The sequence below is a fragment of the Onychostruthus taczanowskii genome, unplaced genomic scaffold (assembly GCF_017590055.1).
Source record: "Onychostruthus taczanowskii isolate IOZ18803 unplaced genomic scaffold, ASM1759005v1 scaffold105, whole genome shotgun sequence".
NCBI classification, from domain to species: Eukaryota; Metazoa; Chordata; class Aves; order Passeriformes; family Passeridae; genus Onychostruthus; species Onychostruthus taczanowskii.
The window spans coordinates 1469528-1539059 of record NW_024497078.1 but is presented as its reverse complement, the minus strand read 5'-3'; the positions used below and the strand labels follow the sequence as shown (position 1 = coordinate 1539059).

Below are 69532 nucleotides of genomic sequence, written 5' to 3'. Positions count from 1 at the left end.
TGGCAGCAGGAGCAGGGCAGTGACCGTCCCCCTGTACTCAGCATTGCCGAGGCCACAGCTCCAATGCTGTGCTCAGCTCTGGGCCCCTCACTGCAGGAAAGACATTGAGGGGCTGGAGCGTGTCCAGGGAAGGGCAACGGAGCTGGGGAAGGGTCTGGAGCACAAGTGCTGTGAGGAGCAGCTGAGGGAGCTGGGGGTGTTCAGCCTGGAGAAAAGGAGGCTCAGGGGGACCTCATCACTCTCTGCAGCTGCCTGACAGGAGGGTACAGATAGGTGGGGTCAGGCTCTTCTCCCAGGTAACAAGTGACAGGACAACAGGATGTAGTCTTAGACTGCAGGAGGTTCAGGTTGGACATCAGGAGATATTTCTTCATGAAAAGAGTGATGAGACCTTGGAACAGACTGCCCAGGGAGGTGGTAGAGTCCCTGGTGATGTTTAGGAAAAGACTGTTCATGGTACTTAATACCATGACCTATTTGACATGGTGGTGTTGGGTCAGAGGTTGGATTCATGATCTCCAAAGGTCTTTTCCAACCTAACTGGCTCTCTGGTTCTCTGGCAGCAGCCAGTTCTATGTGCCAAGATTTCCCAATGACCAGGCCAGGGCTCTCCCATGTGTCCTGGGGAGAGGGACGTCCATGCTGGATAGATCCAGGGCAGTCAGTGTGGCAAGGGGAAGGGGATGAGCAGCCCCCTACAACCAACTTACATGGACACACATTTACTGTCACTGTGCCACGTCCTGTTCCTGCTCACTCCATGCTTCCCAGCTCCGCTTGCCGCCAGGTCTTCCCCATGCCACCTTTTCTCCAAATAGAGCCAGCTCTTTGCCATCCTCTTCTCCATCCAGAGTCTCCCTCTGAGTCTTCACAGAACAAGTGCAATGATTTAACATTGTACATGCAGTGGGACACCATTCCTCAGCCCCACACCTGCCTCCTTTCCTTCATTGGTGCCTCCTCCAGCACAGGAGATCCAAAACCAGATGGGGAAAGCCACATCCACACTGCAAGTTAAAGACAGCTTCCACCAGGCCAGGATGGATTAAAGACAGCATCACAGCTTCTCCCAGGCTCAGGTGCTTACCAGAAGAGACCATCCCCTGGACAAGCTACCATCACAGCCAGCATTGATCACATTACCTTTGGCATGCCACAGCACTTGAGACAGAGAAAGATAAAACCGTGTCAGTCCAGACAAGACCATGGGAAGACCAAACCTCTGGTTGTACTTAAATATTCCTTTGCACCGCTCTTGATCTGGCCAGCAACCCCCCTGAGGCTGTGGAGAGAACCCACACTAGTGAGAGGCCTACTTCACCGAAAGGAAGCATCTCCACACCTCACTGACTCCCTGTGGAGAAAGTGGCCCCTTAAATCAGAGATACAGTGTGTAAGTTTTGCCTCATTTTTCTTCTTCATAGGCTAACCAAGCTGCATACTATACCCCTAGACATAACCTTTCTCCCTTCTTTATCCAAAATGCTGGAATTTAGGATTGCCTACCTTTTGTTTATCTGACAAATATTCTACTTCTCACTGCATCTTATTACTAAAGCCTTTTTTTCTCTCTATTTTTCCTCCCTCAGCCTCCTGTGGGTATGTAACCTTTGTCAGCATCAATGATGTATGGAATTCCCAGGCAGGTGGTATGTAAGGTGTGACTGATGAGCCTGTAAACCTGTAGACTGCAGCCAGCTCCTCAGGTTTTTTCCCAGATGCACACTCTGGAGGAACCTACCCATGTCTGTGCTTACCCAGAAGAAAACAACAAAAAAAATCCAACCAACCAAGAAACAACAACACTTTCCCTTGGAATGTATGCCATGCCCTATGCCAAGGACACAGCTGTTCCATGTACAGTAGGTAAAAGTACACTAAGCATGTGAGGCTGACAGGACATATCCACCAGCCTGTAATATTTGGGAGGTAGGAATTACTTGATCAGAAGGGTGGTTCCACTTCTTTTCCTCCACCACAGTCTGTGCTATTAAGTCACCTTCTGTCCTTGACCCACACAGTGAATAGCAAAGTGTTGTGATAGCACAGATCTTCTGCGTAAGTTTTCTTATATTTGAAGTATGACTATTTGATACCTACCTAGTAAGAGTACAGCATAGAACCTTTTTAACCTTTGTGAACACTAAGCCTTAGCATCATCTGCTCTTCTTGAGAGCCAGAATGAATGGAGAAAGAACAACCAGGCCACATCAACAGCTGCTGTCTCTATTAAAATATTCTCTGAGGCTCTCAGCCCTGGAAACCACCCAACCCTGAAAGCTGCTGAAAGGATGATGCTAATGATACCAGTTTGTAATTCATTATCAATTTGTTCTGACAAGTGGAAAATACCTGCCCAAAGGTTGTTTCTCTTAAGTGTCCACATTCCAGATTCTGTGCACTCTCCATTCTACGTGCATGTCTATGTGTGTTCTCCAGGGGAGAACAAACTCACTGTGAGGTTTTTTTCTTTTAAGTATCTCTGTATGATTAGCAGTGGTCAAGATTTTTTCATGCATATTGCAATAACACTTCCTCTGATAATGCATCAAGATTTTTCTTCTATAAACAACATTCTTACATAGGAAATTTCCACCATTTAAAACGAAAGCAGTTAAAGGCTGGTTAGGGTTTAATAGAAGCATATTTCAAACCAGAACTGTTATGCCCTTCATGATTTAAGCCCAGCAGCACTGTGCATTCTCCTCCTATGCTAGATAAGAGGCATACAGGCTCCTCCTACAGATACCACAGCGCTTATTGACAAGTAAAAATACATCTCCATTAACAACATTATCTGTGACTAACCCACAAGAGTTCACAGAAGTGGAGATTCAAATACCTTTACCTTTGATGTTAATATAATCTCTGACTTAAAGTGCATTGGCAGAAAACTCACTATTACTTTTTTTAAAAATCCCTTTTTTATAATTTTAATATTTTGGTTTATATGTCAGCAAATATTCTAGTTTGAGATTAAATCTTTATAGTTTTCTTAATAAAAAAGAATGTTTATATCAGAAAATCGGCTCTGCTGCTATTTTTTTTTTTAATTGATAATGAGGAAAGATATCTTCTAAAGCAGAATATCATGCTCCCATTTAATCATAGGTGAAAAATAAAATCCTACTGACTTTTCTCAGAAACAAATTACACTATTTGCTATGCTGTTAGCTATTTTATCTTGGCCACATTCCCAGGGAGAATCAAGGCATTTTTCAGTCCCTGGGAATCAACTTCATAGGATAACAAGTAAACATTTCCTTTTCCTTCAACAAACAAGAGGTTACTGGTCCGTAGGTGGAAAGATAATCTTACTCCCTTTTATAGCAAAGCAAGCCAAACCATGCTGCAGCCTAATGTGATCACACTGGATTTCCATTAATTTCAAACCCAATTAAAAGGGAATTGCAAGAAGATAGGATTTTCTGTATTAAATCTCTTGGTATAGGAAGCTGCAGTTTAAGAATCATGACAAATAGGATATATTTCAGGAGAGCAGTTTTTTACAGAAATAAGAAGAAACCTCTTAGCACAAAATCCAGCTCAAAATCACCCATGACTACTCCTGTAGAAAAGTGCTGTAATAAAGGATGAGACACAAGATAAATTGTTTTAGGATAGCATTCATGTAATAATTCAGCACTTGGACAAATAAGTGTTGACCTAAATTCAAAATGTGCAACTGCTGCTGCTTGAGATAATAAAACTCTCCATAACAAACCTCTGCAATGCCAAGGGCTTATATTTTTCAGGATGAAAGCAAGGCTGGCTCTGTGCTGCATGTCGTTTTTATTCTGTGTTTGTGCTGTTCAATGCTAGATTTTCTATTTCTTTCTAAAAAGAAAAACAGTCAGAAAAAACAACTTTTATAAAGTTTTTAGCAAATGCGTAAGACTGAAAGAGACATGAGAAGTCTGGGTCCTGTTAAAATCAGTGGGATTTTCAAATGCTAGTGATCAAAATGCTTGTATTCTCAAGAGACTTAAAATGTCAAGTACTATCAGTGTGCTTTCTGATTTCTAAGCTTTAGCCTACATTCTGTTCATACCTGCAAACCTTTTCAAGCTTTTTTTCCATAAACATAAGATTTTAGAGTACTTTTCTCCTTTTTCCTTTAATAAAAAAGCTGCACTTTTCCTGAAATTTCAAGACTTAGTGTACTGGAACTTCAAGAAATATACTAAATAGCATAAATCTCACAGTGAAACTGTAATATTTGGCAACACTGCATTTCTGGCACAAATACGCGATTATTGGCAGGTTCACTTCCACTGTTACCAGGTGTGACCCTCTGGTGGAGCAAGATTTAGCATGATGACACAGCTTATTCTGCGCAGGGAGATTCCAGCTCTCTACTGGGACAGCTGCAGATCTTGTCATCTACAGAACCAAACCAGTCAGTGAATGTGTAGGATTGGACAGGGCTGAGATAAACTGAGCACTTCTGCTATGCCATGAGATTGCACTAATGAAGTTCAAGGCTGTTTATTAAAGGCAGGGAGGAACAGCTTTAGCTTCTGTTGTCAGACACACTGCAAAAGCATGCCTACACCGCTGGGTGACCATCAATATTGCACTTGAACTGGGAGCACAGTCTGTAAGACCTAATAAACAGAAAAATTTTGATCCTTTTCTGGTGAGTCTTCAGACAATTCCTGTGAACTTTCAGGCATAAGATCAAAATTACTGTAATTATGATGTGCCTGCTACAAGTCTGAAGATATTTCATTATACGTACTGCCAGTGCAAAGAATCAGCTCTTGAGAGGTTCCTGCAACATGTGGACAGAGATGTCAAAAACTAGATAAATTCTTAATTTCATTGAAGAAGACCTCAGGAGATGTAAATTCCCTAGACATAACTACTGGAAAGCATAATATCCATGAAGTTAATTCAAAAATTCCCCGTGAAACTCCTGCCATCTTTTTCTGCTCAAATAAAACCTCTTAGTGAATGGTCCTCAGCCTTCAAAGGCCACATGCACCAATACTAAGCAAATCATAAATTGCATGGAATTGTTTTGTCCTCAGTTTTAACTTCCTCTTGGCATAAACAATCTTGGTGACTTAGGGCTTTAAATCTTTCCAATGCCATGCAAGCTTTAAAGAAAAGATTATAATTCTCTGCCAAACAGAAATTGTTGCTTTCACTGCTGCTGTGACTCTTTCTCTGCAGTTCAGTCAAAATTTAGGTGAGATCATTTCCAGTCTAGTACACTTTCTGGGGTGTCAGAAAAGTAATATGGAGTACTGAAACAACCATACAAAATATTGATTTCCCTCTAAATCACTAAACCCATTAACACATGGTGTAGTTTAGCTTTGAAGGCAATGTTGTTAGAAAGAGTCTCACAAAATATTTGTTTTCTCTGACACGGACACTGAAAATTGTCATCCCTTCAAAGTCTACATGTACTTTACATTCTCTTCTGGCTCTTTATGCCTGTTTTACATTAAACAAATAGGAAATGTATATTTTTTTTAATGCTGTTTGAACTATATTATACTCTTCTGGCCATACAGTCAAAATCTTACATTAACCTGGGAAAAAGTCAGTTCTGTCACAAACAATTAGGATTTGGTAGGCATTCAGAGAGTAATGCGACCTTGCACAGGGATCCTCCCTGATATCTACACTAGGCAGGCAGTCTGCTCTCCTGCACATCCTTGGAAAACATCGTTTCTCACAGTTATAACTTCAGGGCATAAATGTATCATAAGGACAATCATGGAGTATCAGGCTCCGATTCTCTCTACTTGGGCAATCAATACATTTTTAAGGATGCAGTGCTTGCAGTTTAGACACAATCTGTAAAGTTAATTTTTAAAGACATAATACTGTTTACATAAGAGAACTAAATGGTACATTTCCATCGTAAGTGAGATCCTTGGTGCCCCCACTGTCTGGAGAGAATACTGCAATGTATTGCTTGGACTGGGATCTCCATTCTTTCATCTCCTTTGAGGCATCATGTCAGGAGAACTCATTAGCTGTTGCTCATGCAACATGTTTACTTTCTTCGTAAGAAGAATAGCTGTTCAACCATAAGTTAAATTTTTTTAAACAAAAACATTGTCAGATGCTTGGGTCACCCCATTTGCTGCTCTTGTAATCTAGTTTTCATTACTTCTCTGGATCTATGTGCACACTTCACATATCTGGAAAATAAGAATTGTAAGTTTTTAAGCTGGATAGGCAAAAGAAGAAAAAATAAAGAAGATGCATCCAAACTTTGTGATTTTCTTTTACAAACACCACTTGTCTGTGAGTCAGTTTGCTGATCTGTATGACATTTACATAAATATTTACCCAAATCACCAGTTGTGAATCCTTATGAATCATTGTTGGCAAAACACTTCATAATCTTTGAATGAAGTGTAGCACATGCATTCAGAGTATGGATCTAATTAATGGCAGAAGATGGATGAAATGAATAGATTGGGAAAAAAAATCCACATCACATTTTTTTTCCCCTCATTCAAAATAGATTTAAAATTTTTCTCTTATAAATGCAATCTTTCTTTTTCACACAGAGAAAATAGGGTTTGTACACATCTTGGTGATGATTAGGACACAGTTTCAGCATTTTCGAGTTTGTTCAATTTTATTAAGGGAAAAAAGCAAATATTGCTAGTCTATAGTATTTGAAACTCATGTCTACACCACTTTATTTTATTCTTGCTATGTAGAATTATCCAACATAATGATTTAAATTAAAATATTATAACATTAAATGCTCTTAATTTATATGTAGACAAAGTATTTTCTGGCAAAATTCTTTGCTTCAAGAAATGGGTAAACTAAATGAGCATACTGGCTGCTTCACTTAGCTGTCATCTCTCGAAAGGCTCTATGAGTAAGCCTGACACACTTCATCTCTCACGTTACCATCATCTACAGGCTTCTGTTAGTGTCTCCCATCTTAAACTTTATGGCATCTTCAGTTAAAGAAATACAAGTGAGGTGAAGTGTGGGGCTGGAAATTAATAAAATAGCAAGGAGATTGGTTTAAAAAATTATCCTGAAGCTTGTGTGCACACAGCCCTAGTTGCTATAATATCAGTGCGTGAGAGCCATATAATGCACCATCACAGGACGGTCTGTATTTGATGCTTGTCCTAAACCAGACACAAAGAATTGCCAGCTGACAAGAATCCCCTCAAAAGGGGCAAGTAAGGAAATTTGAGAACAGTTTGAGAAGCTGTCATTTGACAGCTTGACAGCTTGTCATTTATGGAGAGTAGCCTGTCTCATGCTGAGTGAAAACTAGAGGGATTGATAATCTGAACTACAGATTTTGGAAACTGAGGTAAGTTCCTTATGTATATAGGGAGGGTTTTCCTTTTCCTTCCTTGTCCTTTCTTCCTACAACTTTAAAGATTATTCCAGCAGTAGTAGGATTGTTAAGTAAAATAACTTCTTTTTCTCGTCAATTTTAAGTCAAAGATTACAAGTGTAGCTAAATTTTTCTGCCACTTCTCTATTGTCACAAAATGAAAAATGCTACTTGTTAAAAAGGAAACAAAATAATACTATAAAATATAGTATAAAATATATATAAAATATATATATAAAATATAACTTCTTATGGTCCAGTTAATAATGCTTGGGTGGCTGTTGCAGCGTGCTTTTATACTTTGTAATACTTTGTGAGGCACCCAGAGAGACGGAGACAGGTGGCACACTGTCTGAGAAAAGTGCTGGGTGATGTTAGTTAGGTTCTTCACAAGGACAGAGCACATGTCCTAGTTATCAATTTTGTCTTTATCAGTAATTTCTGTAACAGCAAGAGCGTCTATCCAAAATAATAAGGGACTTGAGCTTTTGATTTTTCACCAATATCTGAGCAAGGTATGTTGCTATCTGGTTTTTATGCTTCTTCTGTCACCTTCTTTCCAATGCTAAATTAATCATGCGGGTGACCTTGCTGGTTTTATTAAGCACAGCAAGCTGTATGAGCTATTGCTGGAAAAGCGTGACATTGCTCAACTAGTGGGGTCCTACATCTATTTTTTTCTAATATGGTTTCACTGCCACTTTTAAGTACAGGCTATATTTCTGCTGTCATGCACAGTTTCTTTCATTTGCCATCAGTTAAAAATAATTATGCTGTTAAAAGGAAAGTGCAGCATAACTGCTTATAAACAGAAGAACTTTTTATAATATGCTGGTTTGCTTCAACTTTCCATGAAACAACAATGCCGAACACAGGACTCATAGTAACCTGAGTAGCTTTCATACCAATACATTGAGTGAATGGGTACATCAAACTGAAATTTGACAATGAGAGTTTAAAAAAATCCAGGCAAGACTGAAATGGCACTGCATGACTACAGTACAGCTATGTACCGCTGCATGATTCCAGAGAATGGGCAGGAGGCCATCTGGAAACTCCAGACATGTTGGTCTGATATCCTAAATTTGCCACAACAGTAAGGGAACAATCAATAAGGCTTTCTAACTCACATTTTGAATTCCTTAATATTTGTGAACAAGAGTATGTCATCTGGGAAAGTAAGGCTACTTCTGTAGCAAGGATCTGGCTTTTTATGTTCATGATACATCTTGCGTAATATGAATGAATTGTCTTACAAATCTCTCTCTAGATTTATTTTGGAAATCATAACCGAACTCTGCTTCTGAAGCCCCTGAAAAGTCCCCCAATTTAGAGTTTATTCTGTTCAGACACCTACAGACCTGCGGTGGATCTGCTGGCCTGGCGCAAGAGAAGTTTCTGACAGGCACAGGATCTAAGAGCAAGGATCTGATGTGTTGGGGGTGAACATTGTTGTGATACAGTAACTAGAAACACTGCCCTAATGCAGGAGATGGAAGAAAGAACTACTTGTCTAGTTACATTCATGCATGGAATTAAGCTTGAAAGATTACTTCATGGGCAAAGCATGATGCAAGTAAGAGATGAGGTGGTAAAGCCGTAGTCTGATACCGACCGTTGAGCTGTTCCATTGAGCGTCGGACCTCATTTGCCGATGGACCACACCGCTGAGGTGGAGGCTGCTGGACCTCCTCCCTCCCTGCCACTCAATCAGCTCCGCAGGACACAGCACCTGCCAGCCAGGTGCACCGGGCATGCTGAAGGCAGGTGGAAGACAGACTACATAGCTCTAGCCAGGAGGAGAATTAAATACCAGTCTGCTTTGCCTCAAGACATGAACAGCGTTTCCTAGTCGTTAAATGTTTAACACAACAGCTATACTTCTCGAATGGGATCAAAATGACTGAAAAGGGAGATTCAGAAGAAATTAAACCATGTCCCTGAAACAGGCATGCTGAAAGCTATTTTCAAATTAGGCATGGAGAACACTTAGAAAAATAGGTTAATTAGAATTTTCAAAGGACTTCTGAAACATGAGATTGTTTGCTAAAGCTGGGATGCCAATGTGGCCTGACAGGCTGCTTGCAGCTTCAAAGGAACATCTGGACAGATTCATGCAGCAGTAAGGGTGAATGGAACACAGAATACTTGCCTACTGGCAGTAGATACTGCACTGGGCAACTTTAAATGATTCTGTGGATGCTGCAGACCACAGTTGTTATTCTCCTAGAGGGGAGAGCCATATAAATAGAACTACATGCCTATGATCCCGATTAGCTGACTTTAAACTTTGAAGATCAAAAGCCTTCAGGATATACTGCTGGGGGAGAGAGGACACTGAACTGCTTGACAGGTCGGTGGGATGGGATATAGAGGGAGGATACTGGCTCGCTGAGTACTACCCCAGCTGGCCGAGACCTTAACACCTTGGAGATGTTCCCCGCTGTCCCGTAGGACATTAACCGTACCACTGTGGCCGGACTCCCCTGAGCGCAGACAGGTACCGCTATTCCTTGGCAAGCGCGAGGAGGACGACGTGGGGGGAAGGTCTCGAAGCCCAGGGAAGAGAGGTGCTCCCTGCTCCGGGGGCCGGGCACCGACGGCGGGCGGCGCGCAGGGAGCGCCCACGCGCGCCTTGGCTCCCGTGGGTCCCCGGCCCTTCCCCTCCCTGCGGGGCGGGTTCGGGCCCCGCGCAGCCTCCCCCCGCGCTCGTCGGTAGGCGGCACCGCCGCCCGCCTTCCTCCGCCTCCTCCTCCTCCTCACCTTCGCCGGGCGCCGCGCCGGGTGACCCAGATCGCGTCGGAGGCGGCGGCAGCTCCGTGTCCCCGCCGGCGAGGAAGGACGGCTCGGGACGGCGGCTGCGCTGCGCCGCGGGGATGGAGCGGCGCGGAGCGGTGAGTGCGTGGCGGCGGCGGGCCCCGGCGGCGGCCCCGAGGGTCGCTTAGCGACGGGAGGCGGCTCCGGGCATCGCATCGCAGCTCCCTCCACCGCTGCCCTCGCCCGTTCACCGCCCGGCGGTGGGAGAGAAGTTTTGCCCCTCTGAATGCGGGACGCTTTATGGAAAGACCTTGAGGCGTAAGGAAATTTGGAGGCGCTGAGTGTTTTGCGCATTTGGGGTGTTTGTAGTTGATTTTTTAAATTTAATTTTATTATTTTTTTTTTTTTCTAACGGCCCCATCTTCTATAACTGTGCGGGAGGAGGCCGGCACTGGGCGGCCGCCAGGCGCACGGCTCTGCGGCTCCGCAGTGGGCTGCGCGCCCTGCCCTGCCCCGCAACCCGCTCGGCGCGGGGCCGCTGGCCTGGCTTGCCCCTCCGCACCTGCCCTGGGCTCTGTGCACCTCAGGTGCACCAACGTGTGCACATGATAATGATGACTTCTTTTTTTCCATGGCACTCTCTTCTTCCCCGCCTCCCCTTCATCCCCCCTTCAATACACATGGTCATTGTGTATTGAAGTTGCACTTGCTCCGAGTTTATTCCAGGATTGATGTCTTTGATGTTTCCCTTTGTCTTCACCGTTTCAGTTTTTCTTACAATTTCTTTTAAAATGGCTAAAAGAGGATAGCGAAGGTGTATGTCAGAATGGGGGCGGTGGGGGAGAGGGAAGAACAACACCTTTGTCCCAATTCAGTCAACTCAACAGTCAGATCACAACAAGCTGGGTTTTTTGTGACAAAGGCATTTGAAACAAAGAAGCCATTTTAGAAACTGAAAGAAATTTATTTTATGGCTTTCATGATTTAGTCTATCCAGGTTTTAATTTCTTTTCTCTTCTGTTCCCCCCTGCCCCCTCCTCCACTCCCCCTTATTCTAATTTATCCTAAAATGAAATAGAATAGAAGAAATATCATCTCTAAAATCCTGCATCATCCCTGTGCTCTTCAATAGGCTTGCTGATTGCCTTCTGTTCCAAACGTTTCATTGCACATTTTTAAAGAATGTTATTTTGTACTCAAAGATGAATAGTTGAATCAGTTGAGTGTGATAAGAACATCTCATCTCCCCAGGAACAGAACAGCAAAAGCCTCATTATGTGTAGTAATTTAGTAGGTGTTGCATACTTATATCTATTTAGAAAAGTGCAGGTTCAGATGAGACTTACTGATTCTTGGGAGAGCCTGCTTTTCTCTGACTGTCTTTAAAAATGTGGGCCACTATGTTGCCAAACTGAACAGGTGGAGTTACATCTAGAAATATCCTTTGACTTGTTCAGTTCTCATGCTCTGCGTATAATTTTAAGCAATATTTCAACTGAAACTAATGCAAAACTACATTGCTGTAGCAAATGACTTACCATCAAGGCTAATAGAAGCTTGGAGACAGGAAGCCTATGATTTTCAAGGGTGCAATCATGTGACAGCATCAGATGCTGTATGTATCACTCTAAACAGAAAATGGGCAGAAGATGATTCCAGGAAAACAGCAAACAATGGGAAAACCGTACAATGGAATGCATTTGTTAACTTTCCTACTAGCTCACTGATACATGTTCAGTGAAAACACGTTCTGATAGTGTAAAAACCTGCTGTGGCTGAGCACATAAACACAGTGTCTGTGAATCCTTAGCCTGCTCAAATTTTGAGACAGGGCTTTATTAACCATGGGACAGCATCACATTAGCTTCACTAGCATGTGTGAACCCAAGGATTTCCTGTCATCAAACATCTTCCTGTCACTCTTGACAGGGAATTGCAGCCCCCTGAGCTAAGCTATACTTAAGTGGTAAACTTTTGGGCTATGTTGCATTAAGTGATTATTTTGTTATCTATCATCTTCCCTGCACAAACAGACTTGCTGCTGGCTGCAGGGAAAATGTTGTTGCACAAATGCTGGCATATGTAGGGCTCCAGACTGCTGCTAGTATTTAAATAATCTTGTATTTTAAAGTTAAGCTGTGATCAGCTATAAACCAATTTAAACAAAAATTATGTTCAGTTGTACAGTCAGGGCATTATAACTATAGAGAGCCAGGCAAGCTTTATTTTTCCCAAGGGGTCACTTGAAGTGTTAGCAGAAGTTTGCAAGAAGAACAAGCTTGAGTTGCCTGGAGATCAAATCTTGTTGGATTTAATGCTCTCTGGATCATAAGACTACATTTTAATTTTTTTATGAACATCTGCTCAGCTTTCTTGATTGGAAAGCTTCTTTCATTTGACATTCCTTTTAAATCCTTTGCTTGGTAATGCAGGGCAAAGGACTGCATGAAATATGTTACTCTTTGAATACAAGTTTTGGGAAGGAGTTTACTGAAAAGTAAACTCTAGAGGAGGGCTTACTGGAATACTGAGAAGGAAACCAGGTGATGAGATTCCAAACATGCAAGAAAGATAAAGTAAGGAAAAATAAAATGAAAGATGAGATTGATATAAAGAGATATGGAGAATGTTTGTGGTCATGCAGGACTGTGGCTATGGTTCAGGCTTAGCATCCTCAGCATCCATCTAACATGATACAGGCTCAGCCCCCTAACTGTGCTCGAGTGCTGAGCTCTGCTGTACTGCAGGATTTGCCAAGCCAGAGCTGGAGGTGGAATTTTTGCTTGTTCCTGCCAGGCAGTGGAAAGGGAAGTATGACAGCAGAAGCTGTGGGAGCAGATTCCCTAGTCACTACTTAGTGGGACTAAGTACTAGTGGGACTGTGTGAGCGCTCCTTTTCAGGGCAAAGCAAGTATTTTGGTGACAAACTGACCTGTCTGACTGCCTTGAGATACATTATGGATATGTTTACTAGTGATTTGGCTTGCATCTGGCTTAAGTATCTGACACATCCTCCAAAGACCTTCTCCGGTTGCCTTGCAGTGGTTCAGGTCTCAGAGCAGTCTGGCTGCAAGAGACCTGAATTCTCCCATGGAAACTACACCAGGACTTCAGCTTTGGGAGTGTTCCCATTAGGCTATTGAGCCTTTAATGAAAGATACTGCTTTCTTGAAAGTACCTCCTAGCTGCAGTCCAGTGAGCAGTTCTCATCCACTTGAGCATAAAACCAATGAAGAGCCCCACACCAACTTCATCAGCTTCAAGTGTTTCTGGCAGTTTCTTCTGGAGTGCAGTATCCTGCTCCTCTGCAAAATGTGAGCAAACACTTCTCAGCTTTTTGTTACAGCTGAGAGGTCCTTCAAGAAGATAGTTTCTAGCCCTCCCAGTAAAAGTACCGGAGAGAAATTTGGCATAGTGTTTTAACCTCATCCTAGTCTATCCATAGTGTTTTTACCTCATCCTAATCTGTCTAGAGATCTGCAGGCTGAGCACTCCAATCTAGTTCAGACAGATACAGCCACAGACGTCAAAAGGAGCCTGGGGAACAGGAGAAATATAGGAGCTACAAAGACTGGAATTGAAAACAGTTGGCAATATAAGCAGGTGAAATTGCAGCCTGTTAGAGCAAAGTCAGGAGGTGTAGTAGTGGTCCTCAGGACCGTGTCTATAGGAAACTGTGTACCTGTGAGTTCTTCCCTCTCTGGTAAGAAATTACTTCACAAGCATTTTTAGTATAAATATAGATGTCTACAGTAATGTTTCTCAAGCAAATCTCCTGGCTTTTGTTCTTCACCTTTCTTTGTGGACTAGTCTTGGAGCACGTGAGAATAAATAGGTGAAAATGTTTTGGGAGCACAGCAACAGCAAGCTGATATTCAGCCCCAGGGACCTGGTTGGAGTTACTCCAGAATCTGTATAAGGTGTTTTGTTTAAAAACAAACTGTCTTCCCCCATCCTGTGCAGTTTCAATTTCAAGTGTTTGCCAGCAGCATTTCTCTTGGTCTGTGCTCTGCACTGATGTAGCTGTAGCTTCCGTAGTAGCTATGTATTTTGCTTTTCCAGGGAAGGATACTAAGGTAAATTAAGGGACAAGACCAAACCCGAAATAATTAGTTACACAAAGTCCTGTCTCCACAGCTCTCTGTATCATCCTTATAACTTGGCCATGGTTAACCAATATTTTCTGGTGGTGCATAAGAAAGAAAGGCAGTTCCTGCAAAGAAGGCTTGTTTAGGACTGTGTACAGCTGGCTATCAATTTCACAGATACAGGAGTTATTCCTCAATATGTATATACACCATCTGCCATTTAAGCCCCTGTTGTATACCTGTGCCCATGCATGTGTCTGCCAAAAGTGAATCAGTAAGTTTCCTAAGACCCCCAAACTAATACTATTATACTTGCCCAACTGAGAAAGGGCTTCTGTGGCTAGTTACAGATTGCACTAAGGATGTAAAGAAGTTTTCTAATTATGTTTGTTTCTTCTTTATTTTTTCAGTAGTCTTATTCATATATTTGAAAAATAGAATTAAATCCCTGCCTTTCATTATCTTCCAGGATGACTTGAATATTGAGGCTTGTCCATGGCATATCAACAATTTGTTACTACACTGATAACACTTGCACAGTCATGTGGGTGTGTAGGTGATAAAAATTGGGTCCTTTAATACAAAGCTGTCCTGTGGTCATGGAAACTACAGTCCTCTTCTGATAGGCAGTTATAAGAGCAAGTTTCTTATTCCTTCTCCCACTCTGCTCTCACAAAGCCATATCCATATCAACATTGGCTTGGATGTGTGCCATCAAGCAGGTTGTTCCTCTGAAACACTAAAACCAATGTGCGGATTGTTAATTTTGGGCTTGCTAGGCCCTCACGCTGTCAGTGTTAAAGCAGCCTGAGGAGAACAGATGGGTTGAAGGAGGAAAAACGGAGTTCTTGCTGAACTGAGTAAGGAAGGGAAAGAGATGGTGGTGCTCCCAGAAGATGACATGGAAAACAGGACATACCATAAGCACAAATTAGGAAAAGACCACACATCCTACTCCCCACTTTTTCAAGTAGGACTACAGCAATAACTCCAATGGTCTGAGATAGTCATGTTCTTCTTTGAGCCTTGTTTGTCCTGACCAACATGCTCTATATTGTACAGGTTACTGTCTCAAGAATAAGATCAGTTCATGCTACTGAATTATTATGGGTGTATCTGCTGAAGGGTTCTGGAAACCTGTTTAATATATTTCCTTTTAGAAGTTTTTCTGTCACTTTACACTTACTAGGTTAAGGGTAAGACTATAAGAAAGAAAAGCGTGCCCACTTTCCTAAGAAAAAGAAGACACTGAAGGAGGAAAATTTTCAGTGTTAAGTGTGTTTCAGTGTTAAGTTAAATTTTCATTGTCTTGAGAATAAATGTTTTATGTCAATCCTATCAATCATCCTGTCCTAGTCTATTGGCTCCACTTTGTTCCTCTTCCCCCTCAGTGATGTTGCAGGAATAGTTTTCAATGGTCTTCATATTTCTGCTTTCTCTTTTCTTCCCCACGTGGTCTTCTCCACTCTTTCCAGTTTTCTACTATCAAATCTTTGCCAGCATCTTTTTCTGTCTGAGACTGGGCACCCAAAAGAAAGTAAATGTCTGGTTGAACAAAGCAGGAAACAGCAGATGGAAGAAGAGCACCACAGCATCTTCCATTCCCTTGTCACTCACTTTGTTTTCCTTCTTGGTTGAGAAAATACATTTTGTGCAATTACCTCGTAAGAATGGTTCCTACACCATGCTTGAAAATGTGTTTCATAAGTCTTGCTTAACAGCTGGTGTAAGTTCATTGACCTTCAAACCATTCTTTCCATCTTGACCTTTTGCAGATCTTCATCACCCTTTCTTGTTACTTTGTCATGTCAGTGTGGTGTTTGTGCTGATTTATCCCTCATTTTTATGTAGGTCTCTGTCTCCAAACTCCATCATAGATTTCTTTCTCCACTGCTTATAGAAGCAGTGTTTGCCTTTGTTGCTACTTGGAGGTATCTTAAGCTACAGAAAGGAGAAGGAAGGGAGCCTTAGTGCAGTCATTTTTACAGTTGTTCACAGCTCTTTTTAATAGAAATAAAAATTTGGTAAGATACTTGTGAGTCTTCCAAGTTGAGCTGATAGGCTGGTACATAGGCCTGTCTGGACAACAGATTGGATAGATACGCTGGAGTGAGACACATATATATGATCTATGGGGTTTTGGGGTTTTTTTGCTTTTTTGCTTTTTTTTTTTTTTGTTTTTGTTTTTTGTTTTTGTTTTTGTTTTGGGGGTTTTTGTTTGTTTGTTTGTTTTTTGGTTGTTTGTTTTTGTGTTGCCATTCAAAATTTTTCCCTAAAGAAAGGCTTAAAACTGGTTCAACCAGAGCATGGAGTTTGCACATCAGAGAAATTTTAGAAGTTACACATTAGAGAAATTTTAGAAAAGTTTCTAATTTCTGTCATAAAAGAGATGATTTCTTCCACTTCTCCTCACTTCAGACATTAGTAAAACCACAGCAATCTACCCTGCACATGTCCTTCTGGGCAGCAAATGCATAACCAGAGCTTCCAACAAGGTCGTGTACTTGGAGTTGTCCTGATTTCCTACCTCCTGGGATGCAGAACATCTCACTAAGCAGCAACCAGGAGATTAAATTGTAGGCCATGAAGTTTGCAAAATAGCTGCAGTGGGATTTTACATCCTCCTGTCCGGTGAATAAGTTTTTTCCTCTGTTATTGTGGTCCCTGTGCAGGCTGCAAGACCGCAGGCAGCAAACAGCCAATGCATAACACTTATTATAGGATCCTTGTGGTTTCACAGGTGTGGTGCTTCATGATATCATCTAGCTGGCTGACTGGCATGGGAGATCATCATTCTTGAATCCTGTCTTTAGTAAAATTGCAGAAGGAAATGTAGAAACTCTCATGGATCCTACTTGCTCTACCCTTGCATCTCTGTCTCAGAGCTCTGTGGGAAAGTTGCCACTTCCATGACGAAGTAATCTGGTGAAATGATGGGAAAGTGGCACCAGATGGAACAATTTTCTGTTAGATCAGTATGAATTCTGTCTGATCTTCACCAGATTCCTGGATAAATAAATTGACTTCTGCTCCTCTAGCTCGAAAGCTGAATTTGGCTTTTGTCCTGACACTTCTGGTATCCCTGTCTTAATGTTTTTTTGGGAGAAGGGTCAGTTAACAAACTAAATCTCAGTTCTTAGTTTTACAGGCTTTCAGGCCAATACTTGGGTGAGGTTGTATTAATCTGATGCCCGAGTTCACTCTTCTTGGTCCAAGAAAATATAACAGATGTTGGAAAGCTAGGGGAATGGATAGAACAAGAATCCCTGGTGTAAATCTATTGATATTGCAGATCTGTATGTAGCCTGTTGGTAGGATGATGTTTCTTTCCTACAAACTACTGTTTGTTAGGAATTAATAGGGCTCTAAGGCAAATCTAGACTTCAGTTAATTTTGGTGGTAAAGAAATACTTCCATCTTTGCATTTTAACTTGTATCCTCCACTCATCTTTGGGCAATGGAATGAAAGCCAGGAAGGGAGGGAGAGCAAAATAACATCAGTCATTCACTTTTTAGAAATAGTAATTTTGAGATTTTTTTCCTGAAACTTCTGCAGTAATTAGTCTGGGAGGTAGCCAGGCAGCCTCTTTGGATTTTATGTATCTAGCCTTGTAGGATGTATTCTAAACTTGAAGGATTTTTGCTACAAAGTGTGATGTTTTATTTAGAACATGCTTCCTTGCAATACAAGCTGTCATACAGCTTGTCTGGCAGCAGAGCAAGTTGGCCAGAAACATTCCACTGCAAACCATGTAGACGCATGTGAGCCACCCAGATGATGCTGCTGCTCTCCTGGGTGAACTCATTAGTGGTCAAGTGAAAGTTCATGAGAAGTGACTAAAAATTATACCTTTTAATAATGTATGAAGGAGGGGAGCAGAGGAAGTTACTATGCTTTGAAGACTGTTTTCAAGCATGAGAACTCCATTTTTAGCTGATATGTCATTTACTCAGTGCCCTTCTGGATAAAATACACTTTCCTCCATGTGTAAAGTGGGCCTGTTAAGGATAGACAGACTATAGACAAAGACAAGACAAGACAATACTTTAATTCCTGTTGAATTTAGGCATCTGATTAAATTTCTACAAGTTTGTGGTATTCTGGGTTGTGGAGAGCTTGCTCTATTTTTTACCTTTGTATTTATTATTAGAAATGGACTTATTATTAGAAATAGAATTATTAGTAACCAGATGTCTTCACCGGTGACCTGAAGTGACTTCATAGAGTTTTGTCCTTTCTTTCCATCTTTCAACATTGTAGTAGAGCAGAGCTAATAGAAATTGGAAAAAGCAGATTATTGTCACAGTTCTGCATGCAAAGCACATCTGTATGCATGAACATTTTCTTTGTTGGATTTCTGGGATTTAGTTTGCTTTGAACAGTCAGGTAGAAAACTCTAGCCTTTTTCTTTTAAAGGGCAGAGATCTACAGTGGAAGGTGGAAACACTTCTACAGTTCTAAGTCCTGGTTTGATGTTACCTTCATCAAACTATAGGTTGTCACTGAGCCAAAATCTGCAGAGGAATTACAGCAGGTAGGCTGAATTGAGTGGTATTAGAGGTAACTTGCCATGTGAGATTTGATAAGTAAGTTCTCTTGAACCCCAATACAATCCTACATGACTCTATCGTATGAGAATTTTAATACCCTCTTGATCCTTCCTTATATTTGTAATGCTTTGAAGAGGCAGTAATGGACTGAAATGCTAAGTTAGAACTACAAAATTAGAGGCTTGAAATCACCCTTCTGTAGCTTGAGAGAAGCTGGGGGTTTTGTGCCCTCCGACTCCCCAACTCTGTTGTGATTTTAACCTCTTATTTAAGCCTCTTTTTCTTTTTATTGCTTAATTGTGTGGTATGTGCTTATGCTCACAGGACTAAAATTCAGTTACATTTTACTTCATATGTAGCCTTGCCCTCCCTCTCCTAGTGCAATACAGAAATGTAAAATGTCAATGTGTGATGGAGATTAGAAGTGGAAAAAATTTTATTACCTGTGACAGTGTGACTGAAGTCAAGTCTTGCTTATTATGGTCACCAATCAAGTGTGACATTTTGTTCCAAGATTTTCCTCTAAAGAATGCTTGACGTTGAATACAGCCTGATCTTGGGCACGTGGAAATGAAAATACCCTTCTGTACTGAGATGGGGAACTAAGATCACACAAAACAGGCATCATTTTTGATCTCTAAGGTGAGTCCTGCCAGTGGCTGCATTCATTGGAGACAGTCAAAGCCACTTCTGAGCCAACATAAAACTTTTGAACTGCATGGAACAGGTGACCTCTACTTGAGAGCTTTTCTAGCAATGGAGCTGTTTCCCAGGATGTCCTTTGAGTTGGAGAGGTCTGAGCAGTGTTGTTGCTATAACATTCAAAGACCTATAAATGATTATGCTGTAATTGAGATGAAGATACTCTGTTTTTACTAGTTTGTTGAATACACTTGAAGTGATTTTTCTGCCACCTTTGGGCATGAATGCAAGATGGAAGGTGCAAGTAGGTGTGTGTCCATTCCATGGGATAGCTGGATAAACAGCACTTGCTTAGAATTAGAATGGCTTACCAAACTGAGGTGCTAGAGTTGTTGGGGTTTTATTTGTATTTGGGCTTTTTGAGTGCTGTATATTTGTCATTGGCATGACTCTTGTCTTGTAGACTCTCATTCTTGAATTGTAGGATCATACTATGACTTGTTTATGGTCAAATTTCATGGTGGAGGCTTTTGGTGGGAGTGGTAGGGAGAGATGAGAGAGGGAATGATTTTGTTCCATCCTAAAGGTAAGCTTGTTTCTTGGGAAGCATTGCAAAGTACACTGAGAAGTAGGTAGCTTTTAAACTGATAAAATAGCAGGCACTTGGACACCCTGTCAGTGGAATCTCTATAGCACTGTAGTACTACGAGTATTTGGGTATAATGCAGGATGATTGAGATCGCCCTGTGAGAGTGACTGTGGGGGGAGCAGAGAATCAAAGGTTGTAAGGGACCTCAGACTATCTCCAGCCCAACCTCCTGCCCTTAACGGGGTCAGCTTTGAGGTCAGGCTTCTCAGGGCTTCATTTGGTTGGGGCTTGAAACCTCAAAGTGTCTCTGAGCAGCCTGTGCCACTGCCTGACTGTCCTCGGGAAAAAAATTTTGCCTCATATCCAGGCTGAACCTCTCCTGTTTAAGTTTTTGCCTTTTTTCCCCTTCCTGTTCCACACTGCTGTAAAGACTCCATCTTTTGACTTTTCAATGACATTCCCACAGGCAGTGGAGGTGCTGTTGTGTCCCTCCAAAGCTGTCCCTGCCCGGAGCTGAACGAGGTTGTCTCCCCCAGCCTCATCCCCATCATGCCAGTGGCCTCTGCTTAACGCTCCTAAATTTGTTGGTGTCTTTTGTGTATTGCTGGGGCCCCAAACTAGGCAGTGTCTAAATATGGCCCAGAGTGCTGAGCAGAGAAAGATAATCTCTTCCCTCAATCTACTTACTGGCTCTGCTTGTGTTTGTGCAGCCCAGAGTGCTGTAGTCTGTCTTTGCATCCTGCTGGCTTCCAGCCAGCTTGCTATCCTCCAGGACCTCAAGGGACATTTCATAATGTGTACTAGCTATTCTTCCCCTTTCCAATTCTAGTTATCTTACATTGGCGTTCAAGATACAGAAGCACTAACATTCCCATCAGCAAAAGAAAAAGGAATGTACAAGAGCAAAACATTTTTTGTGACATAAGGCTCAAGCCTACTGTCTCTCAGAAATAAATAAATGTAGGCTTTTGAGGTGAGTTAGGAGTAGATGCCAGCCCAGGATACTGCTGGAAAGAAAAGTGGCAACCAGAAAGCAAACATCATGGTGATGGCATTCAGAATAACATACTTTAAAATGTACTTTAAACTCTTTGAACTGCTACAACTAAACTTTAAAATAAATTGCTTGATTTGGGGTTTTTTCTTGTTGGTTTTTTTTTTTTTTTTTTGGGTGATCTAATGATCCACATAAACAAAGTATTATATCCAGACAGCTCACATTGATGTTTCTGATTTTTTCTTCAGCACACCTATTCTTTCTTTGTAATTGGGATATACATTTTAAAGTGTTTGCAATAAACCAGGTTGCAAATACCCATTAGCTTGCAAAACAGAGATTATGGAAGGAACTATTTTGGGTTTATATTTTACTCTGAAAGTATAGTGATTTATAAATAACACAACTTTTCCCGGCAGCTGTATCTGCAGCTTTATTGAAGACAAACAAAGCAAACCCTCAGCTTTAGATAAAGAGGTGACGTTTAAGTCTTACTCTTGATTTCTTTAAGCCTCCAGCAACTGTTAACATTTCAGACTGATGCATGTTTTGCTGTACAACTGAAAAGATCATAGAGTCACAAGAAATTCACATAGTTGAGGCTTATTTAATAAAAGCTTCATTTATATTTGAGATAGATCTTGCAATATTTTCGCTATTGTATGTGATTACAGTAGTACTGTTTCTCTTCCAAGAAAAGCTGTGGTTAGTTTTAGGAGGGGAAGCTGCTGTCTAGTTTAAAATAAACTGGATGAAACAATTGGCAATGAATGGGTATGTGGGTGTGTTTTTGGAGGGAGTAGGAAGCTGCTTTGTGGAAGTGATGTGATATGGGATAAAATCCTGCAAGCTGAGAACGTGAGGGTGTGGGAAACCCAAACTTCATCCCCACCCCATCATTCTCAATATAGAGCCTTAGACCATGAATGAGTCCCCATGTCAAAGAGCAAACTTCAAACATTGAGTCTAGAGGCTTTCTGTAGCTATAGGTTCAAGCTACTTCTAGGGAGTTAATGGAAGATTGCTAACAAAATGAAATCTTACAATTATATCAGCTGCATGACTTAAAATCAGGAAAAGCTGAAAAACTATCTACAGAAGAAAAGTACCTTGAGGATTCCTTAGTGAGAAAATGTGCATATTGCATGAAGCTGGAACATTTTCTTAAGCCATAAGAAAGCCCACAGCTACAGGTTCACCTGCTGGCTCTGGGTGTCCTGCTGTCAAGTCTTCAGAATTTTGCATTTCAGTCTATCCAATCCATAACTGCTGTCAACTTCTCAACTGAATTTATAATTGTTGTGCCCTTTCTTTCAACAAACTCATAAACATTTATTAAAAAGATTATCACTTGTAGATGAGAATCTTTTTCTCGTGTCTTTCTTTCCTACAAGTGGACCTTGAAAGCCTTCCTGATCTGCAGACATCCAACTTGGTGAGGAAGGTCTTTCCTAAAGACAACAGGAGGCTGGAAGTCAAGTTCTTCTCCCTAAATAAAAATGAGTATGTGACTTTTTTTGTCTGGGTTGAATTTTTTTCTAAACACACCTAATGGCAAATGAGTCTTTTTGTAAATTCTGAATTGTTGAAAGAACATATTATTCTAAGCTAGGGCTGTTCTTTCTGTTCACTGAGATGCTATAACAACCTCACTGGAAGTAAAGTTTCACTTATGAGAAATCTATTACATTTGAGATAAAAAGAGATTGGCAGAAATTAGGTCTTCTGGCTCTACAGGTTTATGAATAGTTGAACTTAGCTGTAAATTGTGGTAATAATCTTTTTTAAGAGTTTAAATACTGTTTTCTTCACAGAAAATCTTTACTGAACTCCTCTAGAGGACCGCTTATGGAGTTACATGGAAACAGAAAATGCTGCCCTCCAGTCCTACTTGTTTAAAGATGACTGTAAAATCTCACGTGATTCAGCTTCTCAGTTTATCCTGGGTGTAAATAGCTTAATGCCATCTGTATGTGTGTTCGCAGAAGTGAATTGTTGCAAGAACCACAGAGCACAGTGTTAATTTCTATCCCTGTACTTAGCAGATGACAGCATTTAGAAGGGCTGTCTGCCATACACAAAAATTAAACTTTTTACTTTATGAGCCAAGACAGCAGCATAAATTCCCTGTAGTTTTGTTTGAGCTGGAAGTCTTGCCTCTAGATATTAAAGCCCTCTTGTTAGTAGAGTCAGCTGGGATTTGATGGCTTTGTGCCCCTGTGGAAGAACCTGCTTTTGAGGCCATGGCCTTCCTATGGACCCAGTTGTTAGCTGGGCTTGTACTGTAGGGAACTGGCTGTTGAACTTGCGCATGAACTCTTTCTCTCCATGCTGAAAGGCTTTGATATTGACTTCTGTGTCATCAGGTCTTCAGCTGTAAAATTTCTTTCCCTAGACTTCCCCACATGCATTTTAATAAAAAAGGCGAGAGCAAGGAAAATTTATTCTTGTAATTTCAAGTGTGGGCTTTTGAATACATCCAAAATAGGCACTTTTAACCACTTGTCATGCTTATTGTGTCATTTAGTTTTTGGGTTTTTTTCTTTCTTTCAGTCGTCTATGAACAGCTACAATGATACTCTAATTTTTAATGAGCATTGAAAACAGATGTGTAACTTATAATTGGCTGGAACTGGTAACTATTCTTCAAGATAGTATCTTGAAGTTCCTACCATGCCATGTTTGTATGGGCCATTTCTGGAGTTGGGAGAGGTGGAATTTCTCTTCACTTTAAAGCAGTAATAACAAAGCAGCATAATTTTCAGCAGGGACCTTGGTCAGAATCAAGAAGGAGCTGACCTCAGAGGCTGAGACTAGCATGCACTCTTAGAGGGCGTTGATTTGACAGCTTCTGGCACTTCTGGTGTGTTCCTTACACTGATGCCCTTATGGGTCAAATTTTGTGGTGGAGCATCCTTTGTTCAAGTTGATGTTAAAATGCTGAGTCTCAGCTGTGAGAATCTTTCACAAATGATATCTTTTAAACAGCAAATTATTAGACTGGAGAAGGGGAGCAGGTTACATCCCCTCCAGTTTTTGCTTATCTCCTGTGCTCACTGCCATAGAAGACCTATCAAAAGCTGTAGCAGGAAGTGTTTGGAGCCTGCCTCTTGTGTTCATTAATGAACCAGAGTTAGCATCTCTCTGCCCTTGCAAGCAGGTGTCACTGCAGCCAGTACCAATTACAGCTGTGTTCAGGGGACAGCAACATGATTCAGCCAGTCAAAAACAATATAAATGAAAGAAGCTTTCACAGTTCAGGGATTATATATTTTAGCAAGCTGTATGTGATATAATCCAACAAGATAGCTGTATTTTTCTGAATTTAAATACTTGTTCTGTTCCTGTCAGCAGGAAACAGCACAATATAAAACTTGCAAGTTACACAGAGGACATGAATATGAGGACATGAATATGAGGACATGAATATGAGGACATGGTAGGGCAATAAGATTTTTATCCCATCATTGCTGATAGGTCTTGCAGAAGAAAATAGGTTTGAAGTTCTCTAGATTTCTAAATTTGTGACAAAAGAGGTCAGATTTCTTAAGGCCTTCAGTACTTTTCAGCATGCAGTACTAAGAATGGGCTCTTAAATGATTTTTAACAACAGAATTTCATTCTGGCCTTTGTGGTTTGTACCAGTACAGAGCTTGAAACCAGGATATTGTTCCCTCTAAGTGTTGGATTAAGTTCTCCTGGTAGCAGTGGTCCCTGTGTAGCAGTGTCCTGTTTTCTGGCAGCAAGTAAAAATGTTTTACTGACTTTTACAGGACGTTAAGTACAGTAATTTGAGAAGTCTGCATCTTTTAGTCAAATATCACTTGTATATGAATACTTAATTTTAGAAACTTAAAGCAAAGAGGTGGTGACTGGGGAGAGTCTGCAGTACACAGGCAGGGTTATATTTATGAAGTTTCTTATTAATTCTTCCTGTTCTCTCTGCTGGATCTATGTGGTAATCACAATGAGCATTAACCATAGGACACAAGATCACAGAACCAATGGGCAGCCCGATCAAGTGTATTGTAGGAACTCTGAATTCAAGAAGTGTTCTGGGAATCCTCTCAGGCACGTGGTGGGACTCTTGGGGTGTTCTGCACAGCACCAGGAGCTGAACCTGATAATTCTTGTTGATCCCTTCCAACTCAGTATATTTTATTATTCTATGATATGTATTATGCAAATTTTGGTGAAGAGAGGACTTCTAACAGCAGAGTGAGCTGAGTGCCTCTTGAAGCTGCTGCTTGGGAGTTGCTGTGAACCAGACAGGTGTTTAAAAAACACAAGAAGCCACAAGAAGCATTTCAAAATGTCTAGATACTTCAAGCTTTCTCACTTATTTCTGTATTCTCATTCCGGTTTTTGACTTCTCTGAAAAAAGACATGGGTAGCATAGTCTGGTCAAACTATGTGCTCAGGCTGAAGTGTGAACACCTTATGATTTTTCATTTTGTTTTTATTGATGTGAATTTTTTTCTTAATAATTTCCCCTGTATTTCCATAGATATTTGTTTCAAGAGCAATTTTAAAAAACTGAAGTAACCCTTTTTTTTTTCCTGTCTATTAAAAAGTCTCAATTCTCCTTCTACAGCACTAATATCACCTGTGAAGAAGAGGTCATCAGTGATCAATATATTACGGCTGTAGCAGCACAGACCAAACCATCACCATGAAACACTTCCTGAGGTAACTGTTCTGTATTTTCTCAAAAGTGTTGAATTATTCTAATTATTTTTATACTGCAGTGAGCTAAGTGGTTTAACTGTTAAAGTATTACAGAGGGTGTAAACTATTTTATACTAGACTGCTTTCTGTTCACCTAGATTTCACTATTTAATTAAAGCTATTTTAATTTAAATTTTCTTTTGCAGTTCTTTATAGAAGCAAAGAATGTGGGAACTGTCTTGTGGGATTGGAGCAGTGACGTATCAAATCAGTAGTGCCTGATATGTCAGGGGAAAAGAGAATAAATAGTAACATAGAACAGTGATTGAAAAATGTCAGGTTTTTTCCTTCCTCCTCTTGTCCACTGTCTGGATTTTTGGAGTTTGTGAAAGCAGAGATGCTTGCTGAAGATGTGCAAGTGTTTTTGAAGCTGATCATGCTCAGTTTGCCGGAGAAATGTCAATTGCTTGCTCCCACATATGACTTGCCGTTGTTACTCTATAATTGTGGAATGGGGGACTTGCAGACAGCAGATGTAGGTGCAGAAAGCCCATGTTGTATTTGTTCTGTAGTCAGTGGAGGGGGTTGAGCACTTCTCAAAACTAATACAGATCAAGAGCTCATTTGTATATAAACCAAAGAAATCATATTCTGTCTGTATGGGAGGAACCTTTTCAAGAGGACTAAAACATATGCTTCTGTATAGAGCATCTGTCACTATATTTTTCTCCCTTTTTAGACTGTTTATAGCAAAGAAGCTTACACACTATGGATATCAGCATCATTACCTCTAGGCTGATCATCTGTAATGATTTTGCTGCCAAGACAGACATAGTTAAAGCATTTCTGTGGAAGGTTTGGGCCAGCTTCCTCATGTATCTTGAACCAGCTGCAAAAGATCTCTGTAAGAAGGACATAGACGGATCGAAAGTATAAAGCAATTATTTGTTTGCTAATGCAAAATGCATCCAAGGCCGAATTGAACCTTAATTTAAACATTAGTGTGCTCACCACCTGATAGGCACCAGCCATGAGGGAAAGAATTGACCCTTGTGGCTCTGTGGTCCAGGTTCTGGGTGATCACAAGTCTTTCACCAATTCCATTTGTACTGGTCCAGTGACCTAAAAGTTCACAACTAGCCTGACTAACATCCCTGCACTGCTTTTTCCCTTTACAATTTTGTAGCATCTCATGTCAGAGCCTTTGTTCTGGAATCCTGCTAATTATTTTCTTCTCAACAGTCCTACGTCTATAATTTTTACCTTTTTTCTCTATACAAACTTGTTCATCAGCCTGACCCAAGATCACAGATTGATGCCATATGGGATTTGGTTCATGAGTCCCTCATAAAGTGAACTCTAGCAACCTGTGAGAAGGGCGGGAGCCTCTGGCTGGGATTGCAGAGGGTGTTAAACTTGACCCCATAATGGTCTGGTATTTTCTGAACATAAAGAAGTTTTGATCCCTCCTGATGGAGAAGCTGAGCTGTTGACAACTTTTAAGCTGCCAGCTCTCTTCCTGTTAAACTACCTGTTCTGCTCACCTTTGCTGTCCTGGCCCCTTGATGATTTTTCCATGTTGGAGAAAGAGTGCTGTTTTGAATATGTGGGTTCCTGAGGCTATCGTGGAGAAGCTACCTTCTACTTCTCTTCATATTGTTCCTGAAGCCAGTGAATCCTAAAAGATTTGGAAAGTCTCAGTGGTGCTAGATTCTCTTAAGTAGTCAAGGTAGATCTTCTGAAGAACAGTTGCCTATCTAAACAGGACAGTCTAGGACTTTGCTATGGAAAATCCAGTATTCCAAATGCTGAACAGAAAGTTGGATTAAGGGATGGGGGGGAGGGGAGTACAGAGCACCAAAAATATGAACACAGTGTTGAAATAGGAAAGCTATTTCTATTTAATTACAAGCATCTGGATTTTTTTCATATTATGTTAAACCTTTGGCATGAACTGATAAGGATACTATCCTCCCCATATTTTGTAAATATAGAAGAAAGCCAGAGAGATTAAAAAGGAAAAATCCTCCAAGGAAAGCACATACTGGGCATAATGAGTTCTGCTCTATGTGTTGCAACCTGCAGTTGCAGGTTTGTGTGATGAGGAATAAGTGAAGTGTGGAACTGCAGGGACATATATGTGCAAGACAAGGTTATTAAGCCTTCCAGTTTGGAAATGGGCTGGAAAAAAAGTTAATATATATTGTGTCCCCATGTTTGTCTGTTGCCAGTAGCAGCACCACCCGGGAGCTTAAATCATCCTTAACTGTTTGTGAAGATCAGTGCAAGGTTGAAATGTGGAATTCTGATGGCAGGGACTGCTCAGTGGCACGGTGTTTTCCTTGTTGCACAACGTGGAACAGACACCAGAATAGCTGATGCTGATGGCATAGATTATCTCTGTGTTTAAAACCAATGACTTAAATTTGCACAAACTGCAAGTCATTTTGGTGATTGCAATGTGGAAGTTACCATAAAACAGATGTCGACAGGAACAGGTTACAATAACCTTGACTTTGCTTTCTAAGTGGTGACAATATTTTACCTGTAGCAGCTTCTCAGGCAGCAGATATTCACCTGGAGACCCAAGGAGGACTTTGAAGAGTGGATTTCAAATCCAGCTTGTTGTTTAGTGAGGTTGAAAGACAGCTCTGGAGATCATCAAGTCCTTTCCTACTGCTCAGAGCAGAGTCAGCTATAGCAGGTTGCTCAGAGCTGCATCCAGACACATTTTGAGCATCTGTAAGGGTGGAGATTCTGCAGCCTCCCTGAAAAACCTGTTTCATTTCTTTAGAATCATAGAATTCCTTAATTCTGAAATATTACTTACAAAAAAAAATTGTTTCTCAGTTAATATTTAATCTTTCAGGGCTTTCTCATTTTGTTGTAAAGGGGTTCTGAGAAGTCTGTCAGCAACACTTCTACTTTGACTGTAATTTATCTTAAACATCTGAAGTAATAACAACTTGGAGTACCAACTGCAGTAGACAAGTTTTTTCAGTAAATCCTAGAAATCTGACGTCTTCTGTTGCTCTACTGCAAAGCAAACTATAAGCTCTAGCATATTTTGCGTGTACTGTAGTCATCAGATAAAATGAAAATCAAATCAGCAAACAGCAAGAGCAATGAATGTGTGGAAAGCTGCTGTTAAAAACTATTCGTTTCTTCCCTAGCTGGCACAGTGAGTTGCTCCTATGGGGAGCAACTCTCCTAAATGGGGAGATAAGGTGGATTTCAGCTGTCATGTTTGCAAAGGCACAGAATAAAAGCAATTTCTTGTGTTTTAAAGCAGGTAGTAGCCAGTCTGCCTATGGCAGAAATGGTGATTGCTACCTCACTTATTGGTTGACCTTGTCTACACACTAAATTATGTACATAAACCAAAGATAGTCAAGTTAATGAGCTCCTAACAGGGTTGTATCACTTGCTTGCTCACCCATTTGAACAGCTGATCAGCCATGACTAGTGTGCCTTTGACTTCTCAAACAGTAATTAGAATTCTCAGAAAGGAAATACTGATGTGTGATGCACTCTTTTCTGAGATTAATATGTCCTTCAGGAAAAATAGTTGTGTAAAAATCTTGAGTATCCATAGGACATAAAACATGACACACAGGAAAGAAAATTATGTGTAAGTATGCTCAGTGACTTTTATTTCATTCTTTTAAACTAGTGGGTTTGGGGGGATGAGGGTTTTTTTTTGTCTTAGATTTGGGTTTTGGATTTATTTTTTGTTTGGGTGTTTCTTGGTAGTGCTGGGCATTTTGGCTTGTTTGGGGTTTTTTGTTTGTTTGTATTGTTTGTTTTGTTTTGTTTCAGGAGTTTGCTTGCTTTCCCCCCAGTTTTGAGTCCAGTAACTAGCACTGAGTATCCAGATGAAGCTTTCATTTTACCCAGGGTACCTATGTATTTATCTCTACTTCCCTTCAGGAAGTACTTCATGTTGCATTAGACATACATCTTGATATTTAGGTGAACAGATTACACAGGAAGGAGCTTCATAGAAATATTAGGCTGCTTCATAAAGTTTTGCATAATTTTGCTTCTGACAGTTTATCATGTGGAAGGCTGTGCTTATCTCCTAGAGCCAGTCACCTTTAAATAAAAAGCCAGATTTTATGAAAATGTGATGTCATACTGTCATTAGAGAGAGATGTAAATTCTAATAGCCATCGCATTTGCCATTTTAATCACACTCTCCCAGCATCAGCTGGGCTAGTTGAGGGCAAACCTGGAAACCCCTTGTTGAAAACCAATTAAATCCTTTCCTTTGCAGTGCTGGGGTGTGAAGCAACGTGCCCCGTGCTCTTGGCCGGCTGCTGCCATGTGCTTTCTTTCCCCAGGAAGAGCAGCACATGCTGTGGAAAATAGAAGCACTGTCTCTGCTGCAGCAGTACTCTTACTCTGTGCTGGCTTTGGCTTTGCATTTCTCCCTGTCTTGCAAGGATCTGAGCAATTATAGAAACCCCTTTCTTTGTCTTCTTCATCATTGAAGAGAGCTCTCCAGAATCTCTTGAGCCCTATTATTGCTGATGGAGATTTGTAGCTTGATTGGTTTTGTCATGCAGCATCCTTGGCAAGGGAACTGAATGTTGATTTGACATCTTATTGTGCAGGTTTTTCTTTATTTTACTTGAATAAGTGTTGATATGAACTCTTTTAATGCATGTATAAACAGAAATATGCGGGTCTATACAGCTGCTTGAAATACAGGAGGGGAAAGGAACTTGGATTGAAATAGGAAAGAGTGTGAGTCCCTGGGGAACACCTTCATTTCTGTAATACTTCTGTTCTTAGACCTCACCTCTGAGGAGCTGAAATAATGCTGTACATGACCACATGAACTATTTTCTGTGCTGAGAAACCTGCAAAGGAAAGCAGCTGGGGAAAAATCTCTCAAAATGAACAAAGAAGAACAAAGTAAAGAAAAAAAAAGGGGGAAAAAACCCAACAAAGCACAGAGGAGACTGAGTGGAGAGGAGGTTTGGAATTTAACTCTAAAACAAACCAGAAATTCATGTCACTATGCCACAGCCAAAGCAAATGGCTGTGCTTTTGGGGTTTTTTTTTGCTTTTCATGATATGCTGTGTATTGTTTTACAGTGCACAGGGGCTAACATAAAACTTGCCTTGCATAATCACTAGTGTGCTTTTATTGCAGGACGTCTGCAAGCAAGAATTACCTTTTATAAACAGCTTGTGATACTTTTTATGTCTTTCATGTTACAAATGGAAGGTCTCAACTATTTTAAGCTTGAGATGGATGAGTGGTAGAAAACTGAAGGTACCCACAAAGGCTAACTTTCTTCTGTATAAGCTACCTAGTTAAAATTAGTATGTGTTTGGTTTATTAGTAATAGCTGCTAAGCATATTTTAGTGAATCACAGAGGTAGTGTTTGTGTGCTGTAGTGTCTTGTTTTTAGTAGATGCATTTTTATTAGTCTTTGTGCAAACCACAGCAAAAGCAGAACTTTGGTGGAGAAAGTGGTTGCAATTATGTGGTCACAACTCTATCCCATTTGGAGTTTTTCCTTCGATTTGCAGATCTGTCATTGAGTCTAAGGCAAAAATATGTAATTCAAATGCACCTGATACCTTGCCTCCTCTAAGTCCCCTAAACTTATCCACAACAAACAGTTGTGGATTATCCACAATATAGTACTCAAAATGTTTTTTCATTAAATAGATTGTCATGATTTAACATTGGAAGCAACTAAGTATAGGCATGAACTGACTTAAAGAAATTGTGGTTTTCACAGGAGCTATCTTGCTCATTAGAAGGAAATCTTACATGGAGTCTTAACAGGAACTTAAGTGAATCTTTCCTCTCATCTTTCATATAAATGAGTTCTCTGTATTTTTTTCCTTTAAAGGAGACCTAACATTTGGAAGCAAAGCAGACCAAAAGAAAGCAACTCTAATTTCTGCTACAAATATACGATGAAAATTCAGGACTTTGTTTTACCATACTCTGCCTTCCGGTTTGGTGTTTTCCTGTGCTTTTAGCCCAGCTACAGAGCTGAGTTGTGCTGGTGAAACTAAGGAATGGCTATAGGTTATATTTTAGTTCCTCTTCTTGGTCTAGTGCAAGGTGTCTCTGCCCATGTCAGGGGGGTTTGGAACAAGATGATCTTTAAGGTCCTTTCCAGACTAAATCATTCTGTGTTGATTCTATTATTCTACTTCTTACTGTTGGAAAATTAAAGAATGGCTGCTTGCCTGGTGATGGCCTTGCCTCCTGATACCTGGTGTTGTTCTTAATGCTGAAGGTGATAACCTGCTGTGAAACACAAATTAACTCCTCACAGTAGTGTGTTCAGGCATGTCTTGAGTCAGGGATGAGGGAGTACCCAAATACTTTGATGTCAGCACCTGAAACTTCTTTCTTGTCTAAAACTCGGTTCTGCCATGGGACTGATTCCTCATTCTTTGAGTGTCAATTTGTTTCTAAAATAGAGCCTTCCTGTTGAGTAAAACCAAGGAGGCTTTCTGCATGCAGGCATTTGGGAGTACTAAGTGAATTAACTAAAAGTCTGAAGATAAAGTGGATGCTTTTAAAGCATTTTAAATACTTGTGTGGATGCTTTCCATTTAGACATAAAATGTTTTCAGTTCCCATAGCTAATCCCCCTTCAAAGATGATTAAGCTGAAGGCAACACAAAGCAGATTAAGCTCCTGTGTGGACCTTAACAAGAATTAATTCATCTTCCCTTCCCATCCTTCTACACCATGCCCTTCAGGAAGTTTTTAGGAAGTGATGGAACTCTTCAAGCTTTGCATACATACATAGACATATTTATAACTGATTTGAGTATCTGGAATTCAGTGTTTTGAAATAATCACTGCAGTCTATTGAAAAGGATAATAGAGTCTTCTAAGAAATAACTGTCCTTTGAAAACATCAACAGCAGAAAATAGTGTGCTAATGATGAATATGCATACACACTGGCTTAGAACATAAGGGACCAAATTATTTGTGAATATTTATTGGCAAGCTAGCATATCAAAGTTGTATTGACGTTTTCGTATAATATAATCACAGAATATGATCACAGAGAGGTTGAGATTGGAAGACACCTGTAGACGTAATCTAGTCCATCCCCCTGTTCTAGCAGAACCACATGTAGCCAAGGGCCATGTCCAAAGGGCAATGTTCCTACTGCTAGTTCTTTGCAATTTGTCTTTTACCATATGTGTTTCTGAACCCAGGGACTGTGGGTGGATCCATGTGGTGGATCCATCTTCTTCATCCCAGGAGGTTGACAGATAGTTGGGTGATGTGGCAGAATCTGTGCCATCACAGCCATAGAAACAAGAAAGATAAATTAATTCCAAATAAGTTTTTTCCCATTAAAATATGTGTTTGGGGTGTGTTATGTAATTGTGGTAGCAATATGTGGGCTTTGGTAGCAGGTGTAATGCTAATCAAGTTTAAAATCAAGTGTTTTTCATCTATGCAGGCTTTTTCAGGCTTTTGTAGGATCCCAGTTGAGCCTGGGAGGGGCCTTAGCAGGTCTCCAGTTCAACCTCCCTCTCACAGCAGAGTTAGCACCAAGGCTAGACTGGGCTGCTCAGGGCTTCTTCCATAAAAAAACTGAGAAAGGAGACTGTGCAACCTCTCTGGGCAACCTGTGCCACTACATGAATGTCCTCAAGGGAAAAAGCTTCTCCTTGCAAGGCTGATTCTCTTGTGTTTCAGCTTAGGCCTGTTGTCCCTTATCTACTGGCCCTGCAGGATCGTAGAGAGTCCAGCTCGGCTTCCTTCAAGGTCTTCCCACAAGCACTGGGGGCTGCTCTTAGATCCCCATAAGTCTTTCCTTTAGGTGGAACAAGCCCAGCTCTCCCAGTTTCTCTTCACAGGGTTTGTGCTCCAACCCTACCATCTTCACTGAAATACATCCAGTTTGTCAAAGTCTTTCTTCTGTTGCTGGGACTCAAAACTAGTTGCAGTAGCTACATAAGGGCTTTCTTGGCTTCCTGTCAGTTCTGTACTTTCAAAAATTGTGCAGCATCGCTGCTAGGTAACAGCTGGTCTTGGGAAGAACTGGCAGTCCTCAATACGCGTTCTTAAACACCTTTTCTTCTGCAAGGGGAGAAGCTTTGATTGCCTTAATTTTCCCTCTTAGGGACATGACATGAATGCTGTCAGGATGTCAAGTTTGTCAGGATAACCAAGCATTCTGCTTGGAGCAGGTGGTTGCTGAGGCAAAACTAAGCCAGGGTGTGATGTCTTCCTGAATTTTCAGGATCCATTCTATCAGGGTGAGCTGTACTCCCTTCTCGTGTAGTCCTGTTTCCCCAAAGCATTGGTAAGAACTATACAGCCTTTTATGTTAAGAGGACAAAGAGCTTTCCACAAGTACTCTTTTAAAACTCTGGATTTTACTTATTCTGTGCTTCTAGCTGTGGTGCTTTGTGTGTGGGGTGTTTTTTAGCTATTACCAAAAAGACCAATTTAACATTTACTGGCATAAATGTTTGTAGCGTGATTGCTGCTTTTGCTCTGAAGGTGCCCTTAGGCAATGGGAATTTGGGGTGAGGAAGTACTTTCTGTTTGGGTGGTGAACATGTTGAAACAAACTCTGCTCCAGACTCTTATTTTCAAGCTTCTTCTTTTGCCAGGATGTTTGTCCAGGTATGCCTGTACTTCTACTGCAAATGCTTGTGGCGCTGCCTGAAGTTTGTGGTCAGGAAACTAACAGGTCAATGTGAATTGCAAAGGATCTGTTACAATACCAAACCTGGAGCTGCCAGAACTATGAAAATAGGTAACTGCAATGTACTTAGTTCTGCATGCCTTTGTAACTTTCTGCATATGCTGAAAGTTGTATATCGTTACTAGAAATAAGCTATTAAATTGATCCAATGTAAACATGCTTGTCTGACATGATGCTTTTGAATACTGTTCCCTTACAGAGGCATCCCTGAAAGGTTCAAAAAGCAAGGTGAGTGAAAGATCTCATTATTTACCTTTTCCGTGATGTCCTGTTCTGTTGGTTTGTTCAGTCTGGTGTTTGTTTACCTTAGAAAGTCACCTTAAGGTTTGATGATTTTACATTTCCACTGAAGATGGTCTTGTGTCTGCAACAGCAGTTGATCTTGAGTTGGGTAGAATGTCCTGTGTTCCAGGGACAGGCTCACTGTGGCAATGATGGAATCAAGGGAACAATTTGCCATGGTGGAGCTCATGAGAGTGAAGTGCTGTAATTTAGGGGTTCTTGGTTTGATTCCTCATACTGCCTTAGAATATCTGTAATCTGTAATCAGTTGCTTGCAAATTTAGAAAAGTCAAGTTTTTTTTGTCTGGAAAGCAACTTTCCCAACTTTGTTCTCTCTTTTCCTTTTAAATACATTGATGGAGAAAAACCTCTTTCACTTCATTCTTTTACTGTACCAGTGGTTGTGCTAACCTGAGTTGTTCCTAAGGCATTTGTGTGTATGTTAAGTAACATCCTTCAGCCTTTAAATTTTCTGCCACAAGAGTCAGTGATTTTGAAAACCTGGCCTCAGCATTAGCAAAAGGGAAGTCATTTAGCTCTTAGTTCAGCATTGCAAGTCCGAATGTATTTCTAGCACAAATAGAAAGGCAAAATCTCATTTAAAAACTTGCATTTAAGCAATTGTGAAGTTTTGAGATGAAGCACAAGAAAATTCAACTTCTCAAATTTTCAGATGGCACGTGGGTTTTTGAATACTGAACTTCTAGGAGCATGTCTACAAATAGCAATTACATATGAAAGAAAGGGACGAATGTTTTGCATGTTACGGCAGCATGTTGGGAGAGGGAATGTCAAATGAAGGCTGTCAATTCCACTGTAATTAGGTGGATGGTCTGAAGCTGCTTCTTGATCTGCACTGAGGCCTTCAATCATCTTCACTGACAGCTGTCACAAGAATGCAATAAACTGACTACAAGGGCGAAGGGACTCAAGTTCTTACAGGGCAAGTGCTCTGAAACGAGTCAGAAGGGTTAAATTGTTTGAAAGATATGTATAGGTGTTGAGTTGGGTCTTCTGGGCTCTTAATGCAGAAGCTTTCAGGTATCAAATTTACCACTGTTAACGTCTGTTGAGTAATAGCTTCTGTAGGAATTAATATGTGTTTAAAACCTCTTTTTAGAGGCTGCAAACATCAGTAAATGTTCACCCTGATGCTATTGAAAAAACGATAGATGACATCATGGAGCTGAAAAGGATTAATCCAGATATAAATCCACAGTAAGTTCATCATTTCCTTACAGAGCAATTTATGGATTCCTTACAGAGGAATTTCCTCCTTTCTTGAGTCCATGGGGAACTGGTTCTCTGTAGTTATTGTGGTACAGAAGTTGAAGTTGAATTCTGTCTCTCAGCATAAAATTCTAATTTTAGCTTTGCTGTCAAAAAACTGATGTAAAAATGAATGATATTTTTATGGTGACTTAATAAGCAAGTCCTGAATCTTTTATCTACCTGATTCTGTCTTAGTATATTGTTGATGCATGGATTTATGGGGATAACTTCTCCAGGGATAAAACACCACCAAACCACAGGTCCTGGCGGGGACAGTGATGGCTTCTTAGAAAGGCTGTATGCTGCCTTTTGAGTAGGGAAGAAACCATCTTGTTTTAAATGATACAGATGTATGCTGGTTTGCATTTTAAAACTGCCTTTAATTATACAAACAGAAGTTTTAATGATACAGCTAATATTTATTATTGTAAGAGATTGACAACCAACCAGTACATTTACAGTGTGTATTTCAAGAGATAACACTTTCATGGTTGCCTTACCTTTCAGTTCCTAGCTTAAGGCACAAGATGTCTAGGTCAGGAATCAATAGGAGGAAAGTTGAGAGCTGTATTATCCAGGTGATCTGTCTGAGATTCACTCCTCTTCCCAAGCTTGAAGTTGGCATACATAATTAAAAATGGGCATCCATAAATTGATAGCTGCTTTTCTTTAATAGGTCAGCAGCATCAACAGGTAAGGTGGTCCCAAGGTCTTGCTGCAACAACAAAACCCAAAAACTAAGTTGGAAAATTATGATTCTTTTTGTCTCCTTACAGGAATCTCCCTCCCAGCCCACCCCCCATTAAAAAGGCCAGTAACTGGGTAGTCTTAAAATGAGTCTTCACTGATCATAAAAGAGATAGAATACACTGCATCTCTCTAACTTGAGAGACAACTCTTGTGATGGTGACTACAGCCCCAAGAAATGAAAAAATGGTGACCCAACCATTAAAGAAAGGAAGAAAATAAGAGAAACAAAACAAAGAGAACCCCTCATTCTCATAGGTGAGAAGCCCTGTGAATTTTTTCTGGATGTGAGCACAGAGCTTTTCCAGGGGTGTCTCCTGACCCTGCCCACATGCTCTTCAAAGGGAGGGTGATGAAAGAGCCGCTGCTTCAAGTAGATGTGAGGCCTTTCTGAGAGGCTGCCATCTGAGGAGGCCATCACAGCACTGGTACTCTTGTGTTGCACAGAATGCGGTTTGCTGAAATTCAGAAAAAAATCCCAGCAATGATAAAACTAGAGAAGGTGATGTCTGAGGAAAAACTGCAGGATGTAAATGCACACAGCTCAGAGCCTGGCCTGTGGACATCAGCAACTGCAGTGTTCAGCAATCAGGGTGATCCAAGTGCTCAGTTCTCAGTGTTGGACCCTTGAGCAACTGGGTAGAATGATTTCAGATGAAAACAAGAAATTAATTATTATTTTGTATAACACCAGAAGTTACCCTCTGATTCCCCTCGTGGCATGACTTTGGCCTCTGAAGAATGTTCTTGTTCAGAAGAGAGAGAGAGCAGACATGCAACTGACTTCTCCTTGCTTGAAATCAGGACCCTGAACATTAGGTTACATTTCTAGTGATCTGGTCTTTCTAGTACATGAAGAGATCCTACAAGTGAGCTGGAGAGCATGTAGTGACAGGACAAGAGGGAATGGATTCAAATTGAAAGAGAGTAGACTTAGATTAGATGTTAGGAGGAAATTCCTTACGCTGAGGGTGGTGAGGCACTGGAACATGTTGCCCAGAGAAGTTGTGGATGACCCATCCTTGGAAGTGTTAAAGGCCAGGTTAAGTGGGCTCTGAACAACCTGATCTAGTGGAAGGGGCCCCTGCCCATGGCAGTGGAGTTAGGACTAGATGAACTTTAAGGTCCCTTCAATCCAAACCATTCTGTGAATCTATGATAATATTTTTTTAAATACCACACAGATGGAAAAAATGACCCAAACCACCCAAACAAATAAATCACCTGAATTATCTTTTTTTTGACCCAGTTGGTGTTCATATGCTTAGCACAGGATAAATGCTTGATTGTTTTTAGACTAGAAAGCTTGCATTCAATATTTTACTACATTGAGTCTCTCATCCCCTTCCCCCCTTGCACTCCCTCCCATTTGGTAAAATATCTTCTTAAAGCAGTGAGGAATGGGAGCCTGAAATGCACAAGATGAGGTCACATACATAGATACACGCTCTGCCATTAAATTGGTCCTTATATTAAATTAATCATATTTCTGCTAAACTTTAGACATCTGCACTGAAGTTTTACATGCAGCCATTTATTTTATACTGATGTTTTCAACAGAAATTTGAGCAAAAGCAGGTCAGCTGCATTTTTAGACATGATTAAGGAAAATCCAATGCCTTACCTTCTCTTGAACATAAAACACCTGTATCCAAACCATCTTGTTTCAAAGCTCTGGCCTTGTGTTGGATAGCAGAGACTTGAAATTTCCTGGGGTAAGGACAAGGGGACATGTGTCAAGCTGTATGTGTTTCTGCAAATCTGTATGCAGTCATTTTTGTTAATGTGGCATCTTTGCAGAGCTGACTTAGCATCCCAAGGGTGCTTGCACTGGCTGCTCTTGAAGGCTGTGGGCTGCTGTGATCTAAAGAGGAGAAGGCATTCCACAGTAATTATACTTTATCAATGCCTCTCAGATAAGTGTGTGTATTTAGCAGTAGGAGCAAGCAGGTTGAATAACCTGGTGGTGACGTGCAGTGTACACTGACTATGGAAGCAGACATAGAATCACAGAAAGGCTTGGGCTGGGAGGGAACTTAAACTTAATGATGACCTAGTTCCCCTGCTCCAGTTTTGAACTTGCCTCCATCTGGTGGAGCCCCTGGAGCTGAGAACAGTGGGAGTGCAAGCCCAGGTATGTTGCTCCTGGGCTCTGAGAACAGCCACAGCCAGCTCCAGGATGACAAGAAGGAGGTGTGGGACATCAGCACCTCACCCACATCCTGTGTTTGGCAAGAATAACAAAGCATTAATGAAAAGTAAAGGGGGGAATCTAATTCGACCCCCACCCCATCACCCAAATAACATTGTGTGGAGCTTTTGTCTGCCTTTACATAAAGTGCAAAAATGGTTTACCTTGAATGTGTTGTGCACCTTGTATCTTAAAAACATGTATTTTTTAAAATATAAAATTGCTCTGCTTTGCCACAGCCTAAACTGGGGCTATAAAGAAGTTAAAAGCATTATGGCTGTGATTCAGTGATACTCCACAGCAATTCGCAGTCTGTCAGGCTTTTCATCTTTCTTTGAAATGCAGCCTTTCCGTAAAATTGGAGGCTATAGCTAGTGAAGCATGTTAAAAAAAAAAAATCAACAAAAAAAACCAAAACAGAAAAAAAAAAACAAAAAACAAAACAAAAAAAAAAAAAAAAAAAAAACCCAAACAAAAAACCACGCCAAAAACAAAACACCCAAAAAACCAAAAAAAAGGAACAGCAAAGGATGGAAAATACTATGGAGGCTTTTCTGTCTGAAAGGGTTATATCTTCAAGTGGGATAAAATTGCAGCATGAGAAATGGACTAATGCTGACATCTCTGATTCTGTAGATTAACTGTGGAATCATTTAGGTTAGAAAAGGTTTAAAATTCTGAAGTCCAACAGTTAACCAAGCACTGCCAAATGCACCACTAATCCATTTCCCTAAGTGCCACATACATCTAAAAGATGTGCACACCTTTTAGATACCTCCAGGGATGGTGGCTCTACTACTTTTCTGCAGCCTGTTTCTGGGCTTAAGAACACTTTTGGTGAAGGAAATTCTCCCTAATATCCAATTTAAACTTTTTCTGGGGCTACTTGAGGCCATTTTCTCTCATCCTATCACTTGTAACCAGGGAGAAGAGGCCCAGCCCCACCTGGCTGCACCCTCCTGTCAGGCAGCTGCAGAGAGTGATGAGGTTCCCCTGGGCCTCCTTTTCTCCAGGCTGAACACCCCCAGCTCCCTCAGCTGCTCCTCACAGCACTTGTACTCCAGACCCTTCCCCAGCTCCGTTGCCCTTCCCTGGACACGCTCCAGCCCCTCAATGTCTTTCCTGCAGTGAGGGACTCAGTGCTTTGCCTTGCTGAATCTAATACAACTGGCCTTGGTCCATGGATCCAGCCAGCCCAGATTCCCCTGCAGAGCTTCCTGCCCTCCAGCAAATCAGCACTCCCACCCAACTTGGTGTCAGCTGCCAACTGAGTGAGAGTGCACTTGGTCCTCTCATCCAGATCATCAATAAAGATATTAGACAGAGCTGGTCCCAAGCTGATCCCTGGAGCACCACTAGTGACCAGCCCCCAGCTGGATGTATCTCCATTCCCTACCACTCTCTGGGCTTGGCCATCCAGACAGGTTTTTACCCAGTGAACAATGCACCCACCCAAATCACGGGCAGCCAGCTCCAGCAGAATGCTGGAGAAAAACAATGTCAAAGGCATTAGTAAAATCCAGCAGAAAACATCCATATCCTTTCCCTCTTCCTAGGCAGGTCTCCTTTCCATAGAAGGAGATCAGTTTAGACAAGCAGGACCTGCATCAAAAGCTAATCAGTGAAAATCCTTATGTTCAGAAAATTTAAGAGTATTACAGAACAAACAAAATGTTTTAGTGTATCAAGCACAACAGGCAAGGAACATGTGCAGCGTAATATCAGTGCATCCTGTGTTCCACAGAGGAAAAAGGGTGCATACCTAGCTTGCCCTCCAAATTCATACCAGGTGGTCAAATAATTTTACACACTATTAAATATTAAAGGGCTTATTCCCATATATAAGCAAATATTTCTATGAGCATGGCAGTTGTATACTGCATGACTTACACTTTGTATTATAAAATCTTAATGTAAAGCTGTTGTTTGGTGCAGAGTTTTCTGGATTTTTTTTTTTAAGTTTGGTTTAGGGTTTTTTGAGGGTAGTTATTTCATGTGTGTTGGGTTTGGTTTTTTTATTGATGCATCAGAAAATGTAAAAAGGAAACACAAAAATCTGCATTATAGTGAAAAGAGAACCATTATGATGATTCTTAACATGAGACAAAAGCCAAATCTGCCTGGAGGCATATCTTTGAAACTATATTACTGCAGGGTTTTGGCTTCTTTATGCTAGCTTTAGTGGCACAGAAGCAAAACAATTATTTTTAGCTTTTTGCTGAGTTTTCTTTCCCCCCTCAGCCTTTTTCAAGTTCACATCTCTGATCCCAGGGAATTGTTTGAAAAGCTGTCATTGGAATGAGGAGAAAGATTCCATAATGTGCCTGTTATAGGCATTCAATGCTGCTGTGTATAGTTATAATGTGATTTCAATGTGAAAAATCACTGTTCACGGTTTTAAAATGTCCCAAATATTATCATCTAAGGAAGGCACTAAATAAGACTATGCCCTTCACAGTGCCTTGCTTAATGTAATATTGATCTCTTGGAAATTTTCCTGTCACAACTGAAGTGTAAGACTATCAATTCATGGATGTAACACTAGTCATGTTTAGCTATATGTGACATGTCACATATAGCTAAAATCACATAGCTACATGTGATTGAGGTGGAATATGTTGTTCTCCCCACCCTCAGGTTGGGAGTGTCTCTTCAGGCATGCCTGCTGCAGATTGTGGGCTACAGAAATCTCATTGCAGAGGTCGAGAAGCTGCGCCGAGAGCCGTACGATTCGGAGAATCCACAGCATGAGGAGATGCTGCTGAAGGTAGGTGCTGAAGAGGTGCTCAGAGGCCATCCTCTGTTCATGTCAGCTCCCAAGCCTGCTTCATAAACCTCTTTGAAACATCGAGAGCTGTTGTCACCTTCCTCCATCTTGTACCTGTTTTAAGATAAGACCACACAGCATTATAATCTGGTCTGGGAGCTACCTGCCAAGCAGGCAGCTCACTCCCTGGCTGATAAATGCATTTCCCTTGGCTGGGCTATATCTAGGCACCGGGTAATGCAGGTCTTAGAGCACAGAGCTGTTATCTGCAGTGAGCTCTGGAAAAGTACCTTTATATCCTGCTTCAATACACCTTTCTCCAACACAAGGAGGGTATTTTCCTCTATTAACCAAATTACAAATTTATTTCTTCAATTTCTTGTATTTTTGAGGGCAATGTCTTTGTATACCAATAGCAAACATCTATTTTTTGTTGTGTGGAATGGAAGAGTGGGAGTTGGTGACTTACACCTTTATAGTTGCTTTGTATTTTCAATCGAAAACAAAATTAATCTATTCTTTTGATAATACATGCAGAGCCAGGAAAACCATAACAGCTGGGTTTTACTTCCTTCATGCTTTCAGGAAAGCCTTGCACTGGAGCAGACAATAAAAGCAATTTTTCTATCTTGACGCCATAAGCAGAGGAAGAGCTGGAGAGTTCTTATACTAGAAAGAAATTGATGAAAAAAATAAAGGTTCTGGAAAATAGTTTAATAGCAAGCCCTGGTCCTGATCATGGTTCAACTGTAGCTATTGAAAGATGCTTCAGAGAAATACCAAGAAACATAGAATAAGTGGTAGTGAGCTTATTGGCTATAAGCAAAATGCCTTCTTAGAGAATTTACAGAGTTCTTATAAAAACATACTACCTGTTTGGTTGTGGGAAGTTTCTTTTTAAATTTAAGACAAAAATACTGAAGACTTTAACAATACCAGATGATGATGAAGATGCCTTCCATGCTGTAGCTTGCAGTGCAAGGCTTTGCACAAATTACAGTGAGAGCTTCTGGAAATTTTACCATCATTACGTCGTCCTCCAAAAATCCCAGTAGGTATATTATATAAGCACTGTCAGATGCAAGTAACTGCTTCTAAAAATGCCTCAGATAGTCGGGATTCCTGTTGGAGTCTGGAAAGCTGCCTTTAAGGTTTGCCTGCAGATGGGAGGTGGGAGTCTTACAAGGAATGGTCCAAATCCAGAGCTGCCCTGAAGGAGTTTACCTAACCATCAGGTAAATTTAGGCAGATGGACTCCTCCTGTCCAGGTCCTGCCCCTGTGCATCCAAATGCACAAATTTATGGGAGTAGAGTGAATTTTAACTAAAGAAACACACAGATTAACCCATTGAGGAAGACTGTGTTTTGCAGGTGAGAGATCCAAGTGGCAGCCTGGAGTGTTGGTTGCTGAAAATATCAGGCACCTCACTGCAGATTAAAGAGGGCCTTTGGCTCCAGGAAACCATCCCTAAATTCCCTAAATACAAGCATCTACCTTGCCCAGAGAGCAAGTAGGGTCTGGGGTTGGGATCATAGGTGAGAAGGAGCAAGGAGCTGGCTTTAGTCTCTCCCTGCCATCGAGCCTGCGAGGGCAAGGTCCTGAGAATCATGTCAGCAGTGATGTGTGGTCATGTAAGTGCTTTAAAAACATAATTACACAAGCATAAAAGCAGAAGGGAAACTGAGCATTTGTCTGAGGAGAGATTAAACAGTGCAGCTTACTCAACATTATGCAAACTCCAAATGTTGAAAAAAGTATCAGTTTCACCTAGGTATTAGCACTTGTTTACCATAGATGTTCTACTTTTGCAAATGTCAAATGGAAATATGTCCAAGGGTTTAATTCATTTTATAATCCTCGCTGTGTAAGAATAGTCTGGTTGGTTTTCTTTCCTTCTAGATACTCTGCTAAGTGATCTCTGCAATGGGTAATTTAGGTTCCTAATGGCTATCATTTATTCATGTTTACCAGGAGAGCCCTATGAATGAAAGATTAACTTAATGTGATTGTACTAATGATTAATACTGTATTTACTGTTGATGGATGAACATTGGTTTAAACAATGATGCTTTATGCAGCCATTACAAAGTGAAATCATTAAGATTTTAACCTTCCCAGGGCACTTAATTTTAAATGAACTTAGAATTGCTAAAATTAAAACAATTTCTGTTTTTATTTGGGAAATGTGCACACAGCTCTTTCCCTTGGGAAGATTTTGTCTGAGTGATTTTCTTGAGGATGTACTCACCAGCTTATGACTGATGATTAATACACTTTCTTAATTCTAAATTCTGATTTCTTAATACACTTCAGAAAGGGTGAGTTTGTGATATGGCACATGAGGTGTGCATCAAGGTATGCATTTGTCATATGTCAATTTAGGCTGCTTTTAGGTGCATAGCGACATGATATTTAGGCACTAAACTCTCTGGACCAGTGCAGTTAAATGGATTTATTCCAGCTGATGACCTGGCTTGTTAAATCACTTTGGACATTTCTTTATGTGAGATCAATGAATGATTATTCCCTTAATTAAATATGATCGTGCACATGCTATCCTTGTATGGAGGTTCTTGGGGTTTTTTTTATGTTCTCTAATTTGCTTTTCAACACTGTGGTAGCCAAGTCTGGTCTCTTGATTTATAACCTTTCCAGAGACTTGCAAAAGATGCCAGAGAAAAGATTACTGCAGAGCCTCAGAGACTCAAAGCTGCTCTGCTGCTCTGTCAGTGATTTACAACCAAATTCCAGCCCATTCCTGTCTCTGTGCTTATGGAGGCAGACACCACCTCCATGCACAAAGCATGAGCAAAACAGGTCTTTGTGTGAGGTGTTAGATCAGCTGTGATAAGGTCAGAAGGGCCTTGTAGGGCTGAAATGTCTGCAGTACTTCTGAGCAATTTGGGATTTCCCCCACAGATGCACATCCAGGGGAACTTCCTTTGATTTTGTGTGTTGGGATAGAAATGCTGGGATACTGTTTAGTGATCAGAACTTAGCTTGGTTTAAAAAGAGAAAAAAAAAAGTCTTTATTGTGTGGAAACTTAATTATGTTTTACCTGTAATCTTCCTAGTTGTGGAAATGCTTGAAGCCGAATTCACCGCTGAAAGCTCGGATTTCGAAGCAGTGGTGTGAAATTGGTTTCCAAGGTGACGATCCTAAAACAGACTTTAGAGGAATGGGTCTCCTGGGCTTATATAACTTGGTGTAAGTATGTCCCTCTCCAGATGGGTTTACATGTGTCTGAAGTCATGGAAAGCAGCATTACTTGCAGATTTTAGCAAATCTGTGGGAATAATTTATAGAAATGCTAGAGACTTCATATTAAGGAAATGAAAGAATTTATTTGCTAGCCTAATTTTTGGAGTGTTTCTCTTCTCAAAGGGGTCTCCTTTATTTCAGTACTCCTAATTCAACCTTGTAAAACCACTTGCTAAGCCCTTTTTTTAGTTTCTCTGTGACACAGTGAGTTAGCACTCTCTTCCTACCAGAAAGAAAGTGTAAAGTATATTTTCACCAGTATCTAGATCTCCTTAAACAAAATGCCCTGGAAGTATGTAGGTGGGAGGGTTATGGTACTGCTCAGCTGCTGTCTTTGGGAATTTCATGCTGAATTCTTAAGCAAAACACTTGATATGTAGTCACTGATGGCAGATTTAGGTAGTTTGACTGCTGCTTCAGTGTCTGTCAATACTCAAAATTAAGCAGTGAGTTTACATCACTTTTTGCTTCCAACTCAGGCACACCAGGTGTTAATGCTATAGCTGTGCTTTGTAATTTGGGAATTGACTAATGCCTGTTGTTTTCTCCAGCCCTTGTATTTGCTGCATGCAGTTACATAACTTGGAAACATTTGGTAAAATAACTTCTCCTTTAGGCAAAAAATAAATATTTTCTGCTTTTATGGATTGCAGGATATAAATCATCCTCTGTCCGTATGTTGTTCCCTAGTAAATCTCAGTTGAGGATCTGGACTCTTGACTCTGGCTTTGAACTTCCATTTGAAATTAATCCCTATCATGTATTTAATTTCTTAGTCTTCTGTGATGACTCTTATCTTACTTAATGAATCTGCCAGATCAAGAAGCCTGAACTGCTTTCTCTTGAGCTCAGCACCCGGCATGCTCCAGCTGTAAACAGCTGATTTTCTGTAGGGTGGGTAGAGAGGAGACTCTGCTAATGCACATTCACTCAACTCACAGAGGAGTGCACTTGGACTTGGAGGCTGCTTTAATCTTTCAGTTTGGGGGTCTGAGTGGATTTTAATGAGTTTAAACATCAGATGCTACTCATACTGTGTAACACATGCACCTGCCTTTAGAAAGGTGTGTATAGACGGCTTAGTATGACTTCAGATGCTTTTTTTTTTTTTTTTTTTTTTTTTTTTTTTTTTTTTTTTTTTTTTTTTTAAACAATTCACCCTAAACGTATATGTCTGCAGGTATTTTGCTGAATGGGACACTGAGATAGCTCAGCAAGTTCTCACTGATTCTCTTCACCCTAAATACAGGTAATGCTTGAGATGAGAAACAATAACTTGAGAGAGCATTCTGCTGGCTCTCTTTGAGGAAGGGGGCTGAGTTTTTTCTTTTCATTGGGCATATCCTTGGGTATTGCCACATGTTGTCTGTTTTAAAGTACTGATCCTAATCAGGTGCAAGAGGCAAACTTTCGTTCTGAATCTTGGAAATAGTTAAATTTAGTGTTAAATGTTTTCACTTCTGATTTCAAATGATTTTTGTGTTTTTATTTACCTTTCTTTTAATTTGTTTGTGTTTTTTCATAATAAAGGGAAGTCACTAAGAAGGAACTAAGGTTTTTTTTTTTTGTTTCTTCTGTTTTCTGAGACACTACATGCAGATAAAGATGAAACTACAATTTGGTGTGTTATAAACTTCAAGTCTTTGTTGCAACACTGGGAGATCCGTGTTCTTTCCTTTAGAGTTGACCCAAACTGGGGAGGGGGGAGCACTGGGTCCATATGAACATGCTTATCTGTCAAAAATGAGATCCACCTTTCTTGATGTAGTTAAAGTGACTGCCTTGATAATCATAAGTAGCCTAGGCCAAATATTTGTTAGCAGAGCTGAAAAGCTCTTTTATTTATAGTCACTTACTCTGTCTATATTGACTAATGATGGTTCCAATCTGGCTACTCCATTGTCCTGACTATTGCGAGATCAGGCACCTTCAAGTGTCACAAACCGTGCTGTAGGTAATTTGTCAATAAGAGACTCCACAATTATTGGGGAGTAGAGGCCTCTCAGCCAGTTACATAGAAATCAGTTGCCTTAAAAGACATTTTTCTTCTGTCAGTAATGTTTGATATCCATAAAGCTGGTTCAAACACCTAAATACTGAAGGTTTTGATCTCCTCAGGATTCTTGGGCTTTTTTGTTGAGTTCTTAATGGTAATTCTGTGACAAAAAGCCCTTGGAACATAATAGTGTGCTTCATTTGCGTGTTTGATTACCAAGGCAGTCTTGGAATGCAGTGTGAGCATGTACAATTTCTATGCCTTGACAGAGATTCAGTAGAAGATAGATGCTGCAGGTGGTGCCCATGGTGATCTTCCTGATGTGGTTGCTTAGCAGCTGTGCTGTTTTCTGATGGGATCATGATCAATGGATTTTCTATCTCAGTTGAACCGTTTCACTTGCCCACATCCTCTGTGTGCCACCTTTATTATTCAAACTTCACCTGGGGTTTTCTAACTGGTGTTATTCTACAGCCTACAAAGGTGGCTCAGATTTTAGAGGATGAGCAAATAATAGTGTATTCCTGTATGCAAAGCTATTTAGGACCTGAAGTTTTGTCCTTATTCACTCCAGCTAGTAACCCTCAGGTCACAATGAGTATTAATCTATTAGCATTTAAAGTAATTAATGACAACCATTTTTATATACTATATTTACATGAAGCTCAGGGAATTGGTTTTTAGTGTAATATATATTTACTGAAGTTCAATGTAGCCATGATATTATGAAAATCCTTTGCTGGGATTTTTCCTCTCCTGAGAAGCTGAGGAGCCTCAGGAGAGAAATGTAAACAATTACTATCTGCTGCTGTGGAATGCAACATGTGCATTTGTGATTGGTCCATGTGGATTGTTTTCCATTGATGACCAATCACAGCCACCTGTGCCAAGGCTGTGAGCAGTCACAGGATTTTTGTTATTCTATTCTATTCTGTTCTTGTTGTAGCCTTCTGATCTCTCTGTTCTTTTAGTATAGCTTTCATGTAGTATTTAATATAATATTTAACATAATAAATCAGCCTTCTGAAATGGAGTCAAGCCTTGTGTCTCCACACACAGAGAGTTCGTCGCAACAGTTCAAAAATAGTCTAAGAGCAGTGCTTTCCCACATGCCTGTCTATAATTTGGGACCTAAGGCTTGCAAACTCTGATTTGCCTTACTAGGGCAAAACTCCCACAGCCGTGTCAAGGTTGTAAGCCCTGGTTAGGGTGAGTTTTGTGCCTGCCTTTAGCTGGTTTTAAATGTAGGCAATGATTTCTACTAAACTTGCTCATTTCAGTAGACTCAAACCTGGTTAGGGGGATGTTGGCTGACTGGTTGGATCACACAGCTCTTTTAAATCGTTGAAGAGCTGAAATTTAGTTAAATATCAATCTGTTCCCTAACTAATTTTATTTTAAGGGAGATGTCTTCTGTGTCCTTGAAAAACACTGTATTATCCTGCCAAATAATAGGAAACGCTGTTCCTTACCTTTGTCTGTTGAGTGATTTCTAATTTGGCCAGTCATCAAAGCTTACTGTCAGAGGAGTATTTTCATGTTTGTTGCCTCAGGTGAATCATGCCTCATCATCAGTGATGAGCATCATGAATATCTCTGAAAACACAAAAGAGCTAAAACAATCTTTGATTAGTTAAATGTAATTTCAACTTCTTGTACAGCTCGATCTTAACTGAAGTGGATCACCGTTGTGGTCAATTTAGAAAACAATGGGTTTTTGCTGAGAGCATTGATTTAGGTGCATTTTGTAATGGTGAGATTTGTTGGCAGTGCTCTAAACCAGTTACCCATTTCAAGTCTGTTTTTATCAATCCATTCAGCCAGAAGGAGTGTTAAATGGGATTAGCTATGTAAAAGAAGAAGAAAAAATATTATGTTCAGTCAACATTTTAACATCAGAGAAGTTGAAAGAAAATATTTATCATTTAATAATGTTTGACAATATCTGGATTTTAACTATTTTTTTCTTTCTCAGCCAACTTAGCAAAGCTGAATGGGAGAAGAAAAAGTTTGATAAGGCAATTGGGTAAGTTTAAAGACCTTTTTTAATTTACTACAAACAAGCAGGTACAAGCAGGTGCTGTATATTTGAGGGAGAAAAGGTATTTCCTAGTTATTTTTAAAGGAAGTTTCTGTGAGCATATGTACATCTGCCACACCTTGATTTTGATCAAAGATTGCAGGAGAAACAATTCAAGTTACATTCCGAAAATAATAACACAAAAATTTTGTAGCAAGGAGAAGCTTTCTCTGTGTGCTATATATAGCGTGGTGATTAATATCTGTTTAATTCTTCTTAGCACATGACATGATCAAGTTTCACTTCTTGCTGTCAAAGCCAGGTTCAGAAGTGCTTTTAGGAAAATATAATAGTGAAGAAATAGTACTGAGGATTTTTTCTTCTTTAACAGTGGGTTTGGTATAACTGCATTATTCATGGAAATGGAACAGGATGTTCCTTCTGAATGTATCTAAAAATCTGTAATACAAGATTTTACTGCCCAGATTTAATTTTTCTGTGAAACTTGCTATTAGGCAAGTTAACTTCATGCTGAAGTTAACTTCTGCACTTCTGGTTTGTTTCTTTCCCTCCTGAAATAAAGAAAAAGGTTAAAGGAAAAGAAAATATTTCTGTTTGCTTGATAGAGGTAGTGGAAAAAATACCCAGGACAGTCTAGAGAAGACAGCTGTCTTTAGCTGAGAAAAAAATTCAATCACTGAATATCCAAACATGTTTGCTTTTATGACTAAATGTCCGTGTGAGTCTTTATGTGCTTCCTTGGGAAACAGTCACTGCTAGAAATGTCAAGTTCTTCATGCACCAACCTTGCAAGTTAATTTCCAGTTTCTGAGTTTTGTTGTGCTTGAATATACTTCACTTGTTAATATCTCCTAGCAGGACAGAGTTTGCTTAATGAGTCTGATTTTCTTGTTTCTGTTTCCAGCATGCTTTGATTTAGGATTTTGCCTGTTTTCTGGCCTTTGTCTCTAGTTGTGTTTTAGGGAGAAATAAGCGGTGACTTGACTGGATCTTTTTCACAAGCTTTTTAGCCATATGAATGTCTTTATAGGACAGGTTGTTGAAGCATGATGTTTCTAACTATGGGTAATGAGTTCCAGTGCGAACTCCAGCAGTTAAAAATTACAAATGATGGGTCACCCGGGAGCCATGGCCACCGTGTGGAGTCCTTGCCCTGTTTCAGAGGCGAGTGCAGGAGCACTGGGGTGTCTGTGCTTGTTCTTATTTTGTAGGAATTTATCAGTACTGTTCCACTGAAAATGCTGGCACAGTGATGAAACTCCTGATTTTACTGTGACCATGTGTTTCCCGAGGGAAATGCTGTACAAAGCATGCAGAATAAATGTTTTCCTTGCTTTCCCCACACACACCTTGGAAACTCACAAAGGAGAGAATTAATACATCCCAGTAACATGAAATCTGCAACGTCAGGGTCATCAGTGTTCCTTAAAATGTGATGAAAGAAGGTGAACTCCCAACAAAAGTTGCTGCTTTTCCTTACAGCTACTCTTTTGCCATCGTGGGCATTAACATAACAGACCTTGTATACAACCTGCTGGTGAGTGGGGCTCTGAAGACCCATTTCTACAATGTTGCTCCAGAAGCACCAACGCTCACCCACTTTCAGCAGACGTTCTGTAAGTGCTGGGTGGGAGTGTGGGGCGAGGGGTGGAAATGCATAATTGGTACTCTGCTAACGTACTACTGCCCAAAGTAAAAAAAAGAAATAAAGTCACTGACACAGCACAGAGACTGTGCCCTCTGGTCTAGGATGCTTGGATTCAGCTCTTCAGCTGTGGTGGACACTACTTCCAAACCAATGTGTAAAACAAATGAAGAAACACAAACAAAAAATGCACTAAGCACCTTGCCAAGTGACCTTCCTGTTTTTTAAATGATAAGGAGAAAGCAATGTGCTTTAAGGAGTGTCTGAATATTGTTTCCCCTTAAATCCAATTGTCATATGATACTTGCATCTACATTCTAGTGTTACTCCCCACCCTTGCAGCTCCACCACCAAAATAATGTTTTGACAGCTCTTTCCCATGTATTTGAGCATCCCTGCTACAGCAGAGTCCTGCTGCTCATCTTTGCACAGTGGGAGTAACACTTCTAATATTTTTCAATGTGTAGGCAAGGAACTCATAAAGAGCACCTGCAGCATCTTTCCCTGATTTTATACTCCCTGGTTTTATGTTTCATTTTGTGAATCCATATGTCAAGACAACTTGTGAGAGATTCTGCCAGTGTGTGCAATATTCATCCAATTTTGGCCTTGTCCAGAACAGGTTTAGTCTTGTTCCTGCCCAGTGTCATGAGGTGTCAGATCTCGATGACCAGGATTATCTGTGCAGATCATAATTATTAATACCAGGCTACTTTCTAATTTTATATGTTGTCTTTACATGCAGTATTTATCTCTCCTTCCTTCGTATTGTCTTGCAGGCTACTTAATGCATGAATTCCACAAATTCTGGATTGATGAGGATCCACTGGACATAATGGAATTCAATCGTGTCAGAGAGAAATTTTACAAGCGAATCTTGAAACAGCTCCAGAACCCAGAGATGGCTCTGTGTCCTCATTTTGCTGCATCAGAAAGTTTAATCAATATGTAGTTACTGAGTTGCACCGTCTCACTCTTGGTTTAGATCACTGTTAGAGCATCACTAGCATACTGAATGACCATGGCAACCGTGTGCATGTTTTTGGCGCAGTGTTCTTCTGTTTTTGTCACACGATCCCCTTATGCTTCTCTTGCTGGGGATTTTTCATTTTAAATGGGTGCTCATATTGCCTCATTATGCAGTGTTACCTTCTGAATTGATGTCCAGATATCAGAGTTTTTCTATTTTTTTAGACTTTCCTCATAATTCAGCATTGACAATTGAATTGTATTTCTCTAGCAGTGTTTTTGTATATGTGGAATAAGTAGCTGGATCTTGTATTGTGAAAGCTTTTTAACTTCTCAATATGTTTTAAGATAACTACTGGCATTTCAAGCAAAATGTATGTTTGGACCTCATCTAGAAGATAATGTAATTTAATCTAATTCAGACAAACACATTTAAGTCCAATTTTCTCCATGCAACCATTATATGCTTAATGCAAAATTAATGAGGCTTATGAGATACAAGTTTCAGTGAGAAGAGTTTATGCAGAATTACAATCAAATGCATGAATACCAAATGGTCTGGTGATGCTAACACAGTGAGCTGTGAACACATTCACAACTAACAGATACTGGCAGGGGCCAAAAATTATAACATCAGGCTGTTGTCACCAACACCACCATGCTGAAGCATGGTCTAGATTGCTGCACGTTCCTTTGGATACACAGAGGTTAGTGCTTTGTGTCACACATTGGAAGGCAACATGATTTGGTCGCGTGGTGCTTGGTGAATTCAGGGAAGCAAAAATATGTATCTTTTGTTTGAACTACTGAAAATGTTGCTTTTGTTGTTAATTCAGTTCCTAAGTGCTGGGAGAAATAATTGGTTAGAAGGTTTAGAACAAAACTGCTTGCGTTTCCCAGACTGCTTAAAAAAAATTCAAAATGGCAAACTGCCTTTTTTCTAAAACCATACATGAATAAAAGTGTTTGACACTAAGATTGTGTAGTATACTGAACATCTACCATGGCATTTCATACCCATGGTATTTTTTACCTTCTAAGCAATCAATTTTAGTATTATATGTTTGTGTAAATCACTTGCATATGGAGATTAAATTCAGTAGTGTCCAACTACTTGTGAATATGTGAATAAATTATACATCATTCTAAACTGAAGCACTGTGGGTTTTATTTTTGAGATATGCAGTAATACAGATGAAAATTGTTTTACTTAGTGGATCAGGTAAAATGGATTGTAACAGCTCTGTGGTATTCTTGAGAATGAAGTGTGATCACAACTTCTTCAGATAAGGTGCTTTATATCATTTTAGTTACTGCTTGGGCCATCACTTTATTTAACAAAAATAAAAATAAATAAATGGAAGTACTTCAACTTCCTAGGAAACTCCTTGGGTTTAAGTTGTCTCATTTCTTTGCTGAAATGTAAGCTGTGGGTCAGGACTTCTCTACATGGCTAGAAACTTGCACTCATGGAGTTAATCAGCCGAATTTTATGGGTGTTGCAATAATTAGTCTTCTCCCATGAATCTGGAAATATGGAACTGGAAGTATTAACATTTGCATATTTTGCGTGAGAATACAAGGAATAAAAACTATGCATGTTCAACTTAATACCATTGATTTTGGAAAGTGGTTATTTATAGCTGTTAGGTCTCAAAGACTTTTTTGTGTGACTCTTGAAGGTTCTAAAATAGGTTTCTAGTAACAGTTTTCATTGTTTCAAATTTTAGGCTCTCTCTTTCCTTGCCCCACTCTGACTTAAATATCTTCTGCAATTTATTAGGTTACACTGGCTTATTTTTAATACTCTGCAGTGGAGTTCATGAAGTTGCAGGGGAGGGAGGGAAGGTTCTTGCTACCTTCTTACTGCTCTGATCCTCTCAGTTCTGCCTTGTCTCAAGGTGTCAGCTTCAAATAAAATCAGAAAATATCATCTGGCTCTGTGTCAGATTGTATCACTATAACTAGTTTGGATGATTATTTTTCCCGTCTTGCAGGAAGATAGATTTAATGAAGTGAAAGTGTGAAATTCCTTTTCCTGTGGAGCCCTTGCATGCTGGTGCCTTCAAGTCTTATCCTGTCTGCTTGTGCTTCAGCTTTGTCCTGTGTTTTTGTTCCCAAAATCAATGACAAACCTGGGGCAGAGAATATCCCTAGTGGGTGCCTAAAACTGGCTGGGCACTGCTGAGGGAGGATGTCTGTGGGGCACTGCCTTCCTTCCTCCCCAAGAATGACCTCTTACAATGATAAGAACCTAAGCATTTTTTTAAAAAGTTAGAATTTACGCTGTCACTAGTACAGATCCAAACTGACCTGTGAGCAACTGGATGCTGCTTTCCCTAGGGAGGAGAAAATTAAAGAAATGGTGGGGGGGAGGTATGTGAAGTATTAAAAATTTGTTTCAATAAAGAAGAAACAATATTTATTCTCACTGCAGGGTGCAGAATTTGGTTTAATTAAGTGTAGAGAAGGTTTAGGTTTAGGTTGGATCTTTCCAAAAACCTTCCACAGCTTCATGGTTGTTCCATTTCACCAGCCATGTCCCTCTCAGGCTCATGCCTGGCCATGTTCATCTCAGGCAGCAAGTGCTTCCTGCCCAGGCTGTAAAGTACATAGTCACCTCCTTTCTTAACAGGTAATTTTCCTCAGGCAAATAATTCACAGTAGCAATGCCATGCAGCCCAGGTGTTGTTTTTAAAAGGCACAGCTATGTTCTAAGTCTAAGCTGCTACTTTATTGTATAAAATTCAAGACAGCATGCTGAAGCTATGCAGAATATGCATTGCTTAGAATATGTATTGCTTTGGGTCAGGAAGTGAAAATATAACTGATGAAAGTATAATATTGGCAGATTGAATGTGTTAAAATGCAGAAATATTTACCTTGATCTGTTTAACACCAGGGGGGGAAGAGGGCTATGTAGTATTGGAGTTCTTTAATTCTGTATGCATCCTATATGATGGTGCCTATATTCCTCACTGTTGCAGATTCAAGCACTTTCCATAGCACAGCATTTTCTTATCCCAGCTAATGTGTGTTTAAATTGTTACCAGGGCTCCTTCAACAACATAGGTGGACACAGACTTGTCTTCAGCAACCTTGGTGCTCAGCCAGCATCTGTGGAGCTGGGGCTGTGAGAGCCAACAGGATCTGTGCCTGGGGGATTGATTACAGCCAGGAGGAGAGCAGGTGCTACTCCAGCTTCCTGACGCTCTTTGGCTTGCAGCTTTTCTTTCCTTTGAGGGAAGGAGAAATATTTTTGCTGCACTTCTAATCGGCTATTTTGGAAGGTAGTTTTCCAAATGCTGGTGCTGGTGGTATTTCTATGTAGTATTTTTAGAAGCAAACAAGGTCTACCTTATCTATACGATTTGTTTTGGACAATTGTATCTTCTGACTGTTTTCTGGAGTAGCACTGAAGCTCGATTGAAAAATTTCCTGTCATTTAGAGGGTAAAGGAGATTAATTGATTGTCCTTTTTTTTTTTTTTTTTTTTTTTTTTTTTTTTTTTTTTTTTTTTTTTTTAACGAAAGAGCAATCTTTAAAAGCACCTGTGCCCACTTTGTGCCCTATGGGGCACAGACAGCTGGCGATGACTTAGCAGGCTGAAACACTTTGCTGCAAGCAGGGCATTTTCAGCATGTCCCCAGCTGAAATAAGTGCTGTTAGGTGGAACAGGATGTATGGGAACAGAGTGCTGATGCTCAGGTCAATGAACCCAGGTATGCCTCTACTGGCCCAAAGAATCACTGGTAGCATCATAATACATTGGCTTCCATCATGAGGGATCATCATTTCTTTCTTAATCCCTCCCTTCATGGATTGTGATTAGCTTTTAACATGTTATTTGCTGACCTGTCCCTTTTTGTCAGAAGACAGAGATTTTTGACCCTTCCACAGGAATGATCAACATTGCAGGGTTGTCCCCTAGTGTGGTATTGCAAATTGTTGTCATTCCTGCCCGAGCTCTAGGGGAAACCTCAATCCACAGCTCCACCACTTGGATGGATCTGACCAAGGTAGAAATCAGCTACAGCCTGGAATAGTAACGGGAGAGCAATTCTATAACTGTTAAGTTCATGTCTTTGGCAAGTGCTGTTGGGGAAACAGGGAAACAGGGGAACTCTGTATACACATTGGAAAAGATGGTAACTCTGATTGTACTTACTTCTGTCCCCCAGCTGCCTCTTAACAAGCTTGACATCATCAACATTTTGACATCATCATGACCATTTTGGCATCACAGGAAGTATCCTCTGGAACTGTGATTTTCAGAGAATTGTTCTACTTTGAATCTTGTTAACTACCCTGAATTCCACCTTTTACTCCTCACTTGGAAATTGATCCAATGGGAGCTCAAATTTTGCACTAATGAATCCTCTAGGCTACACTGAGACAAACAGTAGGGTTCCCCTCTGTACTCTTGCATCTGCAGCATGGTGCAGCTAAAAATCACATAAATTATTAAAATAGATGTTTTGCAGAAAACAATCCTGAAATGGATAAGGAAATGAATTGTTCATTGTTTTCCTTGGTTTGCAGCAGAGCAGGTTTTCTGTAAGACTTGCCAATGATTAGACAGGACTCTTCCTACCAGATCCTGTAGGAGTATAGTAGGACAGGCTTTGTGCTTTCCCCTGTGAGCAGTGCACATAGAAATCAGGTCATTACTTATTCTAGCAAAAGAAACTGTTCTACTCTATATAGAACTATAATTAGAAAAGAGATTTAGCTCTAAAATCTCCAAGGAAGAACTGGGTACAGCAGCTAAACTCCAAAGGAGCTATGAGGAAGGGCAGAAGGCTGGTTACTAGACCTGGGCTCTACTGTGCTGAAGGACTGCCGAAACTATCAGTGGTGTATTCCCTAAAAAGCTTACAGCTTGGAATGAGGGAGGGTAGCAGGATGGGGAAGCACGAGGCCAACAAGCACCAGCACAGCTGGCAGCTCAGCAAAGCAGAGCAGCACAAGAGGAGCCGGAAAAAAGAGACATGAGGTTGCCTGTTGTATGTTTACAGGAAGTATCGCTCAATTGAAAGGGTAACCAAGGAAGACACGTGCAGGTGACTGTGAAAAACCTAACCCAAGGACAACAGGGCATGGCACTGTGACACTGGAAATGAGGACAGACATAAGAGAGACTCCAGCTTGATCACTGCGCCGAGCTCTGGGGTCCTCAACACAGGGAGGGCACGGAATTGTTGGAGCAAGTTCATAGAGGGACCAGGGTGATTGATTAAAGGGTTGGAGCTCCTCCCTTATGAGGAAAGGCTGAGAGAATTGGGATTGTTCAGCCTGGAAAAGAGTAGCCTTGGGGTGACCTACTTGCTGTTCAGTACCTGAAGGGGTCTACAGGATGGAGAGGCTATTCACAAGATCATGTAGTGACAGGACAAGGGGGAATGGCTTCCAGCTAAAAGAGGGAAGGTTTAGAATAAATATTAGGAAGAAATTCATTACTGTGAGGGTAGTGAGGCACTGGAACAGGTTGCTCAGAGAATTTGTGGATGCCCCATCCCTGCAAGTCTTTAAGGACAGGTTGGATGCGGCTCTGAGCAACATGGTCTAGACAAAGGTGTCTCTGCCCATGGCAGATGATAAGAACCAGATGAACTTTAGGATCCCTTCCAATCCATTCTATTATTCTGTGATCCCTGGTGCCTACCACACATGAGAAGAAAGTCTGTGATTCTCAAAAGAGACTAGTCAGGAAGTATCAATATGATATAGACATAGCCTCGATGTAAAGCCCTGAGAGGAGGCTAAGGGACAAAGTGGGGACCTTGGTCATGGTCCAGAGACAAGATTGGATTGTTCTCCAAATTTAGAAAGTGCTTCTTGGCACATCAGCCTATGAAACCTGCCTGTTCATCCCTGAGAATCTGCCTCGTCTTGATGTTCTGTATGGGGAACACCAAAGGGGCAGGATGCAGAAGACCCAAAGATGCTGTCTCTCTTTGATAAGGGACTTTGTGATGCTGACTTGGCTCTGGATGGCCGCACATGTTCCTTTAAGCTGTTGTGATTAGGCACCATTTGCCTCTTCACTCTCTCAGTTTTCCATTCACATTGGCTGGTTGGTTTGAATTTAAGCTAACTGGCACTTATCACCTCCAGTTTCCATGCCTCTGTCCCACTGGTCCTTCTCACACTTTTGTCAGCAAGCCATTTTGTAGAGGATGTGCATGTTACTTCTCCATAGCTCTGTGGCCAAAAAAGTGCAGAGAAAGAACAGTGGGGGCAGAGGTCTGAGCAGGCTGCTCTGGAATGTCCTGACCTGGTGAACCTCCTCCTCCTGCCATGCCCTGGTCCAGCTTGCAGGAAGCCACTGTGACACCAGGGGTAGGAAAGCTGCTCTAAGCTCGGCTGTGTCAAGGCTGCTGTCTCCAAGTGCTTTGTGCCTGGCTTGAGGGCTGTGGGAAAGGGACATGAACATGTGGCTGCATGGACAAGCCAGGGCTTCTCTAGTTAGCTGCTGACAGTGCATGAGGTTGTTCTGCCCCTCAAGCGCCCTCAGCCTCCCACCAGGTTCTCTCCAGGGGTAATCAGCTTTCTCTGTCTTGCAGAATAGAACAGGGGTTTTCAGGAGTTGTTTTGTCCATGCCTGGGACTGGCCTCAGTTAGCGTAAGACATGCCTGCCTGCTGTGAAACTCAGCAAATTTACACTGGTTCCAAACCTGACTGGAAGAAATGAATCCAGTAACAGCAAAGAACAGGGGATCCTGAGCCCTGGCAAGAAGTTATAATCCCAGCACAGTACTCTTCTTCATTTGCTGGATAAAAAGACAGGTCTTAGGGAGCATCAACTATCTAGCTGTAACCAAACATGAGTAAAAATAAAATAAACTCCTTAACACCAATGTAATACTGAGGCATTCTTTATCTGTCAGAAGGCATGAGGGAATATTTCCTTCGAAATGCCATGCATGCTGAGTACAGGAAAGCTCCTGGTTTTATACTGTATTTCACATACATATTCACTGATTGCCCCAGAATACATATATGATACATACATATATGAGAGTAATTTCCCTGAAATCATTGAAATATTTCCCCCCCCCTTTACACATGTATTCTGTGCTGGGGGTATCTTTGGTGGTCCCTGGTGGTCAGCACAAAGTCACACCTGAATGATCAGTGAACTAGTAGAAACTGGCAGAACTGGGGCTGGTTGCTTTCCAGGTCTCCTTACACAATGGGCATTGTGCAGTTCCATAGGCCAACGGGTTTTAAAGAATAAACATTGTGTTAGCTCTCCAGGTGTAGATGATTTTTCATCTGGCAACACGAGAGTGGGTCAGAAAGCCTTCCTTGATCCTGGTGTGAGTGCCCTTGTATTAATGGGTATACTAAGCATTCATATCCTTAGAGACTATTTGAAAAGCTTGCCAGTGACTTTTTCCTTGTGTGAAATATCAGTGCTTTTGGAGCACTAAACTAATTTCTAATTCCAGTAGAGATCTGAAAGATACAGATAGATGGTGGGATCTGCCTTTTGGAGCTGTCTGAACTGCAAATCAAAGAGAGGTACTGGCATTTTATTTTACATACAGGTGCAAGTTAAGAATAGAGAATAAAGTATCAAACATCACTGTCTAGAAACAGTATCTTTTGTGATCCTCTTCAATTTATTATGCATGTCTATTATCATTGAGTCCTATGAACAATAGTGATTAACTTCTATGTCACAATTCTGTTCCATTATTTTTTAGGCACAGCAGTGACAGCTCCTAGACATCTGAGTGATGAGAATTAGGAACTCTCTTCCCCAAAGAGAGAGAATTGCCTTTGGGGTAGATCACCCTGGGATGCAATGCTGCCTGTGTCATTTGGGTTAGGTCATTTGTGATGCTACTGAAAATTTAATCAATATAACCCTAATATCAAGTATCTAAAGTTCAGAGAGGGATATCAGCACAGGTGAAAACATTCATAAGATCATGTACCTACCTAGGAAAAAGGTAAGCCTGAGATATCCATTGCAGTCGGGGGCTGCAGAGTGATGAATTACCTGCACAAGCAGTGGGAATTCTACACTGGTCTTGCACTGCGCCAGGAGTTAATTCCAGGACACCTTAGCTCACTGCTTCTCTTGGGATCAAAACAGTCGCCATATCTTTATTTTCTTCATATTAAACTGTCTGTAACAAACATTGCAATGGGAAAAATATTGTGGTATAGAGAGAGCAAATTTTTTTGTTGACAAGCCTACATAATATCAGCGTATCTCAGCTGCCTGCTGTCGTGTGACTGAGTCCCAAGAGCCATGCTCCAGCAAGGACAAACAATGCTTTGCCCATCATAAGGAATTCACCTTCACAAAATCCCTGTGGATTTTGTGGACAAATAACACCTACTTGTAACATTTGAGGAAAAGGAGGTGCCATGCAAAATAATGCAGGTTTCAGATATGCCAGTGCATGGGAGAGGCCTGAATTCCCATGCTCTCCTTTCCTGCTTCAGCCATGAGGATGCTTTCACCAAAAGACAAGTAGAATACTATCTGAGAATTAAATATCTTGGTTTATAGTTGGCAAACACAAATTTTGGGCATGATCTCACTGTTTTGTCTTAGCTGCTGAAGCAGCCACTTCTCTGACATGGCTGCATTTTGTGGTTTTCCATGTATATATATATACTGAATATGGAATACCATGTCTCATGTTGCTTAAAGCTATCACATCCCCATCATCCTGCAACACTTGAAATCTGAACTTTAAGCAATGTCTGTGCCAATTTTGGCTAAGGTAGACTTAATTTTCTTCATATTAGCTACTACAGGGCCGTGTTTTGGATCTGTGCTGCAAACAGTGTCAATAATACAGAGGTATTTTTGTTATTGCTGAGAACAGCTTGCACCAAGCCAGCAGTGAGTAGGTTGGGGGTGCACAAGAAGTTGGAAGGGGGCAGAGTTGGGACCAGCAAGGTATTCCAGACCATATGGAATCATAATCAGCATATAAAGCTGGGAGAAGAAGGAGGAAATGGGGATGCTTGAAGTGATGGTGTTTGTCTTCCCAAATAACCATTAAGTGATGGATCCCTTCCCTGGAGATGGCTAAACATCTACTTGCTCATGGGAAGTGGTGAATTAATTCCTTATTTTGTTTTGTTTGTATGTGAGGGTTTTGCTTTTCCTGTTAAACTGCCTTTATCTCAGCCCACGACTTTTCTTGATTTTGCCATTCTGATTCCCTTCTTCATCCCACTGTTGGGGGGGTGAAGGACTGACTGGGGTGCTGAGTTGCTACCTGAGGCTAAACCACAACACCACCTAAACACAGAAAGTCAGATATCACTGGCAGCGGGGGGAGCTTACTCTGTTTAATGCCTGGCACTTTTTCTAGTTTCTAATGAGTTAACCATCATACAATTAACACCTTTGGATTTTCTTCCTTGCTTACTTTTTCACCTGCATTCTTTTCTCCTCAAATCCGAAGTCTCACTCCCCATTAAAAACTTTTCTTCTTGCAAGGCCCCCACAGCCAAAGTCTTCACCACTGATGTCTGACTTGACAATGAATTTGAAATAATAAGGTGGGGGGGGGGGGGGGGGAACAAAACAACAAAACAAACCCAAAAACACAAAAGACCATTTCAAAGCCATAAGCACTAATATTTTTATGAACAGTCTCACATTATGGTGAGTGAAGGGCCATTATGGTGGTGAAAGGTCTAAAGAGGAAGCCATATGAAGAGCTGCAAAGTCACTTGGTGTGTTCAGCCTGGTGAAGAGGAGACTGAGGGGAAACCTCATTGCAATCTGCAGCTTCCTTGTGAGGGGAAGAGGAAGAGCAGGCACTGATCTGTTCTCTGCGGTGACCAGGATCTGAGGGAATGGCCTGAAGCTGTGTCAGGGGAAGTTTAGGTTGGTTATCAGGAAAAGGTTCTTCACCCAGAGGGTGTTTGGGCACTGGAACAGGCTCCCTAAGGAAGTGGTCACACCACCAAGCCTGACAGAGCTCAAGAAGGACTTGTAAAACGCTCTGAGGTACATGGTGTGATTCTTGGGGTCATCCTGTGCAGGGACAGAAGTTGATTTTCGGTGATCTTTGTAGATCCCTTTCAACTCAGGTGATTCTATTATTAATTGCCTTCCAGTTGACCCCTCTGCGTTATAACCAAGGACCCTTCTGGGGTAAAAGCACGAGATTTCTCTTCTCTTTCTAAAAAGCAACCATAGGTTGTGGACAACCCCCTTGTCCCTGTGCCAGGGTCCCTCCCAGCCCGGGCGCTGCCACCGTCTCCCGGCAGCCGCGGAGCGGGAAGCGCCTCCGCTGCAGCACCCTGGACAGCGCCCGGGCCGGCCCCGCTCCCGGCGCCACAGACGGGACGCGCCGGGCCCTGTTAATACAACTAGGTAAATTTTAGTTGAGTTTCTGACGAATTCAAAGCTTGGCAGTCGTGTTGAGGCCATGCCCTTCAGGGTTTTGGATCTGTACGGGGTGATTTTTCGCTCAGTTTGCCTGTCAGAGTTCACAGAGAGGCTGGACAATGCTCTTGGCCATGTGGTTTAGTTTTACATATTGCTGCGAGGAGTAGGGTGTTGGGCTCGATGAGCCTTATGGGTCCCCTTCCAACTTGAAATAATTTATTATTCTATTCTATCAAGAGTTTCCTGAATAGGAGTTGGCTGTTGTGAATTCCCTCAGCTTGGGAATAGTCTGCCAAGGACCCTGCACTTCAGACCTGAGAGATCCCAAAGTGACAGAAGCAGCCTGGAGGGAATAAAATCAGTGTGGCTTTGTCTTCCCTGAGGGAAGCATTTTCCATGCTGTGAAACACTGCTCTGAGTCACCTAAACACTTCCTAAATTCCATAAAGGCAAGTGCAGGTAGGCCTATTCACATCTCCTTGTTTGTTCCTGTAAGCAAACTACAGCAACTTTCATTTCTCTCCATTGTAAAATGTCTTCCTCCTCATTGAGCCAGGCTGGGAAGGCTGACACCTCTTAACTCTGAAAGAAGCCTTTGATATTTACTTTCATAGGAACTCCTTAAGAGGTAGTATCCCTCTCCAAGCTAGGACAGTGGTTATAAAGTATTCCTGATGGATTCCCATTCCCTGGGACCACTGGCAGCATCACTTGACATTGGTAGCCCCACACATCTCAACACCGTAGCATAGTAATCAACTACACCAGCCATTAGCTGGACTAGGAAACTTCTTCAAAGTCTCCATTGCTAACATCCAAAGCCATTGTTTTGTGTGCAAGGAAAAGTTTTTTCTTTCTTCTTTGCTGTTATGTTGTATGTATTTGAAGGCTGTTAACAATCTTCCTTTGTCATAATTGGCCCATCTCCATTCCCAGTGAGGTGCCTGGGGTCTGCTGCTGGGGCTGGTCACATTGATGCCCTGATGATAGGTGAAACAATGTGCAATAACTCTTCAGAATACCTACTGAGATTTAGCAGCCTGTGCGTTAAGCTTCCTGTGGAGCCAGCAAGCCTATCCTCATATTCCTCAGGTCTCAATGTCTTTTATTCTCCTTCTGCAGATTTTTCTAAACATTCAAACATATCTGTTCTGTTTCCTTTCAAAACATCTTGTACCTTTGAGTTTTACACTTCAGTTTTGCTTTGTGAAATGCCTTTCTTAATTTTATATGTCACTATTATGTTTGCAATTTATTTGATGGACTGGGAGACTGCAAATAACCAGTCTTTTTGCCTTTATTTGCTATTTCTCATGTCTTTTCTTCAGTTACCTTTTTCTTCAGGGTAAAGGGATCTATGTCTACCAAATTTCTTATCAAGTCAAAACTGTTACAATGCTTTTTATTATTTTATTGCTCTCTGCAATTTTTCCAACACTGACCATGGAGCTGATGTGTTCAGGGAACTTTCTGCAGTTATTCCTTGGTTTTTTCCTGTATGCCAGTGTCTGCTGATCTCATTATTTTGTGTTGGAATGTTCTTTCTCCCTATTTATCCTCCTTCACATTTGTCAACTTTATCCAACATTTGTTAGCTTTATCTACCATTTTATCACTTATGATTTGGCATTCAGTTGACTTTCTGGAACCCTTCATCTACGACATTTATACCACCAGAAAATTTTGCAGTCCTTCTGCTTTTCCTGTGAATGCATTAAACAACATAGTCTCTTGTGGACCTCCTTTTATTATGCAATCTCACTGTTCACTGCCACTCTCTTTCCATCTTTCACCCAGTTAAAGGGAGAACTCCCCTTTCTCTCCCATCACAGTTTGTGGTTTTTAAAACATAGTGATTGGCTGACTTTTACTGTTCCAAAATTGTAATAAATAAATATCAAGGGCAGGATTTCCCTTTGCAGAAGTCTTGTCAACTTTTCCACTTAGATTCACAGAACTGTAGAATTGCTTAGATTGGAAAAGGCCTTTAAAATCATCGGCTCCAACCATTAACCCGGCATTGCCAAGTCCACCACTAAACCATGTCCCCAAGTGCCACATCTACACATTTTTTAAATGCCAGCAGAGATGTTGATTCCACCACTTCCCCGGGAAGCCTGTTCCAATGCTTGACAACCCAAGGCAATTATGTGCCTTTGAATTCTGTCTGGTTTTCTGTGGTTTGGTTTTTTTTGGAAATGGAGTTTCCTGGTCTGTAACTGCCCAGCTGTCCTCTGCAGTCCTCTTAAAAACTGATATTTCATCTGCCACCTCTCGTTTCTCTGGTACCAGTCTGATGTGAGCAATAAGTTACACTCCACAGTAACTTGGCAGGCAATTTCATATCCAAGCTCCTTTAGAATCACTGGGTGAACATCATCTGGTCCCGTTGATATATCACTGCTCATGCTACTGGCTTCTGGCCCATCAGCTGAGACCATTACTCATCACCTGCAGATAAAAGTTCTAGCATGGAAACTCTCCTAATCCCTTCTACAGTGAACACTGCTGCAGGTAATTAATATACCTTTCCTATACCAAACATATTTTCTGAGCGCTCCTGCTCTGTATCTATCATCTGCAAACCCTGCAGTCTCCTGGCAGGTTGCCTGCTTCTGATGTATTTTATTTTTAGCTTTTAATGCATCTGCTGTGCTGTTAATCAACAGTTTTCTTGGCCTCCTTACAACCTTTTATTTAACTTTTCTGAGTTCTTTTCAGTTTTGCCAATGTAGATGTATTATCTGCGTTTTGAGCAGTAGTATTTTATTCATAACTCCTCCCTGTGCTTTGCTGATTCTTCTTTCAGCCTTCCTAGTCCCATAAGGAAGTTTCCCTCCTGCACATTGTGGTCACTGTCACACCATCATTCTACAAAGGTAACACTTGATCCTGATCCTGTGTTCTGTTAATGGCTGCACGGCTTCTCCTTTTGTGATGTCTGACTGGCCAAGGAGAAATAATTTATGTTGCTAAAAAGTGTAGTGGGAATGAGAGACCTGTTTGAACATTTTCCCACTTTGTGGAGGCGGTGTGAAGCTGGAGTTTTCTATGGCCACAGTGTTTCCTGCCTTACAGCCTCCCTGGTGTCTTATTCCGGTTGACACTTTAGTCCTAATTGCACTTTTCCTATTTTTGAAATGTCAGGCTGGAGGGTTATTATATATATTTTTTTAACAGTGAGTTTATTTTGATAAAGATTTCTTTAATGCATACTGCACCTTATTTACTGATATTGTCATTGTTGTCTTTCTGATATTTGCATTAACACCATGTTCTACAGTCTTTTCTTATTTCTGGCTAAATGGGCCTTTATTTGTTGAAATTTCTGATTGTTTTTTTTATTTTTCCCATCTGAATTTCCTTGACTTTCACTCTGTTCTGTGCCAGGGAATGCAGTATGGTATGATTTAAATCTATAAGCTGAGCATTACACATTTGGATCTGGCTGTTTATGCAGACAAGCTTTCCCTAAGCCTGAAAGGGACTTTTTAGTAATTTCAGTGCTCAGCTAAATGCAGCCTCAGAAGAGAGAAGAGCCAAAACTCCCAACCAAGGCTGCAAAAAGGACTCTGGGACAAGAGGTGTAAGTTCCCACTTATTAATCTGTTGACTCTGGGACAACAGGTATAAGTTCCCACTTATTAATCTCACAGGAGACTTTATTTAGCCTCATTGTGACATGGAATTGACTGTATCTGATGAAACATTTTCAGTTTCACAGTTTTCTTGATACACAGGTAAAAATGCAGCTGAAGTGCACAGAGGTATCATTAAGTACGGAAGTATCCTAGACTGAAAAAAGAAAAAAAAAACCAAGTCTTGGTGTTTCCAATGTTTTCTGTCTTCTGACTTCACTTAGATTTAAACCACTTTAAAAAATAGGCTAGGTTTAAAATTCTATTTTAAATAGAATAGAATAAAATTCTGTTTTAAATTGTAAAAACAAATCTGTTGCAAAAGAAGTCTATTAAACTCAGTTAATTGCTATTACTTATTTTGTTCCAAGCCAAAAAGGTTTTAGAACCCAGCAATTTGAAAGCACAGTTTGAAATATAGGAATAGAGCATACTGTTTCTGAATAATAGCTTAATTAAAGTGTTAGTTAATACTACTTATAGTGAAATTCTTTTATTGAAAATTGTGTTGAAGTGGAAGACCTAAAGCTACTTCTGGCATATCTTTTCCAGGTGATGCTAAAACAGAACTCTGTGGAGGGCAGATCACAACCAGAGAGACACAGTGGGCAGATCCTTGTCTCATATAACCAGCCCCAGCTCCACTGGAGCACACTGGGGAGATAAATGGCTTGCAGCAAACCAAAGCAGATCCTGCCTAACATGGTAACAAGGCTCGGGTCAATCCTGCTGGAACTGACAGTCACCAATGAAACTGTGCTGCAAGTATTAAAAAATTATGTTCCTACTTTTAGCTATGCCAAGAGATGTCTGAGAGCAACAAGCTAAGCAGCAAAAGGGTTGAATACAGCAGGGAAAAGAAGTACATGCAAAACCCATCCTAGATTATTTATTGCTCAATGTATCCTGTAGTTTTGATTAAGGAATTGGGTCACTCCCACTAGATATTTTGGGTGATGCATCTGGGCCAGGCTGTCACAGTGATGTGCAAGCCCACACAAATGCCATGTGCATGTAAAAATATGCAGATTTCTATAAGCACAAGGAAGGATCTTTTCCAGGAGCTCTCCTCCCAAGGCACACATCCATAAGGGATTAAGTCCCTCCTGAGCAACTTAGATACCTGGATCACCATGAATATCCTGACCCCATCAATTTCATCTTCAGGTCACCTGAGCCACACTTGCTCCAGGCCTTCATACACGTGGCAGGGGCAGCAGGGTGGAGCAGACATGAGCAGGGCAGGACGTTATTCTGGTAGACTGTGTACACCTCTGGCCACGAGGCTGAGACAAACCCACAAAACTGCTTCCCAAGAGGGCAGAGTTGAAACACAAGGAAAACAGTCATTTGGAAGAGAGGCACAGCTCTGGCTGCTCATCTGGGTACACCAAAAGGCATAAATGCAAAGCCAAAAGATTAAAGCACATCCAGGCACATACGACAAATTTCCTGGGCCCTGCCATAAAAGCTGTAGAAGAAGGAAGCATGAATCTACATTTACCTAACAATTGCTGCCAAAACCAAATTATTACTCATCTCCTTCATCCACCCACTATAGCCAAGAACTGGAAAGTACAAGTGGAACACAGCATACACAGTGGGACAAGATGACCACCTCTGTTCCTTTCATATATGAATTTATGCTTCTTTGCACTCCCTCACAGATCAGCCCAGTGTGAGTAGAGATTGGCATTAGCTGATAAGCATAGCAGAGCCTGCTTGAAAACGCTGTCATCTCTCTGCAGAAGCTGCCAGCTGAACTGTTAAGCTGGGAGGTCAGGGCTGATTGGCTTGAGCAGCAGCTGTATGTGGCCCTGAGAAACGTGCCAAAGGCTTTTCCAGCTCAGACCCGTTAATCTGTGGGTAAACCCAGCACACAGGGGGCAAACCAGCTCAGCTGTGCAGGTGAAGAGTGATTTAGGAGCCCCCGCAATGGCAGCCCAGCGAGCCAGCACCTGTCAGTCTTCTTGATCCCTTCTAGCTTGCTGCACCAGCAAAATATAGATTATGATTGTGCCAAGTTCTTCTTGAATTGCAAGGGCATCTATTGCCTCTGGCACGCTTCCAGATGCAGTTGTATAAATAGAACTGAGCTGGACTTGCTACATAGCGAGGAAGTTATTTATGCTTCACTTTTTTTTTGGCATGACCCAGAGAAAGATTCTGTGCATACACAGGAACGCTGCCTTGATAAGACTGAGAACCCTGGGTTTTGAGTTTTCTTCTTCCTTTTCTTTGTCATCTGCTGAACACATATGCAGCACTTACACATTTCATGTTATATATTTCCATTGCTGAACACAGAGCTCACACAGTGTGCCATTTTTTTTTCCCCACGGAAAACTGAATTTTGAGTAAATCTTTTCAAACTAAAAAAATGTCACTAAGAAAATGTTTGTAATCAATCCACTTAGGAAGCAGCACATGCAGATCCTTGATGTCAGCCACTTCTTTTTCCCCTACTCACCTCTCTCTCATTGCATGACAATTTCCTACCTTGTGGCTTGGAAGCAGCACATCATGAGAGTGATTGGTTATGTCACATGGGACAGAGAGCCTGCATGGCCTGGAGCCTGGGCAATAAAGGAGGAGGGGGCACAGGTCACACAGCCTACAGCAGCTTTGACACATCATTCAAAAGCAAAATGGACACAGATAGTTTTCATACTTGACATTTACCTTTGACAATTTTTTTTTCCTTGATAAAAACTATTTTCTTAAAAAAAAAATAGAGAAACTGGTTTCAGCTGAAAGCATACTGGATTGGTAAAAGCATTCTGGTAAACCCCATTGAATGATTTTCTAATGGTTAGCCAAAGTTTCAAATCTTGGTGCCTAAATTTGTTCTAGGTTGGTATCCAGGCCCATAAACTAGTGGTCTGATTTTTCCCAAAAGCATGCTGAACATCCCGTGTCTTGAGTTTCTCTGGAGTGAGGTGCTAACGGCTCAGCAATTCCAAATGACTAAGCCTAGAGTCAAGCTTCTGAAATCTGTAAATCAGAGTGCCTTTAGCAAAGGAGGTGGGATGGCAGAGGGATGGGGTAGGAAAGTGTCATCTGGGCAATCCTCCTCATGGGCAGGAGCTGTGCTGCACTGATGTCCTGGGCATGCTGTGTAAAACTCCTTGTGGGCCAAATGCTGACATACAAACACATACGAGGGGCCAAGCAGCTGGAAAGCTGCTCTGCAGAGGACCTGAGGATGACTGGGGACACTGGGCTGACCATGAACGAAAAATGGGTCCTTGCAGTAGAAGCCAAACAGCTTCCTGGGCTGCACCAGGCAGAACACTGCCAGTAGACTGGGGGAGGTGATCCTTCTTTTCTGCTCAGCACTGGAGACACATCTGGAATGCTGTGTCCAGAGCTGGACTTTCCAGTACAAGAGGGACATGCAGAGGGTCAAAGCAAAGGGTCATGAAGATGAGGAAGCATCTGACATATGAAAAAGGCTAAAGGAGCTGGGACTGTTCAGCCTGGACAAGGCTTAGAGGGGTCTTCTCAGTGTATGTAAGCACTTGGTGGGTGGGAATGAACAAGAAGAGCCAGACCCTTCTCAGAGGTGCCCAACAACAAGACAAGAGGAAATGGGAACCAACTCAAAGGCAGGAAACACATTTAAACATAAGGAAACCCTTTTCTGCTGTGAGGACAGTCAAGCTCTGGAACGCTTTACCCAGGGAGACTGCAGGGACTAGAGCAGCTATTTACACTGAAATATTGTTTTAATGAAAATTTTGCCTAAAATAATTTGACTGATAAACTAAAGAGAAATCACTGTTAGCCGAGTAGTCCTTTGTTGTTCTCCATCTCCTTTATACTGAAAAAGGATGGAAAATCATGACAACATGCATCTCCACAAAGCCATCTCTCATCCAGGGACTCTTTGGTGAGGAACAAGGCAACGGAGAGAGTTTGAGCCTTAAGGATCACACCAAACACATGCATTAAGGTCCCTCAAACTAGGAAATTTTGTATTTACATATCTGTAT

At 41.0% G+C, this 69532-nt stretch overlaps 1 protein-coding gene across 1 annotated transcript; it reads left to right on the top strand.

The window, feature by feature from the left end:
• Window positions 1-10119: 10119 nt before the first annotated feature.
• ELMOD1 (ELMO domain containing 1) lies at window positions 10120-52678 on the top strand. Its single transcript, XM_041414423.1, has 11 exons — window positions 10120-10233; window positions 25558-25652; window positions 34256-34401; window positions 34550-34578; window positions 35753-35850; window positions 41480-41609; window positions 44685-44818; window positions 46053-46121; window positions 48844-48894; window positions 50392-50525; window positions 51334-52678. The coding sequence occupies exons 2-11, from the start codon at window positions 25636-25638 to the stop codon at window positions 51504-51506; spliced, it is 981 nt and encodes a 326-aa protein (XP_041270357.1). The 5' UTR covers window positions 10120-10233; window positions 25558-25635; the 3' UTR covers window positions 51507-52678.
• Window positions 52679-69532: the final 16854 nt, after the last annotated feature.

What these genes read in the sequence shown, in the direction of transcription:
- ELMOD1 (XM_041414423.1), top strand. An exon ending in TGAAAGGTTCAAAAAGCAAG is followed by an intron (nt 34,579 to 35,752) that starts GTGAGTGAAAGA and finishes ACCTCTTTTTAG; the next exon opens with AGGCTGCAAACATCAGTAAA. An exon ending in AAGTTTGATAAGGCAATTGG is followed by an intron (nt 48,895 to 50,391) that starts GTAAGTTTAAAG and finishes TTTTCCTTACAG; the next exon opens with CTACTCTTTTGCCATCGTGG.